The sequence below is a fragment of the Homarus americanus genome, unplaced genomic scaffold (genome assembly GCF_018991925.1).
Source record: "Homarus americanus isolate GMGI-L3 unplaced genomic scaffold, GMGI_Hamer_2.0 scaffold52806, whole genome shotgun sequence".
Classification (NCBI taxonomy): domain Eukaryota; kingdom Metazoa; phylum Arthropoda; class Malacostraca; order Decapoda; family Nephropidae; genus Homarus; species Homarus americanus.
Window position 1 is genome coordinate 6503710 of NW_024720773.1, and position 72089 is coordinate 6575798.

The window sequence follows — 72089 nt, forward strand, 5'->3', positions numbered from 1 at the left end:
TCAACTGAATGGTAAGTGACATCTGACCTTTCCTTATATATAAATTAAAATGTTGATGCCACTTGTGATGTTACGATGATGATGATTATTATTATTATTATTATTATTATTATTATTATTATTATTATTATTATTAGTAGTAGTAGTAGTAGTAGTAGTAGTAGTAGTAGTAGTAGTAGTAGGCTAATGTTTACACACACACACACACACACATAAAGGTCAGTGTTGTCAGGTAAGTGCTCGGAGACCTACAGTACGTGAGTGAAAGGAAACTGGGTAGGTCTGAAATGGGAGGCTGAGAGAGAGAGAACGAAGGGAGAAAGATGGAGGGAAGAGAGAGAGAGAGAGAGAGAGAGAGAGTAACAGGTGGTAAGGGAAAGAGAGAGAGAGATTTTGTGTTTAGTTGCCTTAAATGCGAAGGTACAAGTTGTTTTTATGATTACACAACTTAACCTAACCCCGACCTAACCTAACCTACCCCGACCTAACCTAACCTGACCCCTACACACTACCGGATATTCGTCGTATCAATCGTTGCCAAATTTATTCCCCCTTTCACTTTTAAACTGGTAAATCCCTCTTACTACTCCAGTACCCGTCCCTCTTACTACTCTAGACCCGTCCCTCTCACTACTCTAGTATCCATCCCTCTCACTCTCTCCAGTACCGTCCTCCCCACTACTCTAGTACCCGTCCCTCTCACCACTCTAGTACCCGTCCCTCCCCACCTCCAGTACCCGTCCCTCTCACCTCTCCAGTACCCGTCCCTCTCACCTCTCCAGTACCCGTCCCTCTACCTCTCCAGTACCCGTCCTCTCACCTCCAGTACCCGTCCCTCTCACCTACTCTAGTACCCGTCCCCACCTCTCCAGTACCCGTCCCTCTCACCTCCAGTACCCGTCCTCTCACCTCCAGTACCCGTCCCTCCCACCTCCAGTACCCGTCCCTCTCACCTCTCCAGTACCCGTCCCTCTCACCTCTCCAACACCCTTCCCTCTCACTGTTCTAACTTATTTCACCTGAGAATTAAACACGCCAATGCTACCTGAGGGTTAGGTTAGGTTAGCGTTACCGTTAGAATGGAAGGGTCAATGTTTGTGAGGTATGGGAGAGGAAAGGTCAAAGAGTGAAGGTCATACAAGGTCACGTGGCTGGCACCTAGAGTGAGCAGGTTTTGGCAGGAGGTTGGATGTGTCTTCTTAGGATCTGTCGTTGTAGAAGGTGAACACGATGGGGGGGATCTTGTAGGTGTGGAGCATTATAAATTTTTTTCCTGGTTTGGTTGATTAGTATGGAGGATAACAGACTAACCCCGGGTATTAGCAACCTTGAGTACAGAGAGACAGGTTAAAGCACTCCCTCGAGAGACGTAGAGTGAGAGGTGATATGATAGAGATGTATAAATGGAAGTCAGGGCTAAACAAAGGTGATATAACAAAGGTACTCAAACTATCCAACCAGGAGCGAACTCGTAGCAATGGTTTTAAATTAAACAAATTTAGATTTAGGCTCGATAGAGGTAAACACTGGCTTGGAAATAGGGTAGTGGTTGAGTGGAACAAGTTACCAAATATCATCATTAACTCGAACACGCTGGATAGCTTCAAACAAAGGTTGGATGGATATATGAGCAATAGGGGTTGGGTATAAACGGGACTACCCAGTATGAGCCAATAGACCCGCTGCAGCTTCCCCCATTCTTATGTTCTTGTGTGTGTGTGTGTGTGTGTGTGTGTGTGTGTGTGTGTGTGTGTGTGGTAGACGGAAATAAAGTCCACAGGAAAAAAAGTCACATTACTTGTACGCATTGACAACACAATATATATATATGATGGCATTGCACGTAGGTTAGGTTAAGTTAGGTTAGGTTTTTTTCCGTGTCTTTTTTCCCTGGATTCGTGTGTGTGGAGGCTTGGTGTGCCAAGAGCTGCATGATGGTGTCACCACTACTAATTATTACTTACTGCTTCTACTACTACTCCTACTTTCGTCACTCCGTCACTAACTACTGCGTCACTCCGTCTTTCACTACCATCACTACTGCGTCACTCCGTCACTCACCTCACTAGATCACTTTCTACACGATCGTTTAAATTACCAGACCATATGAGGCATTTGCTAACTCACTCCTATACCTGAATATATTGCTAGTGGTTAATGTTACAGAGTGGTTAATGTTACTGAGTGGTTAATGTTACTGAGTGGTTAATGTTACTGAGTGGTTAATGTTACTGAGTGGTTAATGTTACTGAGTGGTTAATGTTACTGAGTGGTTAATGTTACTGAGTGGTTGATGTTACTGAGTGGTTAATGTTACTGAGTGGTTAATGTTACTGAGTGGTTAATGTTACTGGGTGGTTGATGTTACTGAGTGGTTGATGTTACTGAGTGGTTAATGTTACTGGGTGGTTGATGTTACTGAGTGGTTGATGTTACTGAGTGGTTAATGTTACTGGGTGGTTGATGTTACTGAGTGGTTGATGTTACTGAGTGGTTAATGTTACTGGGTGGTTGATGTTACTGAGTGGTTGATGTTACTGAGTGGTTAATGTTACTGGGTGGTTGATGTTACTGAGTGGTTGATGTTACTGAGTGGTTAATGTTACTGGGTGGTTGATGTTACTGAGTGGTTGATGTTACTGAGTGGTTAATGTTACTGGGTGGTTGATGTTACTGAGTGGTTGATGTTACTGAGTGGTTAATGTTACTGGGTGGTTGATGTTACTGAGTGGTTGATGTTACTGAGTGGTTAATGTTACTGGGTGGTTGATGTTACTGAGTGGTTGATGTTACTGAGTGGTTAATGTTACTGAGTGGTTAATGTTACTGAGTGGTTAATGTTACAGAGGGTAAATTTAACAATATCTTACCATTATCCTGTGGTTAAAGTTAAGATATCGGAAAGTTATGGCGATAAGGTTGATGTTCTGATAACTAACAACGAGATTTTGTGTCTTAAGTCCTTCCTTCCCCCTCTCCTTCCCTTCCTCATTCCTTTCCTTCACTCACTCCTTCTCCCCTTCCCTCCTTCATCTCTTTCCTTCTTTTCCTACCTTCTTCTCTTCACTACCTCTCCCCTTTCCTCTCTCCTTACCTTCCTTCTCTCTTCCCCATCACTCCTTCTCTTCACTCTCTCCTTTCCTCCTCCAGCCTTCCTTCCCTTCTCCCCTTCCCCCTCCTTCACTACCTTCCATCTCTCTTCCCCCCGCCCCCTCCTCCTACCACATCAGTATCCTAAAAGCTCCCGGGAATACTGCGTTTATCTTTATTGGTATCCTTTCCCGCAACCAGGATGCCTACGACCTTGGCAAGTAGGAAGGATGGCACTGGTGGTGTGGTAGGGAGGGAGGGAGGCACTGGTGTTGTGGTAGGGAGGGAGGGAGGGAGGCACTGGTGTTGTGGTAGGGAGGGAGGGAGGGAGGGAGGCACTGGTTTTGTGGTAGGGAGTCACTGGTATTGTGAGCGGTAGCATAAAAAGGATTACAGAATAGAGGCCACAAAGGATGTTTATCAGACCCCATTGAGTGCAACAAAGTATTTCCTGGACATTGTTTGTTTAGGTCGGTACATAGAATTTTGATTAGGTGCCACAGATAAAGCGCTGAGCCATTACATACACTGTGTGCCTGGGGTATCTTTCGCCTGTGACGAATCTTAGGGACTCATTTTGCACCACCTGTAATTTTAATATTTGAGTGGTGCTCATAGTATGAAGAGGTATTGCTGGGTAAGCTAAAATCGGTGTGATAAATGATGTCACCAGGCGGAGTTATATTTTCTCAGGAAGCGCTTTAAAGCGGTATAGTTTTATCAGCTCTCTTTTTGCTTTTTCCTTCCTGGTGTGGACATGATGGGAGTAACCTGTCGTCGATATATGCAGGCCCAGGAGGTTGCCTCTGCTTTTGTATTCTATCTGGGCATTATTGGTTACTAATGGATGGGATTTCCTTCTGCATAAGGGAATCACTGTGAATTTCGGGAGACTGGCTTGGATTTTCCATTGTTTTTCGTAATTATTTACCCTTTCTAATTCCCGCCTGGTGTTGTCGGCCTGTAGCGCTCGCGATTTTCCTTCATGTGTTGTTATTTGAGTGATGTCATCTGCATACGTAATATCTTCGTTACCAATTCTAGTGGGAGGCGGAGTGTCACTTGTGTAGATAATATATAGGGTGGGGGAGAGGACGCTCCCCTGAGGGACTCCACTCATGAGTGGGAAGGTCTCTCCTGTGTGTTGTCCTACCCTCAATCCGTCATTTCTGCCGTCAAGAAAGTTGCAAAGCAACTTTTCAATGTTGGTGGGAAGTCCGAGTTGGAGGATCTTATATTTTATTTTTTTGCATTGGTGGTGGTAGTAGTGTGGTAGGGAGGGAGGCACTGGTGGTGGTAGAAGTGTGGTAGGGAGGGAGGCACTGGTGGTGGTAGTAGTGTGGTAGGGAGGGAGGCACTGGTGGTGGTAGTAGTGTGGTAGGGAGGGAGGCACTGGTGGTGGTAGTAGTGTGGTAGGGAAGGAGGCACTGGTGGTGGTAGTAGTGTGGTAGGGAGGGAGGCACTGGTGGTGGTAGTAGTGTGGTAGGGAGGGAGGCACTGGTGGTGGTAGTAGTGTGGTAGGGAGGGAGGCACTGGTGGTGGTAGTGGTGTGGTAGGGAGGGAGGCACTGGTGGTGGAGGCAGCGTGGACGGGCCAACAGGCAGTCAGTCAGCACGTGGATCTGGTCGTGGCAAGGCTGCTCGTGTGCCACGCTCCTCCACACACCACAGCCTCACTCACCCTTGGACACTTCACACAGCACACCGCCTGTTGACACCCCACCACTGCCGTTGTGTTGTTTGGACATTAGCAGAATATTGACTTGAGTTATTAGTACTAGTGTTAACACGAGCACCTAGTGGGTGGTGATCAATAAGGTGAGCGACACATTACCGAGGAAGTGTTAAGACAGTGCGTGGTGTTAGTGGACGTCTGCAAGGTGAACCAGATCCACTCGCCGCTACTGTACCCCCCCCCAAGCCTCCCCTCGTCAAGCCTCCCCGCTCCAAGTCTCCCCACGCCAAGCCAAGCCAGTGTTACACAAGCTCGACTACAGTAACTCATCATTGTGTTATTATTGTCATCTTGTTGAGGGGTAAGAGAGAGGTGGGCGACGGAGGTAGGCGACGGTACCCACACCGAGCACCACCTAACGCAGTAAGTAATGATCCATGCGTAAGTGATAGATAGATTGATAGATAGATAGATAGATTGATTGATAGATAGATATTCAGTGAGTTAAGACGTCGTACTCAAAGGATTGCCATTGTACTTAAGTGGTGGTTTGCTGTACTCTAGGGGGGGTTAAATCGTTGTACTCTTGGGGTTTAGAAATTGTACTCAAAAGGTTAAGTCATTGTGCTCATTTCGTTAAGTCACTGAATTTAATTGGTTAAGTCATTGTACTCAATTGGTTAAGTTATTGTACTCAAGGAATTAATCCATTTTACTTACGGGGTTGAGTCATTGTATTCAAAGTGTTAAGTTCTTGTACTCAGTGTCAGCGCCTCGACATACACACACACACACACACACACACACACACACACACACACACACACACTTAAACTGACCACTGACACAGAGTAGTGATGATGCTAGTGATTATTATTATTATTAGGATTAGTAGTAGTAGTATTGCTATTATTATTAATTATTGTTTTATTTTTATTGTTGTTGTTATTATAATTATTATTTAGTTAGCCATTAAAAAAACCCACCCTATTTGGTGTGTGTGTGTGTGTGTTTGGTGTGTGTGTGTGTGTGTTTGGTGTGTGTGTGTGTGTGTGTGTGTGTGTACGCGGAAGATGACTGGGCTGGATGATCTTTGACAACCGAGAGGGAAATACGAAGGCCAAGATACAGTACCCTACCCTTCCCTACCCTATCCTACCCTTCCCTACCCTATCCTACCCTTCCCTACCCTTACCTACCCTTCCCTTACCTACCCTCTGGTGGCCAAGATGTGTACTAAGAGATCCCGGTAGAGTCTTGGTACTATGCCGTCGCCATAGTTGTGTGAGACACGTCCACACGTCTCCAGAGAAGAATTTTAGATCATTTGAAGATTATCCTCGAGTTAGGTCAGGTCAGGTTAGGTCAGGTTAATCAATAGGTGACCCGGGGAACGTGTTATTTACGTGTCTTCCAAATCCGGTTTTAGGTTCCCAGATATTTCATCGATGATAAAAACTTGGCGGATACAGCATTCAGGGGTCAGGGGTCAAGGCTATACTGGTACGGCGCGTGAGAGATCCCAGGGGATTATTGTTTGGGTCAGGTGGCGTGAGAACCATTCCTGAGTTACACATCACCTGCCGTCATTCATCACCTCTACCGCCCCACTACACCTGAAAAAACCAGGTATTCACTTTAGAACTAGGAAGTATCTGGTTTAGTGTGTGTGTGTGTGTGTGTGTGTGTGTGTGTGTGTGTGTGTGTGTGTGTGTGTGTGTGTGTGTGTAGTGTGTGTGTGTGTGTGTGTGTGTGTGTGTGTGTGTGTGTGTGTGTAGTGTCTCCCAGGAGTTTTAAGTTCACTCCTGGAGCACCTCAGCACCTCTCATCTCAGCTCTTGTGACGATTATATTGAAACTTGAGGAGGTCCTTGAAACGTGTGGTAGTACTCGAGGATGAACCCCCCCCCACAAATAATGTCATGGTGATTAGAGTCATAGTGGTCAACGTGTCATAATGATTAGTGTCATTTTGGTCGTGTCAAGGTTAATCGTGTCAAGGTTAGTCGTGTCATGGCGGTACGAGGATCCTGGTTGGTCAAGGTCGAGTCTCATATCCTTAAACCTTGATTAAGACACACACTAAGAGGAGAGTTGTCTTTCCTTTATAAACAACGACACATCACAACAGGTCAGACGTTTCAGTGTGTTAGTTGAGGATGTTAACGAGTATATGGGGACATGTCTTCTTGGTTTATTGGCATTTTATTCTCACTTCCTACTTACGATTCACTTTATAAATCAATGAGTTACCTGTACCTCTCTCTCCAGACAACACACACACACACACATACACTTACACCATCAGGAAGTGTACAAGGACTATGACGTGTGTATGTGGGGGTTCTGTCTCAACACCGTGCGAGGTCGACTACCTACCTACACCACCGGTAATGCCCCCTGGGAACACTGGGTCATGGGTCAGGTGTAGTCATTGTGCAAGTGTTTATAAGCAGGTGTGGTTATAGACAATGTTTGATCATAGGCAGGTGTGGTGATGGGCAGGTGTGGTGATGGACAGGTGTGGTCTAACCCAACCTAATCAAATTAACCAATCTACCAGTGCCCAGATACTAGTGTAAAAGGCGGGGCACAAGGACCTGTTTGATGGGACGAGTGACTTACTTAGACTTGAACCTGTTTGTGGGGACTATTGACCTGGGCCAGGGTAAGTGACCTGAGTGGGGAAGTGACCAAAAAAGCAGTTAGTGGGAGGAGTGATGTCTACTTGTTGGTGTAGACAAACATTTGGTAGGTGTGTGTGTGTGTGTGTGTGTGTGTGTGTAGGCGTGAACATGTGTGGATATTTCTACAACTGTATTTCTCGTGTCGGTTCGGTGTGAGGGGAGGAGGAGGAGGTCGTGTCAGTTCGGTGTGAGGGGAGGAGGAGGTCGTGCCAGATCTGTGTGAGGGGAGGAGGAGGAGGTCGTGTCAGTCCAGTCTGTGTGAGGGGAGGAGGAGGAGGAGGTCGTGTCAGTTGTGTTCGGGGAGGAGGAGGAGGTCGTGTCAGGTCTGTGTTCGGGGAGGAGGAGGAGGAGGTCGTTCTGTGTGAGGGGAGGGAGGAGGAGGAGGAGGTCGTGTCAGTTCTGTGAGGGGAGGAGGAGGAGGAGGAGGTAGTGTCAGGTCTTCATGAGGGGAGGAGGAGGAGGAGGAGGTCGTGTCAGGTCTGTGTTCGGGAGGAGGAGGAGGAGGTCGTGTCAGTTCTGTGAGGGGAGGAGGAGGAGGAGGAGGTAGTGTCAGGTCTTCATGAGGGGAGGAGGAGGAGGAGGAGGTCGTGTCAGATCCTTATGAGGGAGGAGGTCATGTCAGTTCTGTGTGAGGGAGGAGGTCATGTCAGTTCAGTGTTCGGGGAGGAGGAGAAGGTCATGTCAGTTCTGGATCAGGTAAGGAGCTTAGCATTTAAAAACAAATGTGGGTCATGTTGTTTCTAACCTTTAACCTTATTTATTTATCTCTCAGTTGTCTTTGTGTCTCTTCTACCTTTCTCTACCATGGGTCAAGGATTAGAGATGAACAAAGGTGTGTAATGGCAGCGAGGGTGAGGTAGGAGACGTGTAGAAAGTGACAGTAAAATGCTACGGTAAGACAACATGTAGAAATACCACACACACACACACACACACACACACACACACACACACACACACACACACACACACACACACACACACACCACTTCATATTAGGCAGGTCACAGAAAGTTCCTCTAGTAAATGAAACATCAGTATATGGGACCTTTGACCTCTCAGAATTGGGTCAGAGTCGTAGTATGTCAGTGTCTCGGTATCTCAGGGTAATGTTAGGGTGGTTAATCTTCAGGTGAAATAAGCTGGGAGAGTCGGATCTTCAGGTGAAATAAGCTGGGAGGGTCGAATCTTCAGGTGAAATAAGCTGGGAGAGTCGAATCTTCAGGTGAAATAAGCTGGGAGAGTCGAATCTTCAGGTGAAATACGCTGGGAGGGTCGAATCTTCAGGTGATGGAACAGCTTTTTTATTATGTTTGTCTATCTATCTATCTATTTATTTATTTCATACATAAATTAATCATACATTACTGAGTTGCCACCCTGACTGTGAGACAAGAGTGTATGTGTGTGTGTGTGTGTGTGTGTGTGTGTGTGTGTGTGTGTGTCATGAGCCTGATACAGCCAGTAATGACGTCACGTGAAGTTGACTTAAAGCTCTCACCAGCACGCAGTAGCTAACCCAACCCTCAAAAAAAAAACAAATGTTGCCAGACCAGATAACATTTTGCAAAGTCTCGTTTAACATTCACAAAGGTTCGTACAGTTGATATTTGTCGTAAGGGGAGTTACTAGAGCACTCTTAACAGGTTATCTTGAGTTAACTTAATAAAAAAAAGATCACATTTGGATTCTCACTGAAGTAAATACGCTCATTTGGCAGGGATCGTGAGACACAATGATTGGATGACGAGAAGATAAGCACTTTAACTATTTCACCTTAAGGTTAACCACTTTAACCTAAACTAACCTAAACTAACCCTCCCAGGTAAAATTAGAGTGTTTAATCATCAGGTGAAATAAGCTCAGGGAAGATGTTAAATTTCAGATGAATCCTACAAAACTTTGAAGAAAAAAAACTGTACTGATTTCGTCTTCTATCTAATGCTAAGTGTAGGTATCCCAATAAGGTAGTGCAAATGCAGTCTCCTTCACTAGTACGTTTACAGGGGCTCGTCAGGTTTTGAGCAGTGTGGCATTCCTGTGTTTATTTACATTTAACAGAAGGAAACTCACAATAGTAAACACACTATGGAATCAAATTAAAACAATATTAAAACAAATATCTCAATGTAATGATGTGTGTGGAATGTTTATATGACGAGCCCCTGTAAACGCACTAGTGAAGGCGACTGTACATTGTAATTTAGGATGGAATTCTTGTGCGACGTCTTAACTCAAGCAGGCAAATACATATTGTTGAGTGTAAATAATGTGGACAGTTCAACGTAGGTGCCATTAGCATTAGGAACCCGGAGATTGCCTCGTGTGTGTGTGTTTTTCCAAGGTCAATATGTCTTTCCACTTTACCAATAACATTATCTCTTGCCAAGTCGGATTCAAATGACGAACGCAAGAGGGATGACATTTTCCACGCCTTTTCAACACTCAGAAGAAAAAATAAACTTACACTTGATTAGCGATTTAGAGATGATTTAGGGTGATATTTCTATTAATATTTAGGATCAATTTAAAGTTTATTTCACCTGATGTGTCTGTATGTGTGTTGGGGGTGAGGGGAGATGGTGAGAGGGAGGGGGTGGGGGAGGGCGGGAAGGAGAGAGGTGTCCCATACAAAAACTCACCGATGAACGAAAGGTGTCATTATTATAAAATTCCCCTCCAGGAACCAGTTTAAATCGGGGAGTTACCTACTTACCTGTGATGGAGACCAGTGTGTGTGCGTGCGAGGCCTACTGTAGCCTCACTCGCCTCAGTTACCCCCCAGTGAGTGCCTGGACAAACACCAACATTAAGAAGAGTCAATTTGATAATACTGTATTGGTTTGAAGAAGGTCTGTCAACACTCCATTACATTTCAGAACATATTACTAGTCTAGGGTTTACCTGTGTTAAGAGTGTTTACCTGTGTTAAGAGTGTTTACCTGTGTTAAGAGTGTTTACCTGTGTTAAGAGTGTTTACCTGTGTTAAGAGTGTTTACCTGTGTTAAAAGTGTTTACCTGTGTTAAGAGTGTTTACCTGTGTTAAGAGTGTTTACCTGTGTTAAGAGTGTTTACCTGTGTTAAGAGTGTTTACCTGTGTTAAGAGTGTTTACCTGTGTTAAGAGAGTGTTTACCTGTGTTAAGAGTGTTTACCTGTGTTAAGAGTGTTTACCTGTGTTAAGAGTGTTTACCTGTGTTAAGAGTGTTTACCTGTGTTAAGAGTGTTTACCTGTGTTAAGAGAGTGTTTACCTGTGTTAAGAGTGTTTACCTGTGTTAAGAGTGTTTACCTGTGTTAAGAGTGTTTACCTGTGTTAAGAGTGTTTACCTGTGTTAAGAGTTTACCTGTGTTACCTGTGTTAAGAGTGTTTACCTGTGTTAAGAGTGTTTACCTGTGTTAAGAGTGTTTACCTGTGTTAAGAGTGTTTACCTGTGTTAAGAGTGTTTACCTGTGTTAAGAGTGTTTACCTGTGTTAAGAGTGTTTACCTGTGTTAAGAGTGTTTACCTGTGTTAAGAGTGTTTACCTGTGTTAAGAGAGTTTACCTGTGTTAAGAGTGTTTACCTGTGTTAAGAGTGTTTACCTGTGTTAAGAGAGTTTACCTGTGTTAAGAGAGTGTTTACCTGTGTTAAGAGTGTTTACCTGTGTTAAGAGTGTTTACCTGTGTTAAGAGAGTTTACCTGTGTTAAGAGTGTTTACCTGTGTTAAGAGTGTTTACCTGTGTTAAGAGTGTTTACCTGTGTTAAGAGTGTTTACCTGTGTTAAGAGTGTTTACCTGTGTTAAGAGTGTTTACCTGTGTTAAGTCATTTTACCTGTGTTAAGTGTTTACCATATTGAAATTTCTATTGTAATTAAGAGTGTTTACCTGTGTTAAGAGTGTTTACCTGTGTTAAGAGTGTTTACCTGTGTTAAGAGTGTTTACCTGTGTTAAGAGTGTTTACCTGTGTTAAGAGTGTTTACCTGTGTTAAGAGAGTGTTTACCTGTGTTAAGAGTGTTTACCTGTGTTAAGAGTGTTTACCTGTGTTAAGAGTGTTTACCTGTGTTAAGAGTGTTTACCTGTGTTAAGAGAGTTTACCTGTGTTAAGTGTGTTTACCTGTGTTAAGAGTGTTTACCTGTGTTAAGAGTGTTTACCTGTGTTAAGAGTGTTTACCTGTGTTAAGAGTGTTTACCTGTGTTAAGAGTGTTTACCTGTGTTAAGAGTGTTTACCTGTGTTAAGAGTGTTTACCTGTGTTAAGAGTGTTTACCTGTGTTAAGAGTGTTTACCTGTGTTAAGAGTGTTTACCTGTGTTAAGAGTGTTTACCTGTGTTAAGAGAGTGTTTACCTGTGTTAAGAGTGTTTACCTGTGTTAAGAGTGTTTACCTGTGTTAAGAGTGTTTACCTGTGTTAAGAGTGTTTACCTGTGTTAAGAGAGTTTACCTGTGTTAAGTGTGTTTACCTGTGTTAAGAGTGTTTACCTGTGTTAAGAGTGTTTACCTGTGTTAAGAGTGTTTACCTGTGTTAAGAGTGTTTACCTGTGTTAAGAGTGTTTGCAGCACATTGGAAATTGTTTACCTGTGTGTTAAGAGTGTTTACCTGTGTTAAGAGAGTGTTTACCTGTGTTAAGAGTGTTTACCTGTGTTAAGAGTGTTTACCTGTGTTAAGTGTGTTTACCTGTGTTAAGAGTGTTTACCTGTGTTAAGAGAGTTTACCTGTGTTAAGAGAGTGTTTACCTGTGTTAAGAGTGTTTACCTGTGTTAAGAGTGTTTACCTTTGTTAAGAGTGTTTACCTGTATTAAGAGTGTTTACCTGTGTTAAGAGTGTTTACCTGTGTTAAGAGTGTTTACCTGTGTTAAGAGTGTTTACCTGTGTTAGAGTGTTCCTGTGTTAGAATAGTGTTTACCTGTGTTAGAGTGTTTACCTGTGTTAAGAGAGTGTTTACCTGTGTTAGAGTGTTTATAACAATTCAAGAGTGTTTACCACCTGTGTTAAGAGTGTTTACCTGTGTTAAGAGAGTGTTTACCTGTGTTAAGAGAGTGTTTACCTGTGTTAGAGTGTTTACCTGTATATGTTAGAAGTGTTTACCTGTGTTAGAGTGTTTACCATGTTAAAGTGTTTACTGTGTTAAGTGTTTACCTGTGTTAGAGTGTTTACCTGTGTTAGAGTGTTTACCTGTGTTAAGAGAGTGTTTACTATGTTAAATGTTTACCTGTGTTAGAGTGTTTACCTGTGTTAAAGTGTTTTACCTGTGTTAGAGTGTGTTTACCTGTGTTAGAGTGTTTACCTGTATTAAGAGAGAGTTTACCATGTTAAAGTGTTTACCTGTGTTAGAGTGTTTTACCTGTATTAGATAGTGTTTACCTGTGTTAAGAGTGTTTACCTGGTAGGCCACTGAGACTCCACAGGAAGCTTCTCTCACACTCATCAAAGATCCGCCTCGATAAAGACAAAAATCCCACTACTCTTGTGTGTGTGGGGGGGGTGGGTGCAGGCCAGGGGGTGAGGGGGGTGCAGGCAGGGGGTAATAGGGGGCTGGTATTGTGGAGGGCTGGTGGGGGGGGTGCTGGTGCTGCAGGTGTCTGTCTGTCTGGTCGGGGGGGAAATCCAGTCGACCCGGGAAGTGTGAGGGAGGCAAGTTTGTTTACATTTTTTCACAATCAGCTGATCACACACACACACACACACACACACACACACACACACACACACACACACACACACACACACACACACCTTATAATTATGACCCTTAAAGTAAATATTAAACATGGTAATTATTAAACTGTTTACTGTGCCTCGACTCGTATATGGTTCTGTTAAGTCTTTATCCCTCAACAGTTATGAGTCATAAAGGAGGCTCAGTCCAAACAGTCTCTAACCTAACCTAACCTGACTAAACATTAGGATTAGACCCATTAAGTATCAGGCTCATTGGGACTCGTCTTAACTCTTAATGGTTAGGTTCGTCCAATAGGATTACATGCCAGTGCTACTATTTATTGCTTGGTCGATAAGGACTGGACCTAAGTGACACACAAGTAGAGGGTGTGTCAGGTATACCTCTCATCTTATAACAACTAATGAAAATGTGTTATTCTCCCCTACAGGTGTGTGGGTGTATGGGAGGTAAGTGAGGCGTGTCGCTCCTCACTATGTCACCTCCATCTATCTCCCTCCTGGTAGTCGTGGTGCTCGGCCTCTCCCTGCCCGGGTGCTGGAGCAAACCCGTCGACGCCCTCCCGGCCTCGTGCCTGGAGGAGGGTGTGGCCAGCCAGCATGACGCAGCCACACCTCCACCACAACACATCTCACCTCTTCATGCTTCAAGACACCAGAGTGGAGAGACGGAGAACGAGACAACAGGAGATGCGACTCGACGGTCTGGAGACGACCACGAGGTGAAGAAGAGAAGTGTTTTGTGTCAGGTATCAAGTGAGGACAAGGTTGACACTAACCATACAGTGCTCGCCCACAGTGAACACAATACAACCTCAGACGACACGGCTCCACCACGGAATGACACGGAGGCGGTTGACTCGCTACACCAGACGGAACTTGCACCAGTCGAGAACATCGCCAAGGCCATCACGGGGGGAAACTCCGCGGGCCTCAACTACCAAAATTCATCGTCAGCCGAGTCTGCCAGCGACCTTAACACAGCGGCAGACAGATATGAACATAAGATCCTGATGGATGACGCTGCAACACACGAGGAAAGTTTTGTGTTAGAATCAGACAGTCACATACATACAGGTTCGGATTCAGATGAATATAAACAAGAAAATTTTGTGGCTGATGAAGATGACCACCAAGTGAGGACCCCAGTGAGGAAGTGTTGTGATCACCTCGAGTTCTTCAGCTTACAGACTCAGAAGTGTGAGACAGCAGAGAACGGCACGTGGTTCAGAGAGGCGGTGCTAAGTATGCTGCCGGAGGACACCGCCGGGGATCTGGAGTACATCACAGGCTCCCTCCCGCCTTGCCCAGGCACTGGCGACCCTCCCAGTATTACTGAAATAAGTCTTGACTCTCACTCCGTCCAAAACTTAGGTTACGTGAGGGATCACACCTCAGGCATAAACTATGATCATGATCATTACTGTCTGGAGGTGGCGGCTAATGGCCAGTACCAACTAGATGCTGGTGCGTTCGTGTTAGCCTCCTGCCTCCCCTGGCCCACCGAGGTGTACACCAGGAAGTGCTGTGAGCTGGATGAATACTTCGATCACGAGGTTGAAGAATGTCGCTTGAGGTCTGCCAACATGAGTGACCATGACAGTTTGGTGCGAGAGTTCTTCAAGACCAACCCCAAGGTGACCTCCATCCACGTTAAGACCGGGAGACTCTCCTGTAGCAGAGGAGCTCCCAGGCTAGTTACGGCTGACAACGCCTTCCTCGACGCCTCCAACCAACTGTGTGAACATCAGTCTGGACACTGTTACCCGAACGCAGTCTACTGCTTGGAACACTTGTGGGCAGAAGGTGACATGACCATGACGGCTGTGGCCTTTGTGTGTCCTCTCGACTCTTTCCACAAGTGTTGTTCCCGCGATCACGTCCTCACCGAGTCTGGCTGTGTCCCGGCCTCGGGGAAGGAAGTGTCGGCCCACATGATGCAGCTGCTGGAGATAATGGAACCTCAGTTCGGGTTTCCTACAGAACAAGGAGGTGAACAGTGTGTGACGGAGTGGATCACTCCTGATGATACAGACATCCGTTGGTTGATCAGTAAGTCTGGCTATCTCTCAATAGACACACCAGAGGAGAATTACGCCACGATGCAGTACTGTGTCGATGATTACGTCGACCCCCTCAATCAGACCCAGACGGTGGCCCTCATGTGTTACACTGAGCTGGATGACATTGTTCCTGTACACCTGTCAGCACGACCCAGTGAGGCGGGGAGTGTAGGTAAGTGTTGTCCCCACAACCAATACATGACTATGGGTAGCTACACCTGTGTCTCCGACGACTTGGGAGTCTCACTGCTACACGACCGCCTGGTGAGTGCCGCCAACATCACCAAGTTAACTTACACGTCCTTCCCTGTGTGTGAGTCTGGATTTGGTTACCATTACTACTACCTCGACCCTGACGCCCTCGACGACCACGGGGAGCTGGTGGCTGGCCAGATGCTGGAGGTGGTGAGTCTGGAGGGCAGATGTGTCCTCAGCAGGCAGCACTTCCCTCGTGAGAGCTACTGTCTAGAGTATGGCGTCCACGGCCCAGACATCCGTCCCATCGTGCTGGTGTGTCCAGAGACTTGGGAAGGCATCGACGTGCACAGTGAGAAATTCGAACTGACGGCGGTGCTGCTGGGGTTGTCCTGCACCGCTCTCCTGGCCACCGCCTTCTCTCTCATCTCCACACGTGTCAGGAGGGGCCTCGTCACCGTCAAGAAGGTAAACCACCCCCTGACTGTCAACTCTAACACCCACTAACACTTACTACTTGCTTGCTTAACTTTGCTTATGGCAGTCCATCGAAGTCGATGACGACATTGTTCCATAACTCATCAATCATCTCATCTGGAACACTTACTAACACCCAGTTACACTCACTAACACCCAGTAACATTCACTAGCATTCCATAACACCATCTGACCATCTAATACTTGACCCCTGACACCCTCTGACCTTCTAATACTTGACCCCTGACACCCTCTGTTTTGTCCTCACAGGTCAACACCCTGGCTGGAAGGATCCTACTGAGTTACGTCATGTCTTACCTGGTGGGGTTCCTGCTGCTGGCTGTTAATATGAAGGTGGAGGTGGCGCAGGACAATGTTGAGTGTCATATTATGGGTGAGTCTCTCTCCCTCTTCTTTACATCTCCAATTACCAGGAAAATCCAACCTGTATTCCTTAAAGTATTTGTCCCATATCTCAGCATAACACCATTCCTCCCTCACATAGATAGGCAAGCAGATAAATGGATGAGTGGAAAGATAATTAGATAAATGGGTAGGTAGACATATAAATGAATGGGTAGACAGATCATTGGATAACTAGATAGGGAGACAGATGATTAGATAAATGGATAGGTAAACAGCTAACTGGATAGATGAATTAATGGACAGGTGGAGAAGTGACCTGGTGTTTGTGTCTCCCTCAGCCGGGCTCCTCACCTTCTTCCTGCTGGCGGCCTTCCAGTGGAACACCTCCATCTGTCTCGAGTCTCTACTACTCACCCTGTAAGTATACTCGCTCTGGTTAAGTGTATATACGTGACCCTTCACTTCACACATGGAAATAAGGAACACATATGAGAAATTAGGAACAAGTAACTCGATGCTCTGGGGTTAAGAGTTTTATCAATAAGACTAGAACCCGGATCATATAGAAACTCCAGGGCCTTAGTGTCAGATTTATACGACTGTGGTCTTCTATTTGATGGGTAGCTCGGTGCTGTCAGAATTATCATGGTGATGTCATTAATTTCATAATATCTCGTATGTCAACTCCTAAAGGCCCCACTTGATGCCGAAGACACATCTGTGAATTGTGACTAAAGGTGTTGGAGTGGCTGAAAGTCGTATCCCTGGCTAAAACTTATGATATGTTTTAGTAATGTGTGTGTGTGTGTACAGTGTTACAGTATATAATAGTAATCTCAGTGATGGTAGTAAATTCTATACATAGTGTTACATGGCTGTGTTGTGTTTACAGGCGAGTGAGTACGTCGGAGGGGTGGAGGTACGTGTATCACTCCGCATGGGCCTGGGGTGTACCCGGGATGATCACCGCCCTCTCCCTCATCCTCGACTACCACAGATACTCTCTACCCTGCGGAGTCATCACCCCGAAAGTTGGCCTCTACAAGTGTTTCTTTTCCGGTAAGTCCACGCTCTATACTGACACTCTACCTTCCTTCACCCTACACTGAGACTCTCTACCTTCCTACACTCTACACTGAGACTCTACCTTAACTAGATACATTACACTGAGGTTTGTTTATATATACCTAACTGATTGATATAACTGTGTATTAACTTGGGTGTTTGTTGACAGATCGGACCGCTAAGTTGGTGTACCTGTATGTCCCAATGTTATTGAGTCTGTGCGCTAACATCGTGCTGCTGGCTGTTGCACGCTACGTCAGGTCTGCCAAGTTGAGACGACTCGAACACGGCCCTCGAGGACGACCTTCAGGTAATTCTAATACGACCTACTCCACCTATTACTGTTACTTCACATCTACCACACCCTCCTCCTCCAACTAGTACTATTACTCCACTCCTTCCCCCACCTACCACACCCTCCTATTCTTAACCACATCCTCCTTCACCTATTACACCCTCATCCACCTACCACATCCTTCTCCACCGACCACACCTTCCTCCACCTACCACACCCTCCTCCACCTACCACATCATCCTCCACCTGCCACACCATCCTCTAAATTTATTACACCTGATAATTAAATGTTCTAACTCTACCTGGAGGGATTGGGTTAGGTTAGGTTAGATTAGATTAGGTTAGAGTAGACTAGGTTAGATTAAGTTTAGTTGTAGGCCAATAGGTGAGGTTAGATTAGGTTAGATCAGGTTAGGTTAGTATTATGTTAGGTGATTATTAGGTTAGATCAGGTTAGGTTAGTATTATGTTAGGTGATTATTAGGTTAGATCAGGTTAGGGTAGTATTATGTTAGGTGATTATTAGGTTAGATCAGGTTAGGTTAGTATTATGTTAGGTGATTATTAGGTTAGATCAGGTTAGGTTAGTATTATGTTAGGTGATTATTAGGTTAGATCAGGTTAGGTTAGTATTATGTTAGGTGATTATTAGGTTAGTCAGGTTGATCTTAAAAGCAGGTTAAGTAACAGGTTAACAGGTTAAGTCAGGTTAGGTTAGTATTATGTTAGGTGATTATTAGGTTAGATCAGGTTAGGTTACAACAGGTTCCCAACATACTGTAGAGTGATGGCTGTGTTGTGTCCGTACAGGTAATGAGAACAGCCAGGATCCTCATAGCACCACCAGTAAGGACAGTGACGACAACGGCAACAACAACAACAGTTCCCAACACCAGCCTGCCACCACCCAAGCCTCTGGCCTCCGTACTCACCAAACCCGTAACTTGTGAGTTCCCATCTGCAGCACCTACTATTAATAGACATTAACATAACCTAAACTAATCTAACCTATATCTCTAGACCCTGAATTAACCTGAGCTAGTAAGATATTGCATCATGCTGGGTAGCTACTCGGGCATTTTTTAAACATTCAGGTTACTTAATCTTTTCACCACACTGCCCTCCGAGCCTTAATTAATTTTTTTAAACCAAATATACGTAGTTTGGTTCGGGTTACTTTTTACTTTTATCCTCTTCACCACTGATCGGCTCGTTAGCCGCTTGGGAGGTCGGTCACGTCTCTGTTACGCACTGTTGGCAAGTACTGGCCATGCACTGGCTCTTGAATGTATCTGAACCTGCTCCAGTGTTGGTCAAGTCTGGCCTTGAAAGAGCCCACACTCAGTACTGTCACAACACTCTCTGGCAGGTTGTTCCAAGAGTTCACAACTCTCACTCCGAAAAAGTTACCCCTCACAGTTTTCTGGGCCTGTGGCTTCTTCAACCTTGAGCTGTGACCCCTTGTTGAGCGAGCGTCCGCCATCTTCAGGTAAGGGCACTCAACTGAGTAGTGCCCATTGAGATGCTTATACGTCTCAATTAGGTCTCCCCTTGCCCGTCTGTAGTATAAGCTAGGCAATTTCAGGTGCTCTAATCTCTCGGGTAGCTGAGGGTGGATATATCTTCTTCCAGTACAATCAGAGGGAATTTTATGCCACCCAAGAACTGAAGACAGATGTGAGAAGGGTGTTATACAGCACCACCCTACCAAACATCACAGGTCTCCTACGGGTACTACGGTCTCCCTCCGTACTAACACTGGGCAATAAAGAACAAACCAACACCTCGAACGGGAAGTAACCTGGCGAGTGGTGAAATAAAATAAATTATTTATTCAGCAAATCTCCATAAAATTTCATGATGGCAACTCAAACTGTGCGTTTGCTCATTTTCAACTTATTAGTTGTCTACCTTAGTTTGTGTATAGTGTAATCTTATTCTGAAATTACTCACGTCTATTGTTCTAATCCTTATTTTATATATATATATATATATATATATATATATATATATATATATATATATATATATATATATATATATATATATATATATATATTGTATTATTTCCCATCCATGTGTGTGTGTGTGTGTATGTGGAATGAACCAACACAGAAGAGGTAACTATAAATAGTGACAGAGTTATGATAGACAAGTGTAGAAAGTAACAGGTAAGTATTGAGAAACAAGTAGAAATATGCACGCATGCATTTTTATATCCTCAAAGCACACACAGACATGAGTCACCCTGGTGTAATATTCAGTAATGTAAATGTTCCTGTACCTTAGGTATCCTAACATTGAACATTCCCACAGATGGATAGAGTCGGTGAAGCTGGTGGTGTGGTCGGGGGCGACGTGGCTGATGGAAGTAATCGGGTTTGTGGTGGCTCAGTACATCATTACACCGTCTGAGTCTTGGTATGACTACCTATGGTATCTTCCCTCCTGCATCAACTCGCTGCGTGGGGTGGGCATCTTCTTCATCCTGGTGCTGACGCCCGAGAACCGCGTCAAGCTAAAGCGGGCACTCGGCAACCTCGGGGGTTCCCTGTACGGACTGAACTCCATGTCGACGAACTCTCGATCGGTGGAAGCCAACAGCTCCTGCGGTAACCACCAGTCCTCTGTTGGCGGATCTGAGGTACGAGGTCCTGGACGTCGCAATATGTCTGTTGCCACCACCATAACGCAGCTTTCCTCTATCAGAAGCTCTCATTCCACTGATTCTCGAGCAGATCCTGCGGCTGGTCGGGCTACGGCACACCCGGGTCTGGCGCACTCCATCAGTCAGGTGGATACGCGGCGGAGCTCCGCGTCGTCAGCGTCATCAGAATATGAGGGACTCGAACTGGATACTGAGATAGGTGCGGGTGGAAGACGCAAGTCGTCGCTGGCAAACTTCGGTGTGGTGTCACTGCCGAGTGTGGATGAAGAGGACGTGTTTGAGGAAGCAACTCCCATACGCATACCTCTTAAAGTCACTCAAACCTCCAGCGACGCTTGACCATAACACTCACCTCCCCCACATATACTCACATCGCATGCCAACATTGTAAGTACAGCGAACATCATACAGATATTTTGTACAGAAAAATATAGGAAATGCATCTTACTAATAACTATTTCAATTTGCTTCATCTTCTTTATATTCTTCAGTCAATGTAATTAATAATTTGCTTTAAAATAATATTTTCTTTGCCACTAATTTTGTATATATTTATGACTCATATTTCAAGTTCATATTAACAGCTTAGCGCCTCACAACCTGACGTATTCTGCTGCCCTGATAAAGACTTTCCGTATTCTTCAGATTCTTGTGTCCTTATTCATTATCAGTAGATTACAGCCTTAGTCATATTCATTGCATCATATATTTTTGTCAGTAACAGACATGCTTCTTCATTCAAGCAAGCCTTTACCTGCCGTGTTGCAGAATGGCAGGAATTAAAGTATGTACTGTACGGACGTTTCTGTTATTTTCTGTCATGAACTCCTGTTGCTCTGAAAGATGAGTTCCGTTAAGGTGTTCCCATAAGACATGAAGCCTCAAGATACCTTTCTGGTGTATCTCTCTGTTCAACAACCTAACATCAGCCGCCAGCAGCATGTCTTATCACCCCCAATACACACACACACACCACATATACACTATTGTTTCTACACAAACAAATACATAACTTCAGTAAGTATTACTTGACACAGTCGGGAATTTACAGGTCTTCCCGGAGCTGGTCTCTGTGAGCATTTGTTAAATACTGTTTAATACTTTATATCACAATGCTAACATAAGAGTGGTCTAAACTATATACTCTACACTGTAATACTTTGTCATAATGCTTCCAAACTCTGGTCTACACTGTATACACTCACTATACGGTAATAATTTATACCACAATATTGCCATAAGTCTGGTCTACACTACACTCTACACTATGCCATTATATTTTGTTATTCGTCACAAACAAGGCTTGTACAGTCTCCGGATCATGTGAACATTAGCCCCCCCAAGTTTATTTCATTTGTTAATCATCAGGTGAAATAAGCTAGGGGCTAATGTCATTCTATTATACATTAATTCTACATGACTCATTCACTGAAACATCACGTCTTTTCAACACTGTCATTCTTACTCAGAACATCATGCCCCCAGCCCTCACTCTTGTCCACTGGGTCAAAACTCACAAAGGTCCATATATTGAATCTTCCTCATAACTGTTTTTTTGTATCTCAATAAACGTATCAATCAATCCTCATAACTGTATACATAAGAATACATGTAAGGTCCATACATTGAATATTCATCACAACTGTATACATAACAAACCATCTAACAACTGAACTTAACCTGAAGCACGAAAATAATATAAAAGTTACATAAATAATAACGACATTACCTGATCTAGATACGTTCACTTATCAGCAGTTAAAAGTTCACTTTAGGTATAAAAAATCGTTTAAAAAAATCCTCTTCCTTCATTATATCTGCTAACTGTTAAGTGCATGCCTCTAGGTAAGGTAGAATAATGTTATGTCATTTATTTAAGGTAAAAATCTGATAGGTATATGTTGTGTTGTTTTTTTTTTGTCTTAAGGCTTGACTCAGGTGAGGAATTTATATCTAATGATTCTTTATGTCTCGCCTCATGCATGTATATAACTATCCTCTAACATTCTTCTGGTGTTGTCTAACTTGGGAACTTACATTGTGGACAAATTGACTGGTTGTTTTGTTTTTTAAATAACCGAGTTGCCATATTATTGAATTTATTGCCATTCTTACTCTATTGTTTAGTAAATTGTTTTTTTATTTGTAAAATTGATATAAGTTGATTATACTGACAGATAATTTAAGAATAAAATAGTGATGAAATAGATGACTATTACCAAAACAGTTGTGGCACTGAGAGTAATATCAACCCTTGTGTTTGGCAGGTTTACTATATCGCTTTGGAACAACGCCCTCGCCCGCCCAGACATCAGTCACCAGCCACCAGTCATCAGTCGCCAGTCATCAATCACCAGTTGCCCAGGACCAGGTTCTCAAAGGTTGACATGCTAAAAATTACCCTCAAGGGTGATGAAAATACCTGTAACCGACTCATTTATGCCATGACACAAAGATGTTTTCATAAAACACGCCAAAAGTGTCGCTGTGTCTGTCTACTGATGTGAGAACACATTAATCTGACTCTGCTAAATGGAGGCCTCAATGGAGAATTTACTTCAACTATATACATAAAATAAATCGATGTGTCAGTTACAAGTAAGAAATTAACTTATGAACCTTTGAGGATGTGAATATTGGCTTCAGGTTCATTGTACTCAGGAACTTCATGTAATCACCTATTCACTGCGTACTGTCCCAGCAATACATAAGGTTTGCAGATATATATCATTCATTCTACCTGTGTTTATACTATACTGTATATTATCACAACAATTATACATATCTGTAAATAGATATTGGTATCATTCATTTAATATATATGCAAATATAGCATTATTTAATACCTGTAAATGTATGATTCATGTTATTCATTAAGTACTGTGTATATAAAACAAAATTGCACAGTGTTTGTAAATATAAACATACAGTATGACTTGTATTATACATATCTGGTTTGTTTGCCAATTTAAGAATAAAGAATATTTATTGTTATTTTTGTTATTATTGTTAGAACCAATTTGTGTGTGTGTATGTGTCCAAAAAATCAATGTTATAGCAACGTTGTACCTTGAATGTTGAAGGGTGAACTTAGGGATTCTAAATACTCACGCGAATGACTTTGTGGAAAACCTCCACCAAACATCCATAGAAAATAGCAACAAAGAACTCATCACGTCTCAAAGATCCCTACCTCCAGAAAGACCAAACATCCATAGAAAAGGTGCAACAAAGAACTATATCATCTGGGTCGGCTGCAAAATGTCAAGCTGCTGCGAAAGATTGATATGTTAATGAGCCATATGTCATTGAATGGAATTAGGCTCAGCTGGTGTTAGTGTACTCAAAGAAGGAAGAGGAGTCGACAATTACAGGCCATAAGATTAGAAAAGAAAGGAAGAGACGTTATTCCAGGTGTTAGAGGGACATAAGAGCAGGGAAAAAGATGCTGTGTTTCGCTTATTAGAGGAATTTGAATGAGAAGGACGAAGGAAGAGAACGTTGAACAAAAAAGATGAAGACCGAGTCAATCCTAGTTCAGCACCCCTGTACAATAAATGTTAAATATCATCATAATTATTGTAATAGTTTAATAAAATAAAACCTCTTTATAATTCAAGTGATTTAATTATTGCCCTTTTCGGATGTTGATTAGGAATTTGATGATGAGTTTGTAATATCAGGTCAAGATTTTCGGTATTATCAACCACTGCAGAGGAAGATTAGCACATACAGTATACAGTAATCCACTATCTATTTACTTAAAATAAAACAAACTACAACGTGTAAATTCTAGTACATATATATTTAACTATGATTTTATACTGGATGTTCAGAAATTAGTTGTTTTGGCTGGAGATAAAGAGAAAGGAAAAGCTTTGAGAGCCCTATTGTCATCACCAGTGGCTGTTAAGAAAAATCTAATCCTGTGGCTTTGTTATATCACAAAATTTCGTTTAATAAAATATAATATAACGCACCAGTGGCAAATTATATGAAAAATAAAACAAATTAGCACACTGGACAGCGAGATACTGGATTACTGGGTAGTGAAGAAAATGTCTGTACTTGATCCCCTTAACCCAAAGGCCCGCAGGCAGACAACGAAGCTATAATTATTTCCGACTAATGGAACCTAGTTTTCTTACAATTAGTTAAACATTTATATTAGTTATGATTTATTATATGTATATTTTAAAGAATTCACTTGCACCGAAGCTACTGCAATTAGAACAAATTTATTCTCATTCATGAAAAAATATGTTTCCCAAATGCAGCTGAATTTTGAAGTTCTCCATCTATTTATTGTGATAGTCATAATTAATATAGATATAATAAATTTGGATTTGTTTCTTAGAAATTTGGCTTAATTATCTCCTTAATGGGTCTGAGCCGAGGTAAAGTTGTGGGTTTTTGAGCATTTTAAAAAGTGCGCGCGCGGATAACTTGAACAATAGTGTTACCTCCATATGTAACGCAATTAATATTTCGTAATACATGAAAGCTTGAATTAATCACCATGAAATAATATATATTTAATATTTTATGTGAAATCTTGAGAGAGTAAATTGTATCACATAAACGTTAGGGACCTTATCATTTCCTAGACAGCACAGGTAGTGGGGCGATATATATACCACAAATTTCTCAAATATTCTCTTAATGTCCCAGATAATTAATGTTGAAAATATTTTTTTTTATTTAATTATACCAATTATAAATCTTTTAATGACTAAATATAATAAAAAATAAATGTTTACCATATCATTTCCTATATGGTCTCCCCCACTACCCGTGTCCGTCCTCCATGCGCACATAGGTGTTAGGTTGTTTTACCTTGGTAGTGAAGAAAGGTATAGTGTCATTGTATTATCATCTGGATAATGAGGGCGAGGAATGACGCGGAATGACACAAGTGAGTGAGAGAAGACTGAAGGAGCCATGACTGTGAGGGACGACTGAGGTAGTTAACACACCAGTGAGGACCGTCTCCCACCACCAACCTTAACACTAATTTTTATTCTCTCTTCTGTTACCCTCACAACAACCACAACCACTGGGATCTACACATACGGTAAAAGCTTATTTAAGATTTGAATTTTATTATAGTATTAAAGTCTCATTAGTATTGTGTGAAGGTATATAACGTCTATATGTATTATTTTTAGTTTCTTCATTAAATTCCAGGAAATTGATATTTTTCCTGTTAGTACCTCTCACCAACACCACTATTAAGGTATATTTAAGATACAGTAACATATATGGTGTCTATAGTGTAAGTTATTTCCTCTATTAAATTCCCAGAAGTAAGGTATGTTTTATATTTAATTACACCTAACACCAATACAGTATTAGGCATCACAAAGAATTGCTCGTTAACAGTGCTGCTCTTGAACCTCTGTGTCACTTCCCTAGCATCACATAAGGAGCCCCAGTGATAGTGGTTCTGGTGTACCCCCCACTTGGCCCATCTTAAATAATCAACCCGGCCCACGCATTAATAACTCGGCCCATCTTGCACGCTTCAGACAAGTAGCTGACAAGAGGTTCAGGAATGAGTTAGAGATATGTTTTATGTCTCTTTTGGTTCACTGAAATACGAAGAGTGTGAATGAGTGAATACTGAGGGTTCAATCGGTACGAAGGACGGATTTTATGCGTTTGTTAGTAGAACTTGATCAATGAACTATGATTCACATTCATAATTTTTGCTTCTCCAGGTGATTTCGAGTAGGGTTTGAAATTATTGCTTCCGGTAATTTGCCTATAATTGATGTTAAATTGATATGGACGGTAGTTAGAGGATAGTGATCTATCCCCCTTCTTGAAAATCGGTATCACATTTGCTATCCTCCAGGATTTTGGCACTACACCTGTTTTTAATGACATGTTAAACAAATTTGCTTAGGGCATACTAAGCTCTTCCTTACATTCCTTTAATACTCTGGCAACTATCTCATCGGGACCTGGTGACTTATTAGGCTTTAGTTTGTCTATTTGCTTACTAACATCGTTACTAGTCACTACTATCTCACTTAATCTATTTTCTTCACTATCTCTGTATATACTCGGTGCCCCGGGAATTATGTTGAAATTTTTGGTGGTGAAGACTTGAAAAATACCTGTTCAGATATTGCTCATTTCTCCGTTGTTATCAGTTAGCTCGCCGGTATTGGTCCAATCTTGTCTTGTGTTTTAGTTTGATACATTTGAAAGAATCTCTTGGAGTTTAACTTGACCTCCTTTGCTACCTCCAGTTCATTATTTCTCTGCTTTTCATATCTCGGTCTTAACCCTACTGGCCAATACCTTATAATGATCTCGGAGATAAACTTCACGATTTATTCTCCAACCTATAGCCTTCATTTTGCCAATAATAATATTTAAATACTGTACTTATTTATCCATTTGGGGTCATTTTTATTTGATCTGAGTTTCCTGTATGGTATGTTCTGCCTTTGTGCATTAAGTATCTCATTATTTATATTGTTGTGGAACTCGTCAACCTCAGATCTCATGATGAGGTCATCCTCAACTGTCATATTTTGTGAGGGTGGCAGTGTCAGATTTCCAGGTAAAGTGATCTTAATTGTGAACTAAATAGAAAATTATATATATATATAAAAGAAAAAAAAGATCACATCTTCCACATATGTACAGTAGCTAAAACAACTATCTGTGCAGGTGGGGGTCGTTATTCGATATCCTCTGAAATTTTACGTGTGACTAGTGACAGCCCTCATATACCAAAATTTATCGTCCATGGTCTCATTGTTTCCCACAAAGCATGCACAGATAGTTGTTTCAGCTACTGTACATTAATACGTAAATTAATAAGATAGAATGAAAAGATAAATATTAACAAATCAATCCCCCCCCCCTCTCCTTTTGCAATCTATGCTGCTTTTTATCATTGTTCTTTCGTCATTCGTGCAAAAATTTATAAACTTTTACTTTTTAGCCCGAGTTCGTTAACCTAAGTGGTCCGAGTTGGTTATCCGATATGGTCCGAGTTGGATGTGGGCCGAGTTGTACTGTAACCATGGTTCTCATACAGTAATGATAAGTTCCAAAGTTAAATGAAATGATAAAATATTTTGGTCTTATTAAAATATCAAAAACCCTTGAGTTTTGTTGTGTGTTTTACCTCCAACCATGAGGAATTTCATGACTGGTGGGCCTTCTAAGTGGCTAAGGAATCCCTAATCTGCCCCATATATGTAAAAACTGGATCACAAGAAACATGAAACATCACTGTGTTGGCCACCGTCCCTACAGCTAGCATCAATTGATGTTGGCTTATCTTCCATATACAGTACAGTGTTATATGGAAGGTAGTAAAGTGGTGGCCATAAGTACAGCATTAAATGTGCTGTTGTACACTGGTGCCATCTATTGAATTTCCAGCACAGTTTGAGTGCCTTTACAGAGGCCAGATATTTCCAGGTGTGTATTGTTGGTATGGTAGATATTGTACTTAAAGGTGTCAATTATTATCTTCAGCCAGATATTTAGATGAATAATAAAATACTGCAGGTTTGTTGAATCTCCCAAGCATTACGTATATAAATGCTGTCATATGACAAACCTTGGCAGAGCCATCTCACGGGATTCCAACGAAACAATACAGTGTGTGTGTGTGTTGGTTGATCCAACGTCTTTGTTGTTTAAGGGTTAAAGATTTTTTGGAAGTTGTATCTTGAACCAGAGCAATGATGTGTAAACATTTTGTTGATCTCCTCCATGAAATTCCAAGAGTAAGTGTTAAGACGGCCCATTGATGCTCACCTCTTGGTAGTTTTTATGTCTTAAATGCCAATCTTTGTCGGGAAGAAAGGTAAAATGAGATTACAGGCTGCTTGCAGAAAAGAAGGATGAAAATGTTTATAAATTGTCAGGGTCTTGTGAGTAGTGATGCCCCAGGGAGGCTGTGAGTTAAAATCATAATGATGGCAGATAACCATACCAAATAAAACAATCCTTAGTTGATATGTGACTTCTGCTTTTATTAATGCTTTAGGTAGGTCAGTTTAGTCACCCTGTGCAGTACAGTATGTATTTCTTGGTAAAGATACTGTGTATCTCTGTAATCTTTATTTATTGTTAATTTTACAATATTTCAGAATGTTTTTAATGTAAATCTGGTGGTGAGACATGGAAAAGGTTTATTTTAAAATCTTTTATGAAGCACCCCCTGATCTGTAACTTAGGTATGGTTGGGTCATGTGGTCTGATTCATATGTGGTCTTCAAATTCACTATTACCTTACGGGGCCATCACACTGGGCAAAATTTTACTTCTTTGGGAGAAATAAATGGCAATACATACAGCCATTCTCGGTCAGATTATCCACCTGAAAACTGAGATCCGAGGAAACTGTACGGGAGTTCTCGGGCAAGTTCTGACTGCAGGGTTCCAATTGAGGTTTTATAATATTTATCACTGGAAGGCATTACAGATGCTAGGCAACAATTCATTTGACTTTTGTTTACATCCACTAAGTGCAGCCCAGTGTGACACCTCCTTTACTCACTCCAAATTTGCATTCTTCGCACTTGAATACCATAAACATTTTGGTGAAGATCCCATCAGAAAATAAGTAGCAAAACTGTGGAACTTAACTAATGTTACTGATTCCTCTCCCACACACCCCACCCCACCCACACCTCACCCTACTCCACCCCTGTCTTCTAAACCTTAAGTACTGTATATTTTTAATGGTTGTGTTTTATTTTCAAGATGTTACTTTTTGGCATGTGGAGATGATGTTAGGTTGATATTAAATGTTTTACATGTTACTGAATGTTATGCGAGGAATGTTATGATTCTTGACTTGATGTTGGTCTATACATGCAGTTACCACACACACACTCGCATCTTAATCAATATTTTGTAATTTTGCCTGACGTGGTTGTAAGTGCTGGAGATATCATAGTCTGTGTGGGGAATTATACCAATTAATAAATTATGCTAACAAACCCTAACCAATCAGACTTAACTTCATAACCTAATCTAATCAACCAGATTTTAAATGTATTCAAACCTAACCTAAACAACCTAACCTAACCAACCAGATTTAACTTGACCACAGTCCATGTAACTTAAACAACCATACTAACTTGACTATATCTCGCCTGATAATCAATGTTAAGGTTCATTTATATTTTGTTTCTTGTGTTTGTGAAAGCCATTTGTTTTGTATGCAGGGGATGGCATACGCTGCTCCCTTAAAACTGAGAGCTGGACACAGGTTTGTTGCTACTTCCATTGATATAAATAGTAAGTGGCTACAGACTTGGGGTCCAACTGCCAATTGTTGAGTAAATTTTCTTTGTATTGTAGTCTAGTTCCACCAGTTTACTTCTTAAGAGGGAAGTTATGCTGACTTGTTTTAATACCTAGAATACAGAGCTAGCAAGGAAGCTCGAGAAACAACGTGTGGTGTAACAGAACTGGCATTTATATCCTTATGCAACAGTCGTGTCTAGGCTGTTTTAGACTATGCTAGTAGAGGAATGAAGTAACCCAATCCAAGCTACCTTGTAACCTATCTCTGTTGGATGGAGATGACAAACCAGTCAAAATTTACATGAAATAAAGTAAAGGAGCAAAAGTGAGCATGAATAGGGGTTTTTCTCACCTGCAGATTAGACACCTGCAGATTAGGCACCTTAGAATAATTCATTAGGATGGTTAATCATAAGGTCAAATGAGCTAGGGGGTAAATCTTCAGGTGATCCATTTACTCTGCTAGAGCCAGGTAGCAGAGGACCTGTATGATATAGTTTTGTGCATATGTACAGTGAGAAGCATTATATAAGATTATTTAGTTAGGTCTGGGTGGTTCATATTCTCAGCATTTATAAGTGAAATAACTTTTCTCTATCCCACTGAGGAGTCTATGCTGTACAGTACTATACATAGGAATTATAGTAAATATCTGTAACTGTACTGTATTGCACTGCAGTTTAGGGAAGGTAACCTTAATGTGTGTGTAGTTTGTCTACCCAGGAGTAATTGGGGACCTGGGAGTTAATTGAATATGGATCGCGTTCTGGGGTAATGGTTAGCCAGTGCAGTTGGTGAGTTGTCCGGTGTTCTCGGACTATTCCTTGACAGTGGGTCATGCAACTTGTTAACTTAGGGTGTGGTTGTTGTAAATAAAACTAGTGTAGGTTTAATGTACACTTGCCACAATAAATTCTTAAATGGTTTGTGAGACATACAACACAACAAAACGAACAAGAAATTTGAACATTGCTCTTTGAAGAAGTTTCATTGCAAATTAAGTTACTTTGGAACCAGGCATACCAACCATTCTGTGATGACACGATCCATAGTGCTCTTTCTGAAATCTGTCGTGCCTAGCTGTTTGAGAACTTTTTGTGGCGTGTGTACATTCCAAAAATTAGTGAAATAGGCTATAAATGCAACCATATTTACTGTACAATACACCTACTTACAACACAGACTAATATATAATTAATTAGCCTTAAACTCCAGAAGAAGCTAACCTACATGTCCATATCATAATGAAGCTGATGTTTGAAAAAGCCCTTTTGATGATACAGTAGCAGGTACTCATTTCTTACATTAACCACAGTTATGAATAAACAATTGTTATCCCTCATAAGTAACCAGATTAGGACCCTCCTGCCAAACAACTTGATCACAGTGATAAGATCTTGGAGGTACTTGAAGATAAATACCGTATAATTTTAGTGTCATATATAAACACTGTGATAACAGTCTTGTTACATGTAGCTGGGGCCATGAAACATGATGATGTGTGACAGGAATAACTGGTCATCTGGGTTGGTGGACTTGTAATTTTCTGCCTGTGTGGCCTCACTACCCTTGGAACTTTTCTTTGAGGGGGTAACCACAGCAGAGGAGCTTGCTGGCCATCATGTTACCATATTGTTATTCCTTTTTCTCTTTATTCCTCTTATTGCCTTACTCATTCTCTCAAGGGTTAAGAATCCTGTCTGGTTATGAGTTCTCTTCAGTGGAGTAGAAGAAGAACTATTCTCTCACCCTCAGTAGCTGTGTTACTGACAGCAGCTGAAAGGGTAAATTTTGTAATTAATACAGTGTGGCACGTATAGCAATTGATTACTTTTTATTTTTCTACTGCAGGCGAAATGTCGGGTCAACGTGGGGGTTTAGGGGGAGGCAGCAGTAGTAGTGGTGGAGGTAGCAGCAGTGGCAGCAGCAGCAACAATACCAACACCAGCAGTAACCCACACGGGTTAAAACAAATTGACTTAGATCAAATATGGGGTGATCTAAGACAAGGCATTGAACAGGTGAGAGAATAAAGTGTTTTTTTAAGTTGGTGATGCATGTAGTAGCACATAAAGTTAGGATAGCAATTGCTGATACACAAATTACTACCTACCCTGTTTATTGTGCATTTCATGGGGGAAAAAATGGAATAAATTTTCGCTGAAAATGTTCGTAGTACAAGTACAGTAAATTGAAAGTTAATCTTCCTCTCCTAATACTATATTTCTAACGGCATTCCCTATCTTTTCCTTTAAATGTGATGATGTGTCATAAATATTAATCTTTTCATGACAGTCATACAACCTTGAGTGTGATGATGATGTAACCTAATTATTAATATGTTTATGACAGGTGTACAACAGTCAAGAGATGTCAAGACCTCGCTACATGCAACTCTACACACATGTTTATAATTACTGCACCTCCGTAAGTGTTTTCTGACCTTCGTGAACATTGAAAGTACAGTACAGTACTGTATTGATAAGATTAAGAAATATGATACTGGACAGTGATGCATAGATCTAATGGAATAAGATTTTGTATATTTGTGAATTTTAGCACCCAAAATATTTGCTCATCTCTTACCTGGTATTCCATTAACTGATAACTGTTATAGAATATACGGTACTCCATAAACGTCACAGCTTATGGCACGTTCAACCACCATGTAGTTGTCCAGTTGGCCCCAGACCCAATTTTGCTATTATTTTATGACATTCAAAGAATAACCACCACAAAATAAAATAATAAATAAGTAGCTACAGTATTTCAAATAAGACAAATTCGGGGATCACTCGTCTATTGGGGCTGATGCTGATGTTCCTACACTGCACAGTACTGGCAGACATACAATGATCTACTGTAGTCCCACAGCTGAAAGAGTTGTGCTCACTCTATACTTTATTATATATACAGTAATTGTATATCGAATTTAAGAATACAGTACAGTCCTTGTAAATTGGGGTCTGCTTGTATATTAATACAGTACTACAGTAATATTCCCAATAGCTGAAACAATGGTGCAGAGATTCCAGATATTTAGACGAATCCTTATCCCCAGAAAAAATTGCTCGTTTACAGTTTTTCCGGGCATTGATAAATGTTTGAGTCTAAACTGTGCGTCTGGCATGGAGCACTGTTGCTAGGGAAGTTTAACTGCAGTTGGAAAGCCACACACCTGTATTTATTTATGCAAACATTACTCTGCAGGTGCAATACAGTATAGTAAATAAACAAAATACAGTATATTACTACAATACTGTACTCACCAGTAAGTGCTGTCGTCTTGAGCTTGTGATGCAAGCAGGCCAAGTTCTCCATGAAGCTAGCCCACCTACATGCTCGGTGCATGAAGCAATCTCTTAGAAATTCGTTAGAATGCCCAGAATGGAGAGTGTTTTTGAAATTTTCCTGAATTTTTATTTTAGTTTCCAGGTATTGGAAAGTTTGGGGAATTGAAGATTCCAGCAGTAAGGATGATACTGTAGTTGTTTTAGTGCTGTATTGTAAAATATACTTAAGAGGAAATATTAGTATGTTTAACAGCTTAACATTTTTTAAACCCGGTGTGTTGTTTGGCTTCATTCTGTGAACATTGTCAGCCACACTGAGTCTTCTTGAGCAAGCTCCAACATGTACCAACTGACTACAGGGTAAATAGTAGGCAATGTTGCATATACCTCTCCTTCTTATTTCATTTACAGTTTATACAATTAACCAGATTTACACAGTACATTAATTATTTACAGAAAAAGGTTTAGCATCAGCTACAAAATCAACATATTTCTGGTATGAACTTCAAACTTAACCAATGCAATGAGAGGCAATTTCAGCAAACTGTTTATAGTGTTTGTTCTGTTAAACATTTGCTCTGTGTACTGTAATGTCATGCAATGTGTGTATGTACCTGGATGAGTGAGATTTTCTGTAGTAACTTCTCACATTTGAGAGAGTGGCCAAATATGGAGTCCTTATACATAATCATATTTTCGGGGGTCATTTTGAGATTATGCCTCCTATTACTGTAGCACAAGGATTGATGATGTGTAAAAAATGTATTTATTGTAGTAAAGAAATACACTTTCAGGATTTTTTTCTGCTCGGCCAGAATAAAAAGACAAATACTGTATTTTCCCCTTACCTGTTATGTTAGACACACCCACACACAACTGTAATATAGTGTACTCTCTACCATAACAATACAACTGGTTTATTCCTGTCAATTTACATCATCAACCAGCAGCACATTCTTCCCTCAGTCACCTTTTTTGACTCTAGATACAGTACACTGCACCACAAACTAACTGTACTGCATATACTGTGTGGAACTTCCAAATACTTTATGCTAATGCCAGATATCTTGAGGGTTAAACATTTTTGTGAAATGATTAATACATTTGTGTAATTTGTTCATTGATAATATTACAGGTACACCAACAGTCTACAAAGTCTGGCAGTAGTGGTGGGCCACGGGGCAAAAAGAGCACAGCCGCAGGTGGTGGTGCTCAGTTTGTTGGCCTGGAGTTGTATAAGCGCCTTAAAGATTTTCTCAAGAATTATCTTGTTACATTAATGAAAGTGAGTCTGACTAAAGTATTAAAGTGTTAGTAAGCAAAGTACTGTAGTTACTTGGAGAAAGTCATTATAGTTTAGCTCTAATGCATCTTAATTGTTTGTATTTCTCAATTAAAAAAAAAAATATTGAATTACTTATGAAAACTTAGGTTTTATCACTCCTTTTACTTCTCAAGGTAACAATTAAGAGGGTTTAATACAAAGGTAGAGATCATTAATCTTTATACTCTCGGTAGATGTATCTATCAGTCTCTTGGCTAAGTTTTGGGATCCTTAGCAACTGTTAAAATTTGTAGTGTTTGCTTGTTGGTTACTTTTGGTGAGGTGAAAGCTTAATCAGTAGATCAATTAACTGTGGAATTTCTTCCAAATAGGATGGAGTAGATCTGATGGATGAAGAAGTACTGCGGTTCTATACTAGACAATGGGAAGAGTATCAGTTCTCTAGTAAGGTGAGTCATATTCTGTACAGGGCCCCATGTGGATCATTCCTCCTTGAGCTGTCTATATGTATATCCTTCAACACCTAATATGTCTGTCAATACACTCATTGTACTGTAGTGTGTTTCATTATCTTGTATCAAAGAAAATGTTAAGGGTAATTTTATTTATGCTGTGTTGCTAATGCTGGGACTGAAGTGTAGTATAATGAAGCTTGGTGCTCAGGCGTAGGCTCACTGGTGACCTGTAGTAACCACTTGTTTTAAATTAAAGATATTGAGGATATGTTTTTAGTAATTTACATCAGTGAACATATGTAGAGTATTCTTGCCAACATGTCATAAATATTCCCTAAAAATTGCTGCTATCCCACTGCTTGATAACTATTGCTGTAACTACTGGTTATAAACATCTGGTGTGTGGTTATTATATCCATATGTTCTTCCTTTCATTCTGATGGGCTCAATATGATACCTTTTTTGTTCCAGGTTTTGAATGGTGTTTGTGCCTACTTGAATCGGCACTGGGTGAAGCGTGAATGTGATGAGGGTCATAAGGGTATCTATGAAATTTATCAACTCGCCCTAGTTACTTGGCGGGACCACCTATTTCAGCCACTAAATAAACAGGTAAGACAAGATTATGTCTATATGTGAAAATCCTCAAACAATACTCCTGCCATGGGTCTTTCCGTTATTTAGTTAGACATGAATATTTGCCGTCCCAGATTGCTGCTAAAGTTTTGCCGACTCTTTGTTTTTCTTTTCCATTTGTTCATTCTCTTTCTTGTTTGATAATAATGATTCAAATGCATTTCAGGTAACAAATGCAGTATTAAAACTAATTGAACGTGAAAGAAATGGCGAGACGATCAACACAAGGCTGGTGTCCGGTGTGATGAACTGCTACGTTGAGCTAGGTAAGTGCCGTGTGTCTCATATTTGCTCCTCAGTCATTTTTTTTATTTGGGTAGATCAGGGGGGAATAAAAACCTCAGAGGGATGGGGAAGTAATAGGGAGAGTAATGCAAGCCTTCAAATCATTCAGGGTTTAGAAAGTCACATATCTTAGGGTGTTGAGGATGGGTAACTTCTGTCTGTCATTGATCTTACAAGTGGGTCTTTTTTTTTTTTAGGCTAATATTTCATCTCTTAGTTCAACCATTTCATGCTTTAATTTACTTCCCGGTAATATCTTGGCTGATAATCTTGGCATCATACAGAGCATACCTTGAAGTGATGACTCTTTTGTTTTCTGTTTACATAGTTGAAAAGAACCCTTGTGTGTGTGTGATGTCATCCCATCTTTCTTCAACCATGTGCTTGTATCTAAACCCTTTGTCCATTCACTATGCATATGAAGTTGAATCGTGAGGTTCTTTTTCTCCACCACTTTCATACAAGATACTATTCCAGGTTGTTAAGAAATATTAACCTGTACTTCTAAGCTATGAGGTACTGTGTTGATTCTGGAGCCACATCCAATTAACTTTGTGGTACTCAGAGTGGAGTGTCAGGAGGTGATCATGATTATTTTATGTTCCAGCTAGACCAAGCAATGCCTATCACTCAAGAAGTATTTTTACCGTACAAGAATGGGGGATGACAAAAAATATATCCTTTTTTTGTTAGGCTCTAGAATTTACAATGTATTTTTTTCTCTCTTTTTAGGTTTAAATGAAGATGAACCCAGTGCAAGAGGTCAGAACTTGTCTGTATACAGAGAATCATTTGAAAACACTTTCCTGGAGGACACAGAACGTTTCTATACCCGGGAAAGCACAGAGTTCCTTCGAAACAACCCAGTCACAGAATATATGAAAAAGGTAAGAATTAGGATATGGATTCTATGATGCTTCACTAAATTTCACACGAGTCACAATCTAGGTAGGCTAAAAGTTTCCACAGAGTCTGTTCTAAATTCCACAAAGAATGTTCTTGTTTCTAGTTAAAATAAAAGTGGTACTGGGTTGTAAGAAGTGACAGGGTTAAATAAATAAGGTTTGGAAGCAGAACAAATCAGATACAGGAATAAAGGGGAAGTCATATCCATTTTTACTCTCAGTTTTGGTCTACTTGCATCAGAGCAGGAAAGGTCTTGTGGGAGTGAAATAAATGAAGAGGGTGATGTGATAATCAGAGATTTTTGTGTTTATAAGAAATGAGACATACTGTATTCTACCATCTGAAAATATCCCTGATGACTTAATGAACTTCTACAGGCTGAAACAAGACTTCTAGAAGAACAACGACGTGTTCAAGTTTACCTTCACGAGACCACTTTAGAGAAGCTGGGTAAAACTTGTGAGAAGGTCCTCATTGAGAAGCACCTGGAGATATTCCATAATGAGTTCCAACATCTACTCAATGATGATAAAAATGAAGACCTTGCTAGAATGTATCAACTTGTTTCCAGGTAAGTAGCTGCTCTCCTTCATTATTTTAATGTGTAAACTTTTAAAACCTAATGTTAGATGAGACTACTATACTTCCATCAGGTTTATCCAGAAGAATATATTTCGGTGAGTTAAATGAAAGCTGAGATAACTACCAAGGTAATTCAAATACAGTAATACATTTCTTTAACAGTGAATGAATAATAATAAATGAAGGGAAAACCTACAGGTATATTTACTCTTGATTGTGGCCATTCTTTAGTTACAGTGGGGAAAGGTTTAGAAGAGTGGGGGGAATATATCAGTTTATCTATTACAGCCATTATACAAAAGCAATTATTACAGAATACCAGATGGTCTGCGTGAACTTCGAACACTCTTGGAGCAACACATTACTAACCAGGGCTTGGCAGCTATTGATCGCTGTGGTGACTCGGCTGTTAATGTAAGGAATAGCAGTTTTATTCATTATGTTCATTTCATCCAGACATACAATTTTTTTTCACATAGATTTGCATCTGTCCATCCATACATTGCACTCACCTAAGCTTGTATATAAAATTATCCAGTGCAGAGCCACGGAATTTTGCAGTCTTCTCTATGTGCGATTGATATACGGTATCAGAGTACAGTATCTTATGTATTATAATCACAACTCTTTAACTCCTCCTTGTACTTGTTTGGGAAGAAGATGGTCAGTGAATAGAACTTCTTATAATTCCTATTGTAAATTTATGAAGTGATGGCTAGTTACTATAGATATATCTGTTGCTGGACAAGAATTAATTCAGATTTTTATCCACAGGACCCAAAAATATATGTACAGACCATCTTGGAGGTTCACCGCAAATACAATTCTTTGGTGCTAACTGCATTCAACAACGACACAGGCTTCGTCGCAGCTCTGGACAAGGCGTGTGGTCGCTTCATTAATAACAACAGTGTAACTAAACATCCCAACTCATCATCAAAATCTCCAGAGCTCTTGGCTAAATACTGTGACTTGCTACTTAAGAAATCTTCTAAAAATCCTGAGGAAGCTGAATTAGAAGACACACTTAATCAGGCGAGTTTTCATTGTTTATAAGTGAGCATGTGTGGAGGGTGACCATAAATTATCTGACTTGTTCGTCAAGTACATGGGGTCCTTACTATCTGAGGCTAATGGGGAGCGAAAAATAGTCTCGTTAAGCGATCTTCAAATAACAAGATTTTCTGTCCATAAGAAATGTTGGGAATAGGTTATGATTTGTACCAGAAACTTGAAATAACCCTTTTTATAAGTAAATTATTGTAACGACATCAGTGATTTATTTTTTCTTGCCTTCAAAAATAATTGTCTTGGGTTTTATTGGATGGAAGTTGGGAAAGATTTAGTTGGAAGAGGATGGAAAGACAGGAGCTGAACAGGGGTCGTCTGTCGTTTCCTCCTCTTCCTTGAAGCTGTGGCTGTACACCTGAAGGACCTGGCCGAGGCTCTGAATCTGTGATTGGTTTTGGTTGAAGAATGAATGAATCAAAAATCATCTGCTTCCCTGAACATAATCTGTCCCAGTAAATTTTAATTTTTCGCTTGAAACTCTGTAAGGAACACGTTGATTCTAATCTTAGTTTATTGTATTTCAGGTTATGATCGTATTTAAGTACATAGAAGATAAGGATGTTTTCCAAAAGTTCTACAGTAAGATGTTGGCCAAGAGATTGGTACAACACATGTCTGCCAGTGATGATGCGGAGGCCTCAATGATATCCAAGCTGAAGCAAGCTTGTGGTTTTGAGTATACGTCCAAGTTACAGAGAATGTTCCAGGTATATTGTCTTGGTCCTTTATTGTGGTCTTTCTCATTCATTGATGCCCTAGGAATAAGCTACATACCCAGATCACTTGGGAATTTTATTCATCCAATATTTGCAGAATAGTACAATCCATGATGAATTTTGCTGTGGTGAAATGCCCAAAGTAAAACACATTCCTCTGCTTTATCTTTTATTTTTTGGCACAATAAAGATAAACTACTGAAAATGCACATTATAAATATGATTTGGTTATTGCATTAAGAATTATGCCATATCTAACTTGTGTTTATCATTACAGGATATTGGTGTGTCGAAGGATCTGAATGACCAATTTAGGAAACACCTTGCTTGCAGCAATGAGCCTTTAGACTTAGATTTTGCTATTCAGGTTCTGTCTTCTGGGTCATGGCCCTTCCAGCAGTCCCAGACATTCACTCTCCCTCATGAGGTGAGCTTCTTGGATTTAATGTAATTTCATAGTTTTACTACAACTAAAGAATTGAAAAGATTCTGGAGAAGGGAAAGAGTTTGTGAGGTAGAATAGAGAAAATGGAGTGTTCAGATATTTTGGAGTGGAATTGTTAGTAAATGTACAAGGGGGATAAATTGAACCATTGAGTAACAAAAAGAAAGGAAGAAAGTAATATGTAGAGAAATGAGAAAGAATTGTATCAGGCAAGACAAAAATTGGGATGTTTTAAGAAATAATGCCAAAACATTTATGGATTTGGAACATGACAGTAAGTGCAAGAAGAGAAGGCATTAGGAATGACAGAAATATTGTAGCTTAGGTTAACGTGGGGTAAATAGAATGACTTGTATACAAAAAAAGGGAAAAAATACAGTATAGTAGTGTGATGGAAGAGGGAACTTTCTTGAGTGAGTGCAGAAACTGTTGACTGCCTATACTAACTGTTCATCTTTCATTTGCCAACAGCTGGAAAGAAGTGTGTCCAGATTCACAACATTCTACTCCAGCCAACACAGTGGTCGTAAGCTTAATTGGTTGTTCCATCTTTCAAAGGGTGAAATTGTTACAAACTGCTTCAAAAATAGGTAATTATTATACTTTTCTTGTATTATTAAATATGTTTATTTTTACTGTAAAATCAACTTGTGTATACCACTGTGATGACCCCATTAGCTACCCAGGTTGCAAGTATCACTAAGGTCATAGAACTGTTAAGCCTGTCCTATACCTACTATCCTGCAGTGTAGAAGGAAAAATCTTGCAGTATTGCTGGGGAAGAGGGGATCCCTCTTGAAACTATTGTGTTTTTTGATGTGAATTGTTTAGGTATTGTACTGACAAAGGGTGAAGAAAAAATCATAGGTTCAGGAAAATCTTCGATTTCATTAGACTGATGAAAGTTTTCATATTTTGGTTTCCTTTTAGCATTAACTGACCCTATGGCCTTTTGTTGCAGGTACACTCTACAAGCATCAACGTTTCAAATGGCTGTGTTACTTCAGTTTAACAATGCAGTGTCATGGAGTGTTGCCCATTTACAAGTAGGTTTTGGTATTATTGTTTGTCAGAATAGAGAAACTTGGCAAATTAAAATATAACATTATGATGATGAGGATACAGTGCTATACTGGAAGAGTTTCAACATTTCGGGTAATGTTTAGCAAGAGATTTTTAGGTTTCTTCACTTTCAAAGCAGGACATCACATATAAAACTGTGTAGTGACAAGCATTTTCATGTTTTTTTATTGCAAAAAGAACAAATGATGAATTACAATCAGGGAGTTAAGTAGCATATAATTTTTTTATTAGTTTTATTATTTTCATCATGCAATATACCTTAAATTCAGGTATGTTCAGTGAAACTCTTGAAATCCATAAAATCAAATTACAAGAGGTTCCCCACTTGCTTAGAACTACCATTATCATTATAATACGGTAGAGATGTTACGCCATCATATATCAATATTCTTGCCTCAAGGTGCTTATACAATGTTTGGTCCCCTTTACAGGAGATGACTGGCATTACTCAAGATATTCTTCTTCAAGTAGTTCAGATCCTACTCAAGTGTAAGCTACTCATATCAGAAGATGATGAGGACATCTCGTTGGATTCACGGGTCAACCTTTTCCTTGGATACAAAAACAAGAAACTCAGGGTCAACATTAATGTGCCAATGAAGACAGAGATGAAGGTGAGTGATTAGGTTTTATTTTGAGGTACCAAAAACTGAAAGCAGTTGTATGTATGTGTATTACAGTATTAGATACTTAAGTGTTGAGCAATTTTGCGAGACGGATGTGCTACTAATGACATATAGTTGCTGGGTCGTGTGAAGGAACAGGGATAAACAAGACTGGCATTTTAGGGCTGTACCATGGAAGGGAAGCACCACAACAAATACAGTATAGTAGTAAGAGTGAATGACTGACAGTAAATGCTTGGAATGTTTCTTGGTCCAGCATTTTGAACAATAGAAATAATAAATCACCAAGAGATCATCCAGTATGTTTTCTGGACCATCTCCATTGTGTAATAATCTCACTAACTTAGTGTTGGTTACTCTTGGCTTAATTGTTTATCTTTTAACTTTGACCAATCAGAATATTTGATTATGTATCGTAAAACTTTCATGGTTGACGTGCTTTGTTACTTCAGATTGAACAAGAGCTTACCCACAAGCATATTGAGGAAGATCGTAAGCTACTGATCCAAGCAGCCATAGTTCGAATTATGAAGATGAGGAAAGTGTGTAAGCATCAGCAGCTCCTCATGGAAGTTCTCAACCAGTTAACTCCAAGGTTCAAACCTCGCGTACCAACCATAAAGGTAAGTGCTCACTGATTGACATTAGTCTTTAAGTTGTGTTTGCTTTTCAGTTACTGGTATATTCCAGTAATTTGTATAATTTCAAATCAATAATACTTTAATTTGCATGAAAAAATGCCACCTTCTCCTACAATCTTTAAAGTGTTTATTTTTTTTAACTGAAAACAGGCAGATTCTTGTATCCATGCAGGCAGTTTGTAGAATTCAACTTTTGGGCCTGGTAATTGTAACTTTTCAAAATTAGGTAATGTTTTTTTAATTGGTGTAAGTATACAAATGAGAAGGTACAAGAAAATTGGATAATAAAGAGTGTACAGGGACGGTGTAATATTGTACATGCATTCAGTAGAGGGAGACAACGTACGTTGTATCCAACAACAACTTTTTGCAGTAATTTTCCACACTTGCATGATTTAGCTGTGATTATCCAATGACCTTTTTGATCTCATACTTGTGGTAGATAAAACAGAATTAAGACATTAAGGAGAGAATAGATCAAAGGGTAGTTAAGACACCAATACATCAGACATAAGCTCCTTTAGGGAATCGATTTATAGATGTGTGTTATCAACAAGATTATTTTACAGCCATTTCCTAGATTTGTGTTGGTTAGCTATTATTACCTAATGGCAGTTGTTTGGATAAAACTTCAACAGGCTGTCTCACCATGTGTAAAATAAAATGTTTGGCAACATCTTTTCAAGTCATAATTTAAAGTACAAAGCTTTCAAATTCTAGTTGTTATAATTGTAGAAAGTATACATTATTGAAAAAGTGTGTTAAACATTAAATATTGTAGTGAGCCTGTAAGTAGTCATATTTGGCAACTATATACAGTACTCGAGTATAGTTAGAATTTTTATGATCAAATTTTTATGCAAAAAGTAGAGGGTTGAACTATATATGTGTAATATTTTTGAGGAGTTAATATTCATGCATTTCCATACAACGCTTTTATCCGTGGCTTGCCTGCCGTACGCCTAGATTTTTTTTTATGTTTCTACCTGAAAAGAACATCATCATTCACTATAAATGCCACTTTAAATCTACAAATACCTGATACAATTGAACATTTACATTGCTGGTGGCACTGTTACCATGTCACACTTGTTAGTGTATCCATTTCCCCTCAGACTTTTCGCTACCTGGCCGAGCTGTGAGCACTTTATGGTTATTTTTCAACTCGTAATTTTGGGTAGATATACATAACTTTCATTATTTATACTCAGTTACACGCACACACAATCCTACATTCAAAATGGGAAAAAAAAATCAGTGAAAAATCATAAAAGGGAATAAACATTTCTTTGTGTGTGAGTTAGCACTTTGAGTGGGGGAGGGGGCAGCAGCATGAAGGAATCCTGTTTCTATGGGGTAGGCAAAGGCAGCGTTCGTGAGGCTGTGTGTACGTGAGCTTGTATCATTTTTTAGTATAGAAATATATTAACCACCCATGGTTTGGAAAATTATATGGTCCAGCTCTTGTCAGGTCCTGAGGGTGCAGGATTGGAGTGGTACAACCTGTATACTGAAGAATGAACCTTTTGGGAAAAAGGAGTGTAATGGAAGCAAAGATAAGCATGCTTATACATTAGTACTGATGATATATTGCATATCAGTAGCCATTTATTGTCACTAAAATTATATCCCCCATTATAGTAGCTCTTTCAGATTGTTAGATGCTGTACAGGTATTTGTTTGACTTATTCTTATTTTTCTCGTATCTACCTTCATAGCGTATCTTCTAGAATACACAAGATTTTTCACTTATTTAAATTCCCTAAAACCTAAAGTTAACATTTAATGTGTATTTCTTATTTGTTTCAGAGATGCATTGATATCCTGATAGAGAAAGAATACCTAGAGAGAATAGATGGCCAGAAGGACACTTACAGTTACCTCGCATAAGATGTACGTGCATAAATAGAGAGACATCAGGAATCAATATGGCCAGAATAGAGTAAGTAGGAGCATATGAAAGTGTGATGTGATTAGCCACTTCAGGCCTTATATAATAATCTGAGGTGTTTCTCAAAAGAAAATATAAGCATCACAGTATATTCATGCAAAGGCTTGTATGTGCTGACCCAGTCACAAGTATTGTCAACACAATCACTAATGCTCATCATAGTAAACAACTTGGTGGCCTATTCATCACCTAAAAGGTCAAACTGTTTGTTGAAATTTAAAAATGTTTTATGGTTTAAATATTTTTCTCAAGCTTTATGATTTTCTAAATAGGCTGAATTCTTTCAGATGAATTTTTGAATTTTGTTTTCCTTTAAAAGTACTGTACATTAAAATCCATCCTACTATGATATATATTCTTGCTATATATTATTTGGTTATTTCAGCAAACATTAAACTAAAGAATACTTAAGCAGTCTCATTTTCTGTTTTGTGACCAGAAAAGGGAGTCTGCAGTAAGGTGAATCCCATTCAAAATATTCTGAGTCATGTGATTCACATCTCAGTGTATTTGCATCAGGCTATTTTCCTGTTGCTCTTTGTGAAATGCTCCAGTGTCTATCTTTAATTATAAAAAAAAGGCTTTATCTTATTCCTGAACATCAAAACATTTTATAAGAATCGAGTCTTTCAGTCCCAGTTTGGGAAATACCAGAGATCCACTCATTAGGCATTTTAGGGCATTTGAATTACCAACAGTTCAGTTGTAGTGAAATTGAAATATTTTCTCTAAAAAAAAATGATCATTTCGATTGTTTCTTTTCCTAATGAGTACAGGAAAGGTTTCATAATTAATGAAGGAATCCGCTTTATAGCAGTATTTTTATGACAAACTTGCTATAATGGTAATTTAGTTTTGCATAGTCCACAATCCCAGATTGACGTACTCTCACACACACACACACATACACACTATTGTAGTGTATAAGATGCTGTTTCTGTGATCTGTTTGTTAAGGTGGTCCAGGGGCTGATATTCATGACCTGTTCTCTCATTCAGGGCTCAATAATTAAAGGGGAATAAATATAATATATATATATTGAATATTAAAGAAACTTATAAGAGTACTGTACTTACAAACAAGATTGGATCTGTCACATCTTTGAAATATTGTATGTCCAATTTTTTTTTTTTTTTTTTTTAGAAACGTTAATACTGTATAAGTAGCCAAAATCTCAGTTCACATCTTTATTGAACAATGTAACAAAAATTCATATCACATATCTTAATCAAAATGGTTTTAGTGTTATGGAATACATAGATAATTTAGACTCTTTTGTTTCAGCATTTTTCAGAGCTTTCTCAGAAATGTTATATCGACATTTTATTGTCCACTGTTTCAGGGAAACGTGTTCAAAATGCAAAAAATTTGTACGAGCATAGGGATTTTATCAAGAAGTATTTCTTCATACTAAGTAGGGTCAGGTTATTATTACAACAGAAATTGACAACCTCATTTCATTAATCTGATTTAACCCATTTAGTCTTTCAGGTCCCTAGAAAAATCTTTAGTACATAATACAAAGTCCAATTTTAAAGTAAAATCATTATTTTCAATGTCAATTAGTGAATTGTCCACACAGTCATTTATTGTAATGAAGGTATTGTGCTACTGGCAATCTATAATGTCCTTTCTCAAAGTTTCTCATGATTTTGTTAAATATTTATATTGAATGAGCTATATCCATGCACTATAACAGGGCTGTGGCAAGTAATCACTCCATATATTTTAATGCTTGCATTATATGCATATATCATGTAATGCTGTTATCAGCTGTCCATCAGTATCAAACATTATGTGGAGGAAAGTATTGTGTGACACCTTGTACATGGAGGGACTTAGCTCTCCTATGTTGTACCCCAACTCATATTACACATGAACTTGTGATTTCAGTTGCAGGTGTGGTGCCACTTAATTCACTCTGCCTCCTTCCTTCATAGAGGGTAGTGCCACAGGACTGTTTTGTTTTTTCATGCTCATGAACTTCATTTACCCACCACTGTTGTTACCCGTGGGAGCAACAGTAGATTCACGTTAGGTTTGTGACATACTTAGCCACACATTTCCATAGGTTTTACCTCAGTGAGGACTTTGTTTGTGGAGGCAAATAATGAGCTTTATTGATGTAATACCCCAGGGCATATTATCGCAGAACTGTCACATGGCTGTCCCTCAGCTCACTGTATAATAGCATTTTTAGCCTAATAAGCCTGTTTCAGTGTTTTAATCACAGAGTGAGATTGTGTTTTGGAGCAATTGTAAATATTGAAGTATTGGCTGACCATGTCAGTGGCTGATGTTATCATGTGTAATATTTGTTAATGCTGCTTAGATAAAGGCATGGCTTGGCATGCATTTCAGAATTCAGAGGTCTTAATTTATGAGTAAGACATTTCCATGACAGGTATATGATAATCTGTTAGGAAGCAGCACCTTTTGAATAGCACCCCCATGCAGGTGGCTCCTCTGTTTTGGGTAAGAATTTATAATGCAGGTAGTGAGGGACAGGAAGCATCATCTCTGTAAATACTGTAGAGTTTTTATGTAAAACCTTAATGCTATAGTATCAACTGTTCTAGAATACCATTTTGTTGGCTTACGGGATAGAATAAATTATTTGATGTTATAAATTATTTCAATATCCCATAGGTTAGGGTAATTTACAAAGGCATAAGACTTTGAAGTTTACTAATAGAAGTTGAGGCAAAAAGATGAATATAAAATTAATAAAAACAAACAATAAATTCATTAAGTAAAGCCATATCAACATTAATTTTTCAATAAAATACACAACCAACAAACATTATTAACACAGATTTCTTATTCAATGACAAAGGAAAATAGGGCTGCATGCATCTTTTTCTTTTAATATATTTAGTTTTATAAGACGACTTAAAAACCATTTGACCTATACAGGCAGTCCCCGGGTTACGAACGAGGTCCGATAGGGTCAAACTTTAAATTTACAGTATTTTATTTACCTGAGGACTCATTTTTTTTTTACTGCATTTTGTCATTTCTCTTAAGTGATTTTAGATGTATATAAGGACAGACTACAATATAGTGGGATTTTAAACACTGTTTTATAAGTACGGTATGCACATATGGTATGTGTTTCAACTTAAGAATGTCCTTGGGAACGGAACTCATTCGTAACCCGGGGAGTGCCTGCATACAGGCAGTCCCCGACTTACGACAGGTATACATTCCTGGAACCTTCCCATACAAAACAACAATAATATCCCACACAACAAATAATGTAAATAAACAGCCATTTTCTCTGTCATTACATTCAGGAGCTAGCTCCCACACATGAATGGGCTTTTTAAATGCATTTCTGCGGTCTCTCTCACCAGTCTTACACATCATTGATGCGTCCGACTGGCGAGAGGCCTCAAAATGGTGTTTAATAAACCCATTCATGTGTGGGAGCTACCTCCTGTATGTGTTCAAGCTCCCAGTGGACTGAGAAAACAGCTGTATGTGATGTTAAACAATACAGTATAGAATAATGAAAATGTAAAAAATGGAATTTTAATTTAAATTTTTTTGGCAAAGACTGTACAGGTATTGTGATCCTGTTCGTAAGTTGGACGGTCATAACTCAGGGACTGCCTGTACTGAATATTCTCATGAGAATCACTAGAGAATGAGACATTCTTTTCCACAGGAAACTTTAATATTGTAAGCTGAGCTTCTGTAAGCCAAATACTGATTACCATATAATTTTTTGCCTATATTAGTTGATAGCAAAATGAAATGTCGTGCCCAAATACAGATTGATGTACCTAAGACGTAAATAAAAAGGATGCCTAATTAAATATTGCATTATTTATATATTACGGACGATGACAAAAAAAGTTATTTACTATCACATTTCTTCTTCAGCTGCCTTAGCCGCAGCCTTTGCTGCCTCTGCCTCAGCCTGTTGTTGCTGTATCACTGCTAACTGCTGATCAAGTTTCACTTCCATCATGTCCATAACAACTGAAACAAAGACAAATTTGGAATATTTGGTCAATACAATTTTATATGTTCAAATGAGGAAAAAAAATCCCTCTAAATAATCTTCCCAATGCCCCCCAAAATACTGGTATCTCCCGATTTACAACGGAGGTACGTTGCTGAAAACCCATCGCAAGTCCAAATATTGTAAATCGGTATCATTGTAACATGGGGGTTCAATGGGATATGTTCCCAGGCAGTCTGACACCCACATGTATCGCCAAAAATAAAATTCCTACACTAATAATATACCTAAAACAATTAAACAATACTCACCACATCATTAAGAACAAGCCTAGTCATCACATGTACAAAGACAGCTTTCCTGGGTGCCTTGGCCTTCCCAGATGCATGAGCCTGACCAACACCCTTGCCAGATATTTTCAAAGTCACACTGCTCACTTCACTGTCACAAAAACAGTGATAAGTAACAACACCGATATTGACCAATAATTGTTGAGCTATACGACCACTGGCTTGTGTGAACACAATGGAACTAGTATATAGTGCACCACCAGGCGGCATGTGGTTAGACTGCAGCTGAAAAGTGCACCAAGAGATGCATTCCATTTCCTGCACGTCAGTAATTTTGGTCGGTCGATGACCATCATTCACATGATTTTTTTTTTCGTAAATAGGGGTGTGGTCTTAATGCATCACCATTGTTCAAGCAAAATGTCGTAAATATGGAAATCATAAATCAGGGGATACCTGTAATTTGACTACTGTACTAATAATGGACTGCCTCTATTTTGCATTCTTGTCAGAAATAATCTACAATGTCTCACATAAATATTGGTGATTCAGAATAAGTGTTTATATCACTAATAACACTAGAGCTCTGCGTGTGTCTTACAGCACAGAGCAATAGAAGAATATGAAAGATCAGAAAATAATTATTTCTGTTAAATGCAACCTTACAAAATATTTAGATTAATGTGAGTTTTATAACTGAATGGCCAGTAGTGTTTGAAAGTAAGTTGAGACAGACATAGGGTTGTGTAAGTGTATAGCCACATGGATGTATACAGTAATCATATGGACGTTTAGATGAAATGGGGGTAATCCTATGTTCCCCCTTCCACATACCTTCTCTTAGCTTGCTTTTCTCAGATGCTATTTTTTGAATTTTCTCCATTTGTTCAGTCACAAATTTGACCTTTCTGCTAAAGTAGTCCTTGGCACCATTTACATCCTGGGGAAGAAAACACAAGGAAAAAATCAACGGAATTCCACTCATTACAAAAACATCTACTGTACAGTATGATGGAACCTTAAAATCAGAATATCTGTACAGGTACTTGATAATTGTGGCCCTATCACAAATGTTCTGTTTCAAATATATTTTACCATCCATTTCCATTAAATATTTGCCATGTGATGTATACACTTTGCTAATTAAGAACATGGGCACTTTTTTTCAGTCTAAAACACAAACATCAAGGCAATCTGGATAATAGACAGCTCTGAGTTAATAATAGCTAGTTCTTAGAAAGAATTCACTAGTGCTCAAAACTCTGCCAAGCCAGACTTGAAAATAAAAAGAAAAACTGTACTATACGTACTACAATAAAATATCACAAAAAGTGACAGTTCGACTTCTATCATTCATATTCACTAAGTTTTAATATTTCCTAAACCCTGTAATTCTCCATCACCATACCATGTTCAGGATCGTAAACTGTAAAGAAAAAGAAAGGTCTTAAGTTTTCTTAAAAGCCTCCACAGTAGTTAGCTGCTTCATGGATGCAGGCAACCCATTGTACAATCTGGGTGTTGTATTGTATAGGAAAAGGATTGAGCAGCAAAAGAACATTCCTGTACTCTACTGTTGTAGGCTCCTCAAGGCATGAAGAATCATCACTACTATGCAGAATCATTTATGAATGTGTGGTCAGTGGAATTAGTAGGTTGGTCAAATACTTACTCATTAGACATGGCTTCAACTCTATCCTAGCTTTAATTGGAAACCAATGTATTTCGATCAAGAATGGGATAGTAGGAGTCCTCAGTAGAGCAAAAATAATCCTGGCAACCCTGTTCAACACTGTTTGAATTTTCTTCAACAGATAATTAGGTAGGCAGCCCCATAAAGAGTTATAATAGTCAACCCGAGACAAAATAAGTGAATGTAATAGTGTCACAAGACACTGTCTATCCAAAAACTTTAACAGCATATAGATTTTGAAATGAAAGCTGCAACTCTTAAGTAATGAATTTATATGCCCTTTAAAATTCAGTCTAAGAGTCAAAGTACACAGCAAGATTACAAACAGAATTGACAGAACTGAGTTGCACTTCCCCAAAGTTTAAAGAGCCAAGCTCATCTGTGCCATCTTCCCTTCTACAGTATTTCCTTGGATGATGATAATCTCGGTTTTACAGTCATTCAGCTGAAGTTTTCTCCAAGCCATCCAAATTTTAATAACAGACATCAATGATTTAATTATCTCCTCAATATCCTCAACAGTTATTATTTTCACATAAAGCTGTGTATCATCAGCAGAGAAATGGTAGGCAACACCATGAGCATCCAGCAGTGATGCAAGACTATTGTATACAGTAGACTGTAAATAGAAGTAGTCCAAAAACTGATCCCTGTGGGACTCTAAACTGCAAAGGGACTGGGTCTGAAATGGTTTCACCAACCAACACACATTGAGATTGTCCTGACAAATAAGACTCAAGCAGTGAGAGTGCATTCTCATGGACACCAAACAACCCAAGATCCTGAAGCAACAGATCTACTGTGTCAAAAGCTGCAGAGAGATCCAGCAAGACCAGGGAGGACTTTCCTGTGTGTTTATTACCAAATTTTTATAAATTTTACATAAAGCAGTTTCAGTTGAATGATGCTTCCTACAGGCTGACTGAACCAGAGGGATCACTCCATTTCTCTCTAACAGAGGAAGTAACTGATCCAGGTTTCTTAAAAAGTGGACATAATAAAGCCTGTTTCTCAGATCACACAAAATTGTCCTCTGGAAAACATTTATAATTCTACAAAAAAAGTCTTCGAGTCCTTGATAAAGTACAGAATGTTGTTCACCCCTACAGGAAAAAACAATGAAAGCGTGAGGTTTATGGCATTACTCGGTTGAAATTCAACTGAAAGTTTCAGTTAGCTCAATATTCACTGGATGGGTTTACATTCTCAATAGTGCTGGTCAACCCCAACTGGTAGTACAGTAGTAGCCTGTGGACTTCCTTTTAACATGCATATAATGTTCACAGAGTAATATTATGGCAGTGTTAGAGAAAGTATTGAACATACAGTTGAAATACTGAGGGAAACCAATTCATTAATGGTGGACTGTCTCTGACTCTAAGATGGCTGCCTGTAGCTGGTGTAGTGTGTGTGTATTGATTAGGTAAACATAGTTCTCTTGTTCCACCTCCACCTCTAGAGGACAACCTTTTCTAATTCACCCTTTTAAGGAAAGACAAATGTAACAGGGAGGAATGGGTGATCTTCAGATCAGGCCATGGCACACAGCTACAGTGGTCTTGTTGTGAGTTCAGCGTACAGTATGTGATCAGGTGAGCAGTAACATATTACAATACAACAACTTAGTTTTATAATACAATATTGATGTTATCACACCAGATTTGTGACAAAAAAGTAGGAAACTTACCCGCTCAACATAATAGCCTGTGCCTATGTCAATGAGTAACTTCTCAGCATCGGCTATTGTGCCAGGAACATACATGCAACTCGTGAGAGGTACCAACATTTCCTTCCCTTTAGTTTCTGGTGTTACCTGTAAGCAAAAAATATTTAAATAAAGGATAACAAAAATTTCAGTAATTACTGTCGATCTGGATTTTATGTCATACTGTACATTAAACTATGTAATCCAGCAGAAATATTACACAGTAAGTGTTTTCAAGACAATGAAGTTCACACACAGATGCATTTGGAAACAAAATGTAACACTGCTGTGACTTTGATCTAATAAGAGAAACCCACCCATTTTCATAAGCCTTGGCAACTATAAGAAGTACACTGGGTGCCAGGGAACTAATGTTTCTTAACAACAGCTTTAACCATCAAGGCCACAACATGCTTGTCACAAAATACATATTTCTGATATTTATTTATAAAGTTTATACTAGATAATATGTGATAATCCAAACCTGAAGAGAAGTGTCAGGAAGGCATGACAGAGTATAAGTGGTACATGACTTAGAAGTGGGTGGGGCTGTTGAGATCAACACTCCCTAATTAGACAACATGAAATTTCCTACAAACATTGCCAGATGAATATTTAGTCTCAAATCTAAGCTTAATTTTTCTCTACACACATCTCAATTTTATGCTCCACCTCACCCTTACCTTTCCTCTTAACTCACCTTTACATTATAAAACTCTTGAGTAGTTTCAATCATACATTCAACCTAATACTTTTTCTCAATACAAACTAGTACTTCAATTTCTATCACGCAATGTCACTTGTTCTTCCTCCTTAACACACTCATAAGTTTAATATAACTCCTATGGTGAATATGCTGATGAGATTAACTTAACCAACTAAGCATCATCTACAAATAGTGATAGTTACCAAAGGATGGCAAAGAGAGACAAGAGTTCAGTCATACACCCATTAAATAATACTGTAATAAGGAAAAAAAAGGACAACATACTATACCAAATCACTGCCTAACAATCTTTAGTTTTGCTATTTTGACTAAAGTTTTTGTGATATTTTTGGTGGTCAGAATCAAAACCAAAGACTCTTTCCTCCAATCATTCACTCTTAAATGCTGTAATGCTGCCATGAACCACCTAACACCCAACTCTCATAGCATCCACTGAATCTTCAACAATATAACTTCAAAATAAAATATGGCAGCAAGATTCACCAAACGAATCTTTGAACTAAAACACTACAAGAAAGATGGTAACAAGAGTGGTGATGTGTTACAGTTACAGTGGAGCAGGAGAAACATGCTAACCTGGATTATAACTACAAAATATCATCATCAGAACAAAATCATTATAACATGAACATACCTTCTCCACACATTCTCCAGACTCACTGAACTTCAACTGGGCAATTTTCAACTGTTGCAGCGACTCATTGAAAAACTGTAGCTCCTGTAGATAAATATATTACATAATTTTAGTGTAATGAACATATAATGAATTCCCATATACTGTATATGATTAACCCCTGAGCTTCAGGTTATGGTTGGCAACCCCCCCCCCCCCACCCAATGTGGGTACATTTGGGAACATTACAAAACAAGTAAAAAGCAATTTTAGTATTACAAACTGGCCATGAATGATATAAACAGGAAATAAATACATGTCCTTACCACAGGTTGGCAACACCAGTGGCGTGTGTGATGCAGTACAGTAGTATCGAGGTAAACAACATGAATTTATAAGCAGTATGAGGTACAGGACACTTGTTTTACTATGTTATTACTATTTACACTGTTAACAATCATTATTACTGCTCCAGTAATTGGCACAATACTAAACTTGTGCTTGGGGGTTGAGGTGGTAGAAAACATTGTGAAGTGAGTCAAGACTAAGGATGAGATTCCTACATAACAAAAGCTGAGAAGCTACTGAGAAGAGACTGGAAGGCTCTCATGTATGAGTGAAAAATAAATAACTATTTGGCAACATAATCTTGCTAAGACAGCTCTTTTTAATTAAATAGGCCTGGAAAAGATAAAAAAAAACTTCATGTGACGTGACCCGAAGCCTCGGGATTAAGTACAAGGCAATAAAAAATTAATAAAGAAAAATGGAAAAATAGAATACTACAGTAATCCCGTGTTTTTCGCGTTTTTTTTATTGGGGTTTTGACCATTCGCTGTTTTTTTTACAAAAAAAATTATATACTTGTATATAAAATATCCTTTAAAAACAACAATTAAAATTTTGTGCCATTTTCGATATTCCCCTGTGCGGTGCAGCAAACAGACGCCACCCTTTCCCGTCTGAGACACCCGCTGCTCCGAGAAGCCTCAGTCCACACGTGCCGACCGTACTGTGATTACCTCTTCTGTTTGTCCTCCCACGTGCATTCCACATGGCTCCGGGATGTAAGCCAGCCTCATCAAAGGCAAATATTACTATAAAAAACTCTAAAGTGACCAAGAGATCAAGAATCGTGATGACCTTAATGAAAAAAAAAGTATTATTGGACAAGCTCAGAGGTGGTATGAGCTATGGCTAGAGATGTGGTGAAGACTGACAATTCATTTGTGTCTTTTGTCAGAATACAAGTCTTCAAGTGGAGGAATGTGGATGGAAGAGGACTGGTTAGCTAGCATGACTGCGTGAGGGCAGGCCGATGCCGGGACAGCAGGGAGAGGCTGGCAATGAGGATGTTGCCGACCTCAGCAAAATAAAAAAAATTTATTTACTTGTAAAGAATTTTTTTTGTATATAACTGTGTTTACGTTTTTCCATTATTATACTACAATATGATTACAGTAGTTTCAAATAATGATGTAAGTAAATGCCGGTACAGTGCATCAGTGATCAGTGTGACCACTGGGCCGTGAGTGGAGAGCATGGCGTGGTTAAGTGCGTGACCTACCTGAGCTGTTTGGTGGCCACAGGTACAGTGATTCCTAAAAGAGTATTCGCGGTTTTGGCTTTTCGCGGGGGTTTCAGGAATGTAATTCCCGCGAAAAACACGGGGTTACTGTGCGTACAGTACTCTACTGTAGACTGAGAAAGTATTTTTTGATTTAGTAAATCAAGTGATAACTTAAAGCAAAGCTGTTTCATTTTCAGTTGTCTTTCCTTACTGCCCATAAGACATTAATGTTAGTCACACCAGATGTCTAACACTCCAAAAATATTTCTCCATCCCATGAGTTTAGGTAGTACCTGTACAGAAAATGGCTGATCTTCTAATGATTTTTTCTTTCTAATAATGTTTTTAACGTGTTTCCGCTACACAAAAGGAGGTACTGTATATTAATTCTGTCTGGAAAAATTTTTTGTGGTAAAAGCTCTGTATATTAACTGTAAATACCAAAGAACAAAAAGATATCACAAGAAAAACAGTACATATACAGAAAGTCTTTTAGTTTTTTGTGTTATATGAATTAGTTTGTGAATTTCACGACATAGTTTTGGTAATACTGTACTCTGGAACACCAATTTGTGTTAATCAGCAACTTTAGAATTATTTTCTATAGCAGAAAACTTCTTTCTAACCTCTACAATATCCCAAGAAAGAAGTGGATTACAACTTTCGTTAATTTAATTTAGAGATTGTTTCATCCTGAACATCGACACACAAACTCCCAGTGACACCTTGTTGACTTGTTTACATTACCTGTACAGTATACAATTTGCTCATAAAGTAAGGTAATCAATAAAACCTACTGGTACCTGACTTACCTATCCGAGGATGAAAGTACTGTACAGGATAGTATTTTAGGTAAAGCTGTTCCGAAAAATGAGGCCACGACCAGAAATGGGGTTGCAAGCTGCATATAGTACATAGAAAAAAAAAGGAAAAAGAAAGAAATCCTAACTTAACTTAACCTCAGGTCGCATGCCTGTGAAAAAAATTAACGAAATCAAACAATGCATTCTGGTGTTAGCAGTCTGGATAATTTCTGAGAACACCAGTATCACCAGAAGGAGTTGTTTGATTTTGTTAATTTTTTCTAGGTGTTCCTATCATTATATTAGGTACTTTAAAAGAGACAACAACTATTTATTTTACTTATAAGTATTTGTATTTTTTAGTTTTTCTCTATCTATCATTAATGACCTGTAGTGGGGAAGGCATAAAGGATGAGGGAAATTGCTGGGTAAAACATGGTGAAAACTGATCATATAAACCTAAATTAATGTCATGTGCTTTGTATGTGAAGAAATTAATTACCATAAATACTCCTCCAAAAATCTGCCGGGTCACTGCGTGTTGTCTGTTTGAACATAAGAATGGAGGAAACTGCAGCAGGCCTATTGGCCCATACTCGGCAGTCCCATTTACACCGAACCCCTATTGCTCATATATCCATCCAACCTATGTTTGAAGCTATCCAGCGTATTCGAGTTAATGATGATATTTGATAACTTGTTCCACTCTTCCGCTACTCTATTTCCAAACCAATGTTTACCTATTTCATGCTTAAATCTAAATTTGTCTAATTTAAAACCTTTGTTATGAGTTCGCTCCTGGTTGGATAGTTTGAGTACCTTTGTAATGTCACCCTTGTTTAGCCCTGACTTCCATTTACACACCTCTATCATACCGACCTTCACTCTACGACCTGCTCAGTCGGAGCGTACTCTCACATCCACATAAGATTACACCATGACGCTTCAACAAAGTTGTTTTCATTGGTACCAGATATCAAAATAAGTACTTTCTGTTTAATATGACGGGGGTCCGCCCTCCAGCTAGGAAGTTAGGTAAGGTTAGGTAGGTTTCTTTGGTTGGTTAGGTCATGTTCTATGCATTGTCGTATCATTTTTATTAGGCAGTGTATATTTTGCCGTGACCGGCTAAGTTCCTACTAATGCAATTTTACTGTGAGTGCTCTGTTTGGTGAATCAAATCAAAACAACAAAGCACAGAACCTATAGAAACTTCCTAACCTGTGCATTGTCATTTCTATTTTCCCATTATCATCCAAGCAACATCTCCAGAAAAAATAAATGCAGTAGATATTTGGTCATTTTGTTCACTGGTAATGGACGATTAGCCAATCAGAGCACACTCACGGTAAAATAGCGTTACTAGGAACTTAGCCGGTCATGGCATAATATCCACTGTGCTTTTATTACTTACAAGTATTATCACCCAAAGAACATCTGTGGACAAAATTAACGAAATCAAACAACTCCTTCTGGTGGTATAGGTAGTGCTGTTCTCAGACATAAATGACTGCCTCCCTCAGCTGCCTCCACCATCACTAAGGCAGGGTCACCACCTAAGGTATGTGGTATTGATTCAGTGACTCACCCAATGTCCTTAAAGTAACAAGACAAAATTGAATTAAGAAGTTTGGGGATAATAAGAACATCATTCAACACTGACACCTTTGACAACATTTATATGATGATCAATAACACGCGAGTCACTTGTCACCGCCCATGAACATGTGTCCAACCAGGAGTGACTCATATCATCTCCAAATTAAATGATTATGCTATTAATTACCATTTACATCCTCCACAGCACCGAACTGATATCTTACCTGGTCAAGTTGATTTTTTAATGCCGTCAATTGCTCCAAATTTAGCTTGGAAATGTCAATTACTTGCGGCCCGGAGCCTTTGCTGGAAGCCATGATGAATATTTGTTTACACTGAATTACTTTTTCACTATTTCATGTTATATTTCTTAAAACATATACATATACCTGTGTAAATTAATAAAATTAACATATCTTAATACATATACGAGCATTAATGGAAATGCCTCAAAGAAAAATGTTTTCTCATTTTTCATTGTTGAAAATTTTCACAATATAAAAGTCAAAATTACATGTTTAAGTTTCATTTGTAAATAACGATTAATATTACGATATTTTATTATATTCTAATAATAGATATTAGTACCATGTGTTAAGAACAACTTAATACTTTACATATATGGTCATTGGATATTGTACTCTGTCATGAAAGAAAACGTAAAACACCCAGGACAGCAGCGGTGACTAATGTACAGGACTCAGAACAACTACTTTTATCCTCTTCGCCACTGAATTATAATTAGTGAGGTAAATATCTTGATTGTATCTTTGCGGCAGATACCATTGTTTGACAATTTCCAAATATGCCAACAGTGTGAAAGTGACGTGACCGACCGCCCAAATGGCTAGCGAGCCGATCAGTGGCGAAGAGGATAAAGTAAAGTAAAGAAATGTCAATCAAATTTAGAACAGATTTTTCTACGACGTCTAGCAGCCTATTATACCAGTCATCCACCTCGTTCAGGGTGATCCCTTGAACCTTTTCTCAAGATAATTATGGAGCCCCAGTTCTCTCAATTTGCGCTTACAAGGTAGGATGAAAATAACTTAGCCATATTGAGTTCTCAGAGGAGTCTATTAGAACAAATTTATATAATATAAAAGTTTAGAAGCCTGGCCTGGCCTGGCCCGTACCTTATAGAGTGCATTCCTTGGTTGAAAATGTTCAAGGGAGGGCCACCAGACTGGTGCCTGCACTTCGGCACCTCAACTACCCTGAGAGATTGGAGCGCCTGAACTTGCCTAGCTTATACTACAGACGGGCAAGGGGCGACCTAATTGAGGTGTATGAGCATCTCAAGGGGTACTACTCAGTCGAGTGTCCTTACTTCGAGCTGGCGGACGCTCGCCCCACAAGGGGTCACAGCTCAAGATTGAAGAAGCCGCAAGTCCAGAAAACTGTGAGGGTAAACTTTTTCGGAGTGAGAGTTGTAAACTCTTGGAACAATCTGCCAGAAAGTGTTGTGACGGCACCGAGTTTGAGTTCATTCAAGACCAGACTTGACCAACACTGGAGCAGGTTCAGGTACATTCAGGAGCCGGTGCATGCCCAATACCTGCCAACAGTGCGTAACAGAGAGCCAGTACATGGCTAGTACTTGCCGACAGTGCGTGACAGAGATGTGACCGATCGCCCAAGCGGCTAACGAGCCGATCAGTGGTGAAGAGGATAAAAGTGATGGTGTTCATAAATCTAAATGGCCCGTCCTTCATTATCACAACACTCTTTAAAGGTGAAGTGCTCCCCGTTTGGAGTATTGTCACGCCGTCTGGTCGTCGAGATAAGCTAGAGACTGTCAGTCGATTGAAAATGTCTAAAAGAGGGCCACAAGATTGGTGCCTGCATTACGGCACCTTAGATACCCACTAAGGTTACAGCTTTTAAGTTGAATCCACAGGGTAAGCTTTATTTGAAGTGAAATTTGTGAACTCTTGGAACAACCTGTGGTAATACGTTAATTTTTTCCACGTGTTCTGTGGATGATAGTAAGTGATAAAAATATACGACAGATTTTTTTATTAATAATGTTTGTTCTTTTATTATTATTCACCTACGATCATAAATCACCCGTAGTGGGCAGGGTAGGAAGGATGAGGGAAATTGCTGGGTAAAAACCGATGGAACACTGATCATATTACACTAAAATGATGATCTGTACGTGCTTTGTATGCACAAAAAAATTAATTACTTACCGGTACTCTCACGTCCACAAAAAAAACGTAAAATTACACCATGCTACAGTACTTTGAGAAAGTTGCTTTCATTGGTACCAGATATCAAAGTACAGTATGTACTTCCTGTTTAAGCGTGAAATATTTACAATTTTTTTTAATGTAAAAATGCATTCGTTTTCTGTGACAGTGAGTCAAGATTTAGTGGATAACTCTACCAATTTGTGTCTAATATTAAAACCATATTGCGAGGGACAGCATGACTGACGGAGTTGAGGAGATAACATAGTTGGCTGGGAGTGGGAAGACAAAGTATCTAGGTAGGTTCTTTCTTTCTTTTTGTCACGTTTGTTGTGGTGTCTTATCTTGGATGGCAGCGGCAGTTTGTACAGCATCTTATATTATGTTTGATAAGTTAGATCATGTTCTAAGTGGATGTCACACAACGAACTACATTTATATGAAAGGGGAACAAATTTCTAAATGGCACAGCGACTCCTGATATTGTACAAGAATTCAAGAATGTCAGGAGCTTTAAAGTCAGTCAGATATAACAACTGAAACCATTAAATAAGTCATCAGTGTTACCCAGGGCAAACCTGAATGTCAGTGGACGTTTGGAGCCTGCCACCCACTGAAGACACATTTGTCCACCATGTAAAGAAAGCTACAATATCTTACAATCATGCATGTGGGTCAAGGCTGATCATCCACAACCTGTCTTTCCAGACCCATTCAAGTTTGATTGGGTGTCAGATGATAAAGTCAAATCACTGTTGATCACAGTTTCACCAATACCAGCAATCCTTGTTGCATCTGCGTACTGTAGTTGCAAGGGGCGCTGTGGTTGTAAATATCCGTAGCGTCAACATGGTTCGGGTGTACAGTTGCCTCACAAGAGTTTCTTTAACCCCGGTGGTGTTGTTTACTTAATGTGGCAGAGTCGCAATGCTAAATTTATGAATGAATGGGTAGTAGTTTTGTAACGATGGAGCTGATTGGTGGACAAGTTCGAGTGCTGGACGTCAGGAGACGGGGGTTGGAGGGGATCTCTGCCCCAGGGTAAAACTGTGAGTGTTACCCCACCACCATACTTTCGTGTTAAATGAGTAATCCTCCTCAATCCTGTTTTGATATTTCAGACTCTGAGCACACCTGTGAAGATGAACCCTACCACTGCCACGACCACAGCACCACACCACACTCCACAGTACAGGTCTACCACGATCCCCATTTATATATAACGCCTCTTACGATCTGTATACTATGCTTGCCGGTTTCCCAATTTAAAATTAAACTCATAAATTACACTGTATAACTATCTATTGATAGTCATGTATTCAGGTGATGTCAGTGTGGTAGTGATGGGTCACTGTGTGGGTGCTTGGTCGAAGCTAGCAAGGGCGGCGGTCAGGGGCGGATCCAAGGGGGTTTCTGGGAGTCCGGATCCCCCTCCCCCCTCTTTTCATAAAAAAATTCCAATACCTTTTCTTTAATACAGTATTGTACTTAGGCGTTTTTGTGTAGTGTTACGAGTTGGGGATTTAGAATATAGTTAAAAGTCTACCCAGATCCCAACAGGCAACAACAATAAAAAAACAAAGACAATCGGACTATAAAAGGGTAGACAAAGGATGCGAGTTTTTGTTGTGTATAATAAAGTACCATGAATTCCTTAACAAAATATTCAGCTTTCTATAATTTACCCTTAACCATACTTAACCTAAACATTAACAGTATATACATATTTATACAACATAAAACAATTTTGAAGCAAGTGGACGTGGGGAAGGCAATATAAGATTACAAATACTTAAGTGCGGAGCTGAGATGGCTGACGAGTAAGGCTGAGTATTGTAGAAAACGGTAGGTAATCACTGTGACGTAGGTTTCCAGGATAGGTGATCCTGTGGTCACTTCCCAGAGTGAACTGAACTCTCCTCGAACTGGAGCTGACGAAGAAGACTTGTAGGAGGTGACGCAACAACCAGGATATGGAGAAGGGAAACCCCGGAGTGGTAACTAAGACTAGTCATACTCGGGTTTCGTCCCTAGATGGCGTTGCTCGTGGTGCTGGGTAGGTAGATCAGGACAATAGATGGCGTGGTTCGTAACAATATATATATAAGAACTAATACTTCACACTTTAATCAGTAAGAGTTCCCTACTGGTAGACATAAGGTTCACCTCTAATGCAGGGCCATGGGACACATTAATAACACCAACATGATCTTGTAATGTCTGTTTTTTTATTTATTGGGTCGTCTACATGTGCTGTCGTTTCCAGATCATTAATAGATTAATAAAGTAGGCAGTAGTAATCCTTAGGATGGACTGGCCCATAGCCTCGTGCAGGTCCCTCCCAACTGCCAATTGTCTTCACATGATGTAGTCGCTTAATGTCCCAGTAAGGCATCAAACAATTACTGGGGATTTTTTTTTATGCAGCGACATTTACGAACAAGAATTAGGAGTCCAAATTGTTATGTTAGTATGTCCCTTTGTTATTGTATAAAGCTAGGATTCCATTCACACGGTAGCGCCAAAAATAGATCATATTGAAATTAAATGTACACTCACTATCCCTGTGTTTGCTCACCTCACCCAGCAAAATGCCACGAGGGTAAAAAAAAAAGAAGTTTTCTGTCGAGGATACTGAGAAGCCTGTATCCTTGTATGAAACAAATTAAGATATGTCCAGGAATAATAAAGTCATTTTGATTAGCCTATAGAGGGGTGTGTTACTTCCCACGCATTATGGATGTTCAGATCTCCCCGTGTTAGGTTCTTAATACACACATAAGACAATTTAGTCAGAGTGATATGAGCGTAAAGGCAGCTGTGAAATTAAGAGATTATAGCCAGCAATAATAAGTCACTCAGTGTAGCTTAGCAAGTGACACATGTAGTATTATATAGATTTTCAGACTTGTCCCCTTCACAAGGTTCTGCCATACAACAGGCAATGTATTCAGTAGTCAGTGTGATATGAAGTCAATCCAATAATAACCAAACATTTTTATTTCTTTTCACCAGAGTATTGTCCGATTCAGCAGCTATGATTCCTTGTCTGTTTTTCCTTTCATTTACGCGTGATCTTATACAAACCCAAGATGTTTAATAGCATGTCATCCTGTTATATTAGGATTGTAGCTTCGATGAAATAGGAGCCATCCTTCCTGTCCTGTTCCCGTTAACAGAAACACAGCTGCCGTTTGTGTGTTGCATTTTGAACTTATTACTTAAACCAGGAGAGCGCGGGAGCCCCTGGAAGAGTGAGGCTTCCCCCCCCCCTCTCCTTTGTCATGGGTTTAACTGTACACCTAACCTGACCTAAACCTTCTTAATCTTCTACCTTCGCCTCTCTATCCTTCTGGATCCTTCTTCTCTCCTACTTATACTCTTCTTGCTCCCATTCTTTCTATTTCTTCCTTAGTTCCTCCTCTCCACTATATTTTTTCTTTCCTACATTTACACACCACCACCATCTACGTGGCTCTACAACACTCGCCACCATCAGTTTAACTACAACTACCATCATCACTATACTACAACTACTACCACCATCACGATTTATACTACAACCACCACCACTATCGCAAACTATGCTACCATCTTCATCACCAAGAGACGTAGAGTGGATAAAAAGGGAGAATGGAGGAGGATGAAAAATGTGGATTGTGTTGAGGTGTGAGGAAGGAAAGTGATAAGATATGGCGGGCAGCTCTTGACTACCACGGAGGTTGACACAGTGTGGGGCAGCTCTTGACTACCACGGAGGTTGACACAGTATGGGGCAGCTCTTGACTACCACGGAGGTTGACACAGTGTGGGAGGAGTAGTCATCTCACACACCATCGCCCGCGACAATATACACCACCTAAAAATTAATAACTCTTACCTGCACAAGTGAAGAAAATAAAACTAAGTGTAGCCAGCAGGAAGACACACAGGGGCATACATAACTTAAAGAAAATAAATACTGACGAGAAAAGAGGATAGTATCGGCATTTTTTTGTTTTTAATATTCTGGCCAGCAAGTCCGAAGAGCAATTCCAAATGTCGGGTTAGGTTTTAGTAACCTGACAGATGGATTCGTCAAACTCCATTAGCAAATTGTACATTCCATTTGGGTTACCATTTAGTAACCACACTGCCGCAACTCGGGAGGGTTGGTAGGCCTGGGCAAGATATGTAAACAAATCGGCTTGATCAGTGGCGCCAAATTTGAATTCTGAAGCACGAGTGGTGCGCACTGATAGATGTAATGATATCAGCTCTAGAAACAGATCTAGTTTGAGAATTGAGGAGCGGGGGATGTAAAGAAGAGTGAATAGTGGAATCATCAGCGTAGGAATGGATAGAATTAGTCGTAGTGTGAAGTAAATCATTGATAAAAAGAAGGAAGAGAGTAGGTGAAAAACAGAACCCTGTGGGATACCACTATTGGTTGAGAAAGAGCGAGAGGTCGATCCCTCGACAACAACTGCCATGGATCGGTTCTCAAGGGACCTAGAGATTAGAAAAAGTGGGGGAGAGAAACCATAAGAGGATAGTTTAGAAAGCAAAGACTTGCCCATACCCTGTCAAATGCTTTGGAGATGTCGAGGGCAACGACGAAAGTTTCCCTGCAATCCCTAAGAGGATGACCAAAGATGGGTGCAGTAGGAGAGCAGATCACCAGTAGATCTCGCCTGTGAAAAACCATACTGGTGATAGAGAAAGGTGTTCAAGGCGAGTATCCGGCCCCTGGCCAACTGCTGTACAGTACCTAGTTTGTTGATCTTAAGAATCTATAATATATGAAGTCGTGAGGAAAAAATATCAAACGAAAACACCATTAAAAAAAAAACACTTTTATTTCTCGGATGGAATATACATATAATGGTCCTTAAGGGTAAACACATTATCCTGAAAGACTTGTAGATATACACAAGTAGGTGGCGTGAGACGTAAACACTACAGGTGAGAACAATGGTTAACGGAGGGAGGAGGTTGGGGGTAACAATAGTGTGCTACGTCATAATGGACTATAACATTTATCTAATAAACTAAAATTGTGAACTTATACGTGTAGGTGGGGCGTCCGAGTCAACAGTAGGCAATATGTGAAATATATTACAAAATATAGTTGAGCGAGAGATAAAAAAAAAAAGACTGCCCACAGTTGAGTCGACGACAAACTAATATGAAAGTTAACATTGACATTTGTAGATACAAGTAGTGACATTATCCTGGTAATGACACAGTCTTATAAAACAAACATATAGACACATTGATATGGAGTGACATTAGACCAGCAATGACACAGACTTCTAAAAATATTGACATTTGTTGATATGGTGTGACATTAGCCCATTAATGTCACAGTCTTATAAAAATAACCTTTGTTTTACAGACGTCTTTTAAGCCCGACATCTGCTGTAAGTCCGCCGCCCGCGGGAGACTGACCTAACAGTCAACAATACAACAATAAAACATAATACAAATATAGGGTTGCCGCCCTATAATTTGATATCACTTGTGTAAATACTGAGGAATATAAACTAAGAGAAGTATCTAAAGCTTAAAGTTAGTTAACCGTAGACGGTGTGCGATCTGTAAAAGAGAGAGAGCGGCGGTTAGAGCCGTTTTTGCTTAAAATTAAATTCGTATATAAAAAAAGCTTTAAAACCAAACTCGTATGTAGACAAGCTTGTTCGAATCATATAACCAATGCTACTTAATCCTGCTAAAACTATATATACATAATCCGTTAAAATTAGATGCCTAGGCTATATATTTATCTGTAATCCTGTTGGTATTACCGTAACCACCGAGAGCTGTTAGTCATCGTCAGAGTATCAGTGAAAGTATTGAGGATGCAAGTTAGACGTGAGCAGTGAGGGGCAACAGGTAATGGTGTGTGACGGGCGGCAGTATCCAAGCTCAGGTAAATAGAGATTTTGAGAGACGAACAAATAATAATGTTAAAAGAAGATTATTCAAGATTTCAGATATTTTTTTTAGGTTTGTCAAGTGTTGGTCATGGGACAGGCTCAGGGTTTACAATGTACTCTCCATAGGTAGCTGTACCCAAGGCTCAATCTCATGTATACAATCTGTTGGGACAGTCAGGGGAGGTTGGCATCACTGGTTACTGCATCATAGTGGCATAGTGTATCGCTTCCCAAACTGTGTCCAACATATACCGTCCAAAAACGAAATCCATTCCAAAATATAAACTTACTTTGAGAAACCACCACATGACGTTATATATAATTCGTTAATCACCCCGTGTAGTGGTTGTTACTGTCGACACAACGATCAGCAATAAATCATAACACGCCGTAACTAATCGAGTATGGCGCGCGTGACGACCTATATCACCAGTCACGTCACGCCCTCTGTTACATCTAGTTTATTACGTAGTTACGTTTACCGAGCGAGTCGATAAAGTGATGAGAGGCAACATATATGTCTGTCTCACGGATCAGTTAGCAAGAGATGAGTTATTACCACAGTGTGACTAGTAACGTCATAAAATAAATGACCTCATAAACTGAATGACGTCAGGAAATCAATTTAACTTCCGCGTTTAAAGTTCCTACTCATCCTTAGTGTGTGTGTGTGTGTGTGTGTGCTCGGTACACCATATGGAATGCTTTCCTAAAACTCCAATGTTAATTTTACAGGTCCTTAAGGCGTTTCTCACACACCTTATTCTGCTCTAAATTCAAAATAGGTTTCATTCCCGTGTAAGCTTTGTTGAAGAGTCATTACGAGTTCCATTATTCAGGGTCATGGCAACGTGAGGTTTGTTTACACGCGCGAACGATCAGCTGTTGCATCACACACCTCCTCCTCGTGTCGAAATACAAGTATGTCTAATGGAGTTCAAGGCCAAGTGTGGTTTATTTACGCAAGACGGACAACAAAAAAGCGCGGGAAAGATCAGCTGTTTGTTTACTCCTCGAAGTTACGGTCACGCTAGGTTTGTTAACAAGATTCTGGTAAGAAAGGTTGTTGCTTATTACCTATGGTCTGTTTAACCTCACTTCTGTCTGATGAGGAGAGAGACAGAAAAGGCGAGCACGACTACCCCGTTCCACACCCACTCGACCTCCGCCACTTGTCAAAACTGCTTGTAATGCATATCTACAACCAAGTGAAAAGGGAAAAGAAAAGTGACCTAAGCCAGACATCATCATCGTAAACAAACGTGACTCGGGCTAATTTTTACATGAATGATTTCGAGTCGAACACGGGTGTGGCCAGATTTTTCAGTGAGTTTAATTCGTAGTAAACGGAGTGAGTCGACGATTTTATTTTCATTAAATATTTTGTAGTAAAAGTGACAGATTCGGAGGTTTGTTCGCTGCGTATGATGCTTAAGTCTGAAGTAGTTATTATTAGTTATCAGAACAGCTCCAGGCGCCTCATGCTCCTAACTAGCGGCGGTAACGTGTACGTACGTGTGTGTGTGTGTGTGTGTGTGTAATGAAAAGTTGTACATGAAAAACGCACACCAAGAGCACCACACAAGACGGACAGGGTGAAGGACGTACTACATAGGTATTGGTGGTGTACAAGGCGGAGGTGGTGGTGACTGTGTACTACAAGGGGGTGGTGATGGTGTACAAGGGGGTGGTGGTTGGTGGTTAGTGATGGTGTATAAGGTGGTGGTTGGTGTATAAGGTGGTGGTTGGTGTACAAGGGGGTGGTGGTGTACAAGGGGGTGATGGTGTACAAGGGATCAAAACCTCTATCATCTCAGCTAACTACAGTACTCACAAAACACAATCCTACATATTAACTACATAACCCCAAACAATCATAATACTAACAGGTAATATATCTACAGTATTAACTATGTCTTCATTAAATAACTCCTAACTACTAATTTCTCAACATAATTACTAGAAGCGATTTATAAATTAATATTAACTAGCTAATGACAAATTTGGGATATATTATTTACCAACATCTCGCTAAGTAATTATCACTAACAACTCGCTAACTACATAATCACATCAATAACTCACTAAATAACTTATTACATAATTATACCACAAACAACTAACTACACTGTAACAAAGAACTCGCATGCTTACCTGCCTAACACCACACACACTTACCTGCCTAACACCACACACACACCTGCACACACAATCCAACACCACACACACTCCTGCCAACACCACACACACCCCCAACCACACCACCGCCAACACCACACACACTACCGCCAACACCACACACACTTCCGCCCAACACCACAACACTCCCCACACACACTACCGCCAACACCAACACACTTACCGTAACACACACACACCGCCAACACCACAACACACACACCGCACCACAACACTACCAACACCACAACACCCACCGCCTAACACCACACACACCACCTGCCCAACACCACACACACTTACCCGCCTAACACCACACACACTTACCTGCCTAACACCACACACTTACCTGCCTAACACCACACACACTTACCTGCCACACCACACACACTACCTGCCTAACACCACACACACCACTACCTGCCTAACACCACACACACTTACCTGCCTAACACCACACACACACACTCCGCCTAACACCACAACACTTACCTGCCTAACACCACACACACCTACCTGCCCAACACCACACACACCCCACTCCGCCTAACACCACACACACTTACCCGCTAACACCACACACTCTACCCGCCTAACACCACCACACACCCACCTGCCTAACACCAACTTACCCGCCTAAACCACACACTCCTGCCTAACACCACACCACACTACACCTTCCAACACCACACACACTACCTGCCTAACACCACACACACCCACCTGCCCACACCACACACACTTACCTGCCCAACACCACACACACTTACCTGCCTAACACACACACTTACCCGCCCAACACCACACACACTTACCTGCCCAACACCACACACACTTACCTGTCACACCACACACACTCCTTACCTGCCTAACACCACAACACTTACCTGCCTAACACCACACACCCCTACTCTGCCCAACACCACACACACTTACCTGCCTAACACCACACACCACCGCCTAACACCACAAACACTTACCTGCCTAACACCACACACACTCCACCTGCCTAACACCACACCACACTGTCTCCGCAACACCACACACACTTACCTGCCTACACCACAACACACCTGCCTAACACCACACACACTTACCTGCCTAACACCACACACCACTTCCGCCTAACACCACACACACTTACCTGCCTAACACCACAACACTCACCGCCTCACCACACACACCTCCCTGCCTACACCACACACACTTACCTGCCTAACACCACACACACACTTACCCGCCTAACACCACACACACTACCTGCCTACACCACACACCCTGCCTAACACCACACACTTACCTGCCTAACACCACACACACCTCACCTGCCTAACACACACACCCCACCTGCCTAACACCACACACACTACCCGCCCAACACCACACACACCCCACCTGCCTAACACCCACACACCTACCCGCCTAACACCACATCACTTCTGCCTAACACCACACACACTACCCGCCACACCACAAACACTTCACCTGCCAACACCACACCACACTTGTACTTACCTGCCTACACCAACTTACCTGCCTAACACCACAAACACTTACCTGCCTAACACCACACACACCTTACCTGCCTAACACCACACGCCTACACACCCGCCTAACACCACAACACTTACCGCCAACACCACACTTACCTGCCTAACACCACAAACACTTACCTGCCTAACACCACACACTTCCTGCCTAACACCACACACACTACCTGCCTAACACCACACACACTACCTGCCTAACACCACAAACACTTACCTGCCTAACACCACACACACTTACCTGCCTAACACCACAAACACTACCTGCCTAACACCACACACACTGCCTAACACCACACACTTACCTGCCTCACCACACACACTTACCTGCCTAACACCACACACACTTACCTGCCTAACACCACACACACTTACCTGCCTAACACCACAAACACTACCTGCCTAACACCACACACACACTTACCTGCCTAACACCACACACTTACCTGCCTAACACCACACACACTCGCCTAACACCACACACACTTACCTGCCTAACACCACACACACTTACCTGCCTAACACCTGAACTAACCACACCATCAACAATACTCCCCCCAACAACTCACAATACTCACTAATATATGCAGGTGTGATGGTGGTCTTCTTGGGGAGGGGTGGGTACCATACGTTGTTAGGAGGAGGAACAGTAACCACCGCTGCCGTAGTTACACACGGTGGTATAATGCGGCTCGGTCTTGGTCTGGGTGATGGTGTGGTAGCCGTGTTTGGTCTCTGTTACCGTCACGTACATGTGTTGCTGTTCGGTCTTGAGGTCGGTCTTGGTGACGTAGTGAGGTTCATCTTCCGTCACGGTGACGTAGTTATGTTCCACTTGGTCTCCGTGACGTAATGGGGTTCCTGGACTGTCTTGTACACGTGTTCCGTCACCGTTACGTAATAAGGAACCTGTTGAAGGAGGGAGGGATTAGAAGGCGTGGGGGAGGAGGGAAGACGTGGGGAGGGGGAAGACGTGGGGAGGAGGGAAGACGTGGGGAGGAGGGAAGATGGGGGAGGAGGAAGACGTGGGGAGGAGGGAAGACGTGGGGGGGGGGGGGGGAAGGAAGGCGTGAGGGAGGGGGGGAAGACGGAGAGAGGAGGGGGGACATAACAGGTAGAACAGGTAAGGAGACAGACAGGTAGGGAGAACAGGTAAAGAGATAGAGAGAACAGATAGAGAACACAGATAGGGAGAACTGGTATAAACACATAGGAATAACAAGTAGAGAGAACAGAGAGAACAGATAGAACAGGTAGAGAGATAAGAGAACAGGTATGGGACAACAGGTAGAGAGAGAGACGAGACTCACCTGGACAGTGTTAGTACAGTAGTTGCTCTCCGTCAGCGTCTTCATGTAGTAGTGGGTACCGGGCATCATCTCCTGCACCGTCGTGATGTGAGCTTCCTCGATCCTGTCCGTGTTGTACGCCACCTGGGGGGACATGTAGGTGTTAGGAGGGGATACTTACGTGTTAGGAGGGTGATACATACGCGTTAGGGGGTATATACGTTAGGAGGGTGATACATACGCGTTAGGAGGGCGATACATACGTGTTAGGAGAGGTAGTGACACATGGAAAAGGGGGAGTGAGACATACAATGATAAACTAAGATGATTCATAATGACCCAACAATACCACCAAGATAATAGTAAACAAAGAGAGGGGGTCAACTACCTCAATCGACCCCCTCCCCTCCTGAACGTGACCTATGAATCACCTTAGTCATAGAAAGGCTAACGAACGAGGCAGCAGTTGATCCCCGACCGTGACCTATGACTCACCTTGGTCTCGTAAATCACTTGGTCTGGTAGAGGTTGGGTCACGAACTCGTACTGGACGACGGTGGTAGGGTAGTAGAGCGTCTCCGTCATGTACTTGTAGAGGGTTGTAGGCACGTACTGTAGAAGAGGTGAGAGAGTGAGTGAGAGAGAGAGAGAGAGAGAGAGAGAGAGAGATAGAGAGAGAGATACTTATTTACTTCCATTAAACAGACAAACAAAATACAAAGGCATATTTATCTCGCGGGGCATCAGTAACTGTGGTCATTAACAACACAGGGAGGTTAATGGTGTAGTTATAACCTTTTGATTAATGTTATCTATACAAGTTATGGCGATTGGTTAATAGGGAGGCTGGATGTGTGATGTCATAGCTACAAGTTCAGATTTTTAGCCAATGGGGAGACTGAGTGACGTTATAAGAAGCTGGAATTTTTAGCCAATAAAGAGGTAGATGAAGTGACGTCAAATGATTTTAACCAATGGGGAGGCTGAGCAAGTACAGTCATAATTAGAAGCTGGAATATTCAACCAATAGGGAAGCAAGTTGTGTGATGTCAGAGATTAAGGTTCGGATCTTTAGCCAATAGGGATGCAGGAGGGGTACCTGGTTCTTGGTGTTCCAGGAGGTGTGGTGTTCCTTGGCCGTATTAGTGATGGTGGTGTACACAGTCTTTTCGTAGCATTTCTTAGGACACGTGTTCTTAGGCTTGGGTGGAGGTCCGTAGCTTGGGGCAGGGGGAGGTCCGTAGCTGGGGGCAGGGGGAGGTCCGTAGCTGGGGGCAGGGGGAGGGCCATAGCTTGGAGCTGGGGGGGCGCCATAGCTTGGGGCTGGGGGGGCGCCATAGCTGGTTGGGGGACGCGCTGCTGGGTAGTCAGGGTCGGCTTCAGCGTCGCCGCGGACCAGAGCCACCAGGGCGAGTGCCAACACTATACGAGACATCTGTAACAGAGGAACAATAACATGTTATAAAAACCCAACAACAATTAGAAATAGAATTTGTAACTCGATAAATGAATCTCGTTAAATACGTATAGATTGTTACATGTTGATAAAATGGATTACCTGAACATTAGACCCCAGCTTATTTCACCAGCTGTTTAAACACACTAACACTACGCCCCCCCCCAGGTAGAAATAAGCTGGGGGGGGGTGCGTTAATCTTCAGGTAATACCAACCATCAAATCACCTGGTGAATATAACTACCATGGCGTCAGTTTTCTGCTTCACGGTGAAAGCAACATGGTGAACACACTGCGGTCACCAACACCACCATTTAGTGCGGCAAGAAAGTGTACCTTTTACTCACTACTTGTCGTCTGCGGTTTGTTGCCGTATGTGGTGAGGCTGGTTCATGTATAATAACTAACACACTTTCTCTCTCAGTACCTCCGACAGACATACAGTACACTCTTAACCTAACCTAACCCATCCCAGCTTACTTGACCTGAATATTAACCACCCTAACGTGAACTTAACCTATAGTAACCAATCGTTAACTTAAACTAACTTAACCTCACATAACCTAACCAAACCCAATCCCCAGGTGGTATTTGGTTAGGTTAGTCAATACGAAAATATATCCTAACATTAATTATGAAGGCTCCAGACACCTGCCAATTCACCATAGCCTATACACCTGGTAACACGAAGCGCTAACAAATTTCTAAACGAATTCACGGGAAGGAAAAAAAAAAAAGCCGGGCAAAAAAAATAGGAAGACAATGAAAACGGATATAAATTGGGAACGAAAATTCTGGGAAAGTTAAAGAGAGAGCGAGAGGAAGGAGGAGGAGGAGGAGGAAAAGCCGAGAATGTAAATAAACTGTGTAAGAGAAAACGTAAATTGAAAAGATCCTTGAGGGTAGACTATTACAAAGAGGGCGGCTGCGTTAACGAGTGGAAATAGAGTCACGGAGGATGAATAGGAAGAATAAGAGAGAGAGACAGCGATAATTAAGAGGTATTAATAGACACGGGTAATGGAAGGACGAGAATAATT

The 72089-nt window shown here is 40.4% G+C and overlaps 4 protein-coding genes across 5 annotated transcripts in view; 2 read left to right on the forward strand and 2 right to left on the reverse strand.

The window, feature by feature from the left end:
- The first annotated feature begins 4709 nt into the window (after positions 1-4709).
- Positions 4710-23227, forward strand: LOC121860946. 2 transcript variants are annotated; one of them, XM_042358343.1, is made up of 9 exons: positions 4710-5187; positions 13536-15830; positions 16110-16233; positions 16544-16622; positions 17098-17264; positions 17440-17580; positions 18376-18511; positions 19882-20620; positions 22501-23227. In XM_042358343.1, the coding sequence occupies exons 2-8, from the start codon at positions 13581-13583 to the stop codon at positions 20570-20572; spliced, it is 3588 nt and encodes a 1195-aa protein (XP_042214277.1). In that variant the 5' UTR covers positions 4710-5187; positions 13536-13580; the 3' UTR covers positions 20573-20620; positions 22501-23227. The 2 variants fall into 2 exon arrangements, with proteins under 2 accessions (XP_042214277.1, XP_042214278.1); XM_042358344.1 differs by lacking the exon at positions 22501-23227 and having other exon boundaries at positions 19882-20209; positions 20304-20529.
- A 1805-nt stretch (positions 23228-25032) lies between these two features.
- On the forward strand, positions 25033-46122 carry LOC121860947 (cullin-1-like). Its single transcript, XM_042358346.1, has 18 exons — positions 25033-25307; positions 31373-31542; positions 31874-31948; positions 33950-34099; positions 34471-34548; positions 35026-35166; positions 35357-35456; positions 36208-36362; positions 36759-36952; positions 37278-37377; positions 37738-37998; positions 38559-38741; positions 39028-39177; positions 39667-39785; positions 40157-40241; positions 40710-40892; positions 41357-41527; positions 43355-46122. Exons 2-18 carry the CDS (start codon positions 31378-31380, stop codon positions 43433-43435), a joined length of 2391 nt encoding a protein of 796 aa, XP_042214280.1. The 5' UTR covers positions 25033-25307; positions 31373-31377; the 3' UTR covers positions 43436-46122.
- On the reverse strand, positions 44669-56821 carry LOC121860948 (prefoldin subunit 5-like). Its single transcript, XM_042358347.1, has 5 exons — positions 56691-56821; positions 52516-52599; positions 51137-51262; positions 48591-48696; positions 44669-47483 (listed from the first exon to the last, which is right to left on the reverse strand). Exons 1-5 carry the CDS (start codon positions 56781-56783, stop codon positions 47368-47370), a joined length of 525 nt encoding a protein of 174 aa, XP_042214281.1. The 5' UTR covers positions 56784-56821; the 3' UTR covers positions 44669-47367.
- Positions 56822-63480: 6659 nt separating this feature from the next.
- The window catches only part of LOC121861135 (extensin-2-like), a 42528-nt gene continuing 33919 nt past the window's right edge, over positions 63481-72089 (reverse strand). Inside the window, 6 exon segments of the mRNA XM_042358701.1 lie at positions 63481-64238; positions 68883-69138; positions 69141-69213; positions 69615-69737; positions 70089-70205; positions 70693-71028. Of these exon segments, the coding sequence (XP_042214635.1) occupies positions 68939-69138; positions 69141-69213; positions 69615-69737; positions 70089-70205; positions 70693-71028 (849 nt within the window). The 3' untranslated portion in view covers positions 63481-64238; positions 68883-68938.

Coding starts and splice junctions, on each gene's coding strand:
- LOC121860946 (XM_042358343.1), top strand. CDS start 13,581: ATGTCACCTCCATCTATCTCCCTCCTGGTAGTCGTGGTGCTCGGCCTC. Junction 16,234..16,543: donor TGTTGAGTGTCATATTATGG/GTGAGTCTCTCT, acceptor TGTCTCCCTCAG/CCGGGCTCCTCACCTTCTTC. Junction 17,265..17,439: donor CTACAAGTGTTTCTTTTCCG/GTAAGTCCACGC, acceptor GTTTGTTGACAG/ATCGGACCGCTAAGTTGGTG.
- LOC121860947 (XM_042358346.1), top strand. CDS start 31,378: ATGTCGGGTCAACGTGGGGGTTTAGGGGGAGGCAGCAGTAGTAGTGGT. Junction 35,167..35,356: donor TTCAGCCACTAAATAAACAG/GTAAGACAAGAT, acceptor AATGCATTTCAG/GTAACAAATGCAGTATTAAA. Junction 37,999..38,558: donor TAGAAGACACACTTAATCAG/GCGAGTTTTCAT, acceptor ATTGTATTTCAG/GTTATGATCGTATTTAAGTA.
- LOC121860948 (XM_042358347.1), bottom strand. CDS start 56,783: ATGGCTTCCAGCAAAGGCTCCGGGCCGCAAGTAATTGACATTTCCAAG. Junction 52,600..56,690: donor TAAAAAATCAACTTGACCAG/GTAAGATATCAG, acceptor ATTTATCTACAG/GAGCTACAGTTTTTCAATGA. Junction 48,697..51,136: donor CAGGCTATTATGTTGAGCGG/GTAAGTTTCCTA, acceptor TTTCTTCCCCAG/GATGTAAATGGTGCCAAGGA.